Source organism: Carassius auratus, chromosome 50, assembly GCF_003368295.1.
Source record: "Carassius auratus strain Wakin chromosome 50, ASM336829v1, whole genome shotgun sequence".
Taxonomy (NCBI): Eukaryota; Metazoa; Chordata; class Actinopteri; order Cypriniformes; family Cyprinidae; genus Carassius; species Carassius auratus.
Genome location: NC_039292.1, coordinates 15,386,394 through 15,458,482, shown reverse-complemented (window position 1 = coordinate 15,458,482; position 72,089 = coordinate 15,386,394). Strand labels below are relative to the sequence as shown.

General features: G+C 40.4%; 1 protein-coding gene across 1 annotated transcript; it reads right to left on the bottom strand.

Annotated features, from left to right (window-relative positions):
• Positions 1 to 16,644: 16,644 nt before the first annotated feature.
• On the bottom strand, positions 16,645 to 71,531 carry LOC113066413 (uncharacterized). Its single transcript, XM_026238310.1, has 21 exons — positions 71,490 to 71,531; positions 71,280 to 71,361; positions 68,352 to 68,447; positions 57,533 to 57,542; positions 40,863 to 41,035; positions 38,678 to 38,778; positions 37,826 to 37,917; positions 33,392 to 33,584; positions 29,360 to 29,366; positions 29,142 to 29,326; positions 28,454 to 28,537; positions 28,327 to 28,364; positions 28,177 to 28,252; positions 26,597 to 26,816; positions 25,554 to 25,701; positions 23,308 to 23,432; positions 20,904 to 22,571; positions 18,972 to 19,197; positions 18,042 to 18,227; positions 17,558 to 17,680; positions 16,645 to 17,139 (listed from the first exon to the last, which is right to left on the bottom strand). The coding sequence occupies exons 1-17, from the start codon at positions 71,529 to 71,531 to the stop codon at positions 22,513 to 22,515; spliced, it is 1,731 nt and encodes a 576-aa protein (XP_026094095.1). The 3' UTR covers positions 16,645 to 17,139; positions 17,558 to 17,680; positions 18,042 to 18,227; positions 18,972 to 19,197; positions 20,904 to 22,512.
• Between the last annotated feature and the right edge of the window lie 558 nt (positions 71,532 to 72,089).

Sequence of the window (72,089 nt, the reverse complement as noted above, 5' to 3'; positions counted from 1 at the left end):
GCTGCGCTCCATTTTTCGGGCTGCTCTCTTTAGGGTGCGAGTATGCTCATTATACCATGGTGGCAAACTGTTTTCCTTAACCTTCCTTAAGCGTAAAGGAGCAACTGTATTTAACGTGCTAGAAAAGAGAGAGTCCATAGTTTCTGTTACATCATCAAGTTGTTCTGAGGTTTTGGATATGCTAAGGAATTTGGATACATCAGGAAGATAACTTAAAAAGCAGTCTTTTGTGGTAGAAGTGATGGTTCTTCGATACTTGTAACAAGAAGTAGAATTTACAATTTTGGCTATATGAAGTTTACACAGAACTAAATAATGATCTGAGATATCATCACTTGGCTGAATAATTTCAACACTATCAACATCAATTCCATGTGACAGTATTAAATCTAGAGTATGATTTCGACAATGAGTAGGTCCTGAAACATGTTGTTTAACACCAATAGAGTTTCTATAAATCAGAATCAGAATTTCTATAAATGCTGATCCCAATGCATCTTTTTCATTATCGACATGGATATTAAAATCACCAACTATTAAAACTTTATCTGCAGCCAGAACTAACTCGGATGTAAAATCACCAAACTCTTTAATAAAGTCTGTATGGTGCCCTGGTGGCCTGTGTACAGTAGCCAGTACAAACATAACAGGGGATTTATCATTAACATTGGTTTCTCTGGATAATGTTATATGAAGCACCATTACTTCAAACGAGTTATACTTGAAGCCTGCCCTCTGAGAAATCCTGAAAATGTTGTTATAAATTGAAGCAACTCCTCCCCCTTTGCCTTTTAAATGCGGCTCATGTTTATAACAGTAATCTTGGGGGGTGGACTCATTTAAAATAATGTAATCATCAGGTTTTAGCCAAGTTTCTGTCAAACAGAGCACATCTATATTATGATCAGTTATCATATTATTTACAAAAAGTGTTTTCGTAGAAATGGATCTGATATTCAATAAGCCAATCTTTATCATTTGTTTATCCATATTGCATTTGTTTTTTATTTGTTGAACCTCAATTAAATTGTTAATCTTAACTTGGTTTGGACGTTTTTTGTATTTTCTAGTTCGGGGAACAGACACAGTCTCTATAGTGTGATATCTAGGTGAAAGAGTCTCTATGTGCTGAGAATTAACTGACCTCTGTGACGGGAGGCAGCTAGCAGACGGTCGGTTTAGCCAGTCTGTCTGCTCCCTGACCTGGGCCCCAGTTAGTCAAGTATAAACACTAAGACTATTTGCCATATTTCTAGACAGAAGAGTGGCGCCACCCCAGGAGGGATGAAGACCATCTCTTTTAAACAGGTCAGGTCTGCCCCAAAAGCTCGTCCAATTGTCTATGAAACCTATGTTATTCTGTGGGCACCACTTAGACATCCAGCCATTGAGTGATGACAATCTGCTATGCATCTCGTCACCACGGTAAGCAGGGAGGGGACCAGAGCATATTACAGTGTCTGACATCGTGCTTGCAAGTTCACACACCTCTTTAAAGTTATTTTTAGTGATCTCCGACTGGCGAAGTCGAACATCATTAGCGCCGGCATGAATAACAATCTTATTGTATTTACGTTTAGCATTAGCCAGCACTTTTAAATTTGCCAAGATGTCAGGCGCTCTGGCTCCCGGTAAACATTTGACTATGGTGGCTGGTGTCTCTATATTCACGTTCCGTACAATAGAATCACCAATAACTAGAGCACTTTCATCAGGTTTCTCAGTGGGTGCATCACTGAGTGGGGAGAACCTGTTTAATGTTTTGATTGGAACAGAAGAGCGGTGTTTTGACCCACGACTACGCTGCCTCACCGTCACCCAGTTGCCCTGCTGCAGGGGCTCTGCTGGAACCGGACAATGTACAGGAGTCCCTGAGCTAGACGCATCCAAAGCCGTATCTAGAGCCCTAACATTCTTACTGTCCTCAATTAAAGTTTGGATGCGTGTTTCTAATTCTGAAATCTTCTCTGTCAGCCTAACTATTTCCCTGCATTTATCACATGTGAATCCCTCATCAGCGACAGAGATAGATAAACTGTACATGTGGCAAGAGGTGCAAATAACGATAGTAGGCGAAGCCATTACTCACCGTGCTTGATGAAATATTCTTACTGCGGTTGTTTGATGAACTTCTGAAAAACTGGAGCGAAAGACACACTAATCTTCCAGGTGTGTTAAGGCCAGTTGGAGCTAAACTTTTCAGGACATTGGCCATCCAGGATGTAGTTTGGAGACACCTGTCATACAGAGTTTTTACTTTGCACATGCTTTTTGATCATTACAAATAATAATGTAAATGTATTTTCTTAGAATAGGAGATATGCCGTCTCTCGCATCACAAACATTATCAGTAGTTAAGTGTGTGGTCTTGAAGAGGACCCTTTTTTCTCTCATTTGGACTCGGTCTTGACTTGGACTCGAAAATTTTGGACTTGGACTTGACTTGGACTCGAACCTCTTTGGACTCGGTATTGACTCGGTCTCGACTAGTCCTGGACTTGGACTTGACTTGGACTCGACAAAGCTGGACTTGACTACAGCTCTACTTGATCGCAATCTTTCCTTAGAAAGCCACGTTTCTAGCATTTGTAAAACTGATTTTTTCCATCTCAAAAATATATCTAAATTACAGCCTATGCTCTCAATGTCAAATGCAGAAATGTTAATCCATGCATTTATGACTTCAAGGTTAGACTATTGTAATGCTTTATTGGGTGGTGTCCAGATCAGAGGGTCACTGCAGTCACCCGGATCCAGTACGTATCCAGACCAGATGGTCGATCAGCACCTAGAAAGGACCTCAACTGCCCTGAAAGACAGCGGAGACCAGGACAACTAGAGCCCCAGATACAGATCCCCTGTAAAGACCTTGTCTCAGAGGACCACCAGGACAAGACCACAGGAAACAGATGATTCTTCTGTACAATCTGACTTTGCTGCAGTCTGGAATTGAACTACTGGTTTCGTCTGGTCAGAGGAGAACTGACCCCCCAACTGAGCCTGGTTTCTCCCAAGGTTTTTTTCTCCATTCTGTCACCGATGGAGTTTCGGTTCCTTGCCGCTGTCGCCTCTGGCTTGCTTAGTTGGGGTCACTTCATCTACAGCGATATCATTGACTTGATTGCAAATAAATGCACAGACACTATTTAAACTGAACAGAGATGACATAACTGAATTTAATGATGAACTGCCTTTAACTATCATTTTGCATTATTGAGACACTGTTTTCCAAATGAATGTTGTTCAGTGCTTTGACGCAATGTATTTTGTTTAAAGCACTATATAAATAAAGGTGATTGATTGATTGATTGATTGATTAGAATGTTTATTGTTTTATTGCATGGAATCTGTTTTCAAGTCTTACAAAGGGAATTCCATTTTACAAAAATATGTTCTAAGAATGTTTTGTGATCTTTCCCATTATGTTATAAAAACATAATTTCTGAATGGTCATTTTTTTAATGTTTCAACTTTATTTTTTTTCCTGGTCAGGCAGGCCTTACGGGAAAATTCCATTTTTCCAACAATATGGGAATGTTAATTTTGAATCAATCAATCAATCAACTTTATTTATATAGTGCTTTAAACAAAATACATTGCGCCAAAGCACTGAACAACATTCATTTGGAAAACAGTGTCTCAATAATGCAAAATGATAGTTAAAGGCAGTTCATCATTGAATTCAGTTATGTCATCTCTGTTCAGTTGAAATAGTGTCTGTTTTAATTTGCAATCAAGTCAATGATATCGCTGTAGATGAAGTGACCCCAACTAAGCAAGCCAGAGGCAACAGCGGCAAGGAACCGAAACTCCATCGGTGACAGAATGGAGAAAAAAACCTTGGGAGAAACCAGGCTCAGTTGGGGGGTCAGTTCTCCTCTGACCAGACGAAACCAGTAGTTCAATTCCAGGCTGCAGCAAAGTCAGATTGTGCAGAAGAATCATCTGTTTCCTGTGGTCTTGTCCTGGTGCTCCTCTGAGACAAGGTCTTTACAGGGGATCTGTATCTGGGGCTCTAGTTGTCCTGGTCTCCGCTGTCTTTCAGGGCAGTAGAGGTCCTTTCTTGGTGCTGATCCACCATCTGGTCTGGATACGTACTGGATCCGGGTGACTGCAGTGACCCTCTGATCTGGACACAGACTGGATCTGGTGGCCACGGTGACCTCGGAACAAGAGAGAAACAGACAAATATTAGCGTAGATGCCATTCTTCTAATGATGTAGAAAGTACGGTGTTATGTGAAGTGTTCCGGTTCCAGTTTACCTAATTAATGCAGCCTAAAAATCCTTTAACGGATTTGGATATTAAAAGCATATTAGTATGTTATGTGTATGCCAGGTTAAAGAGATGGGTCTTTAATCTAGATTTAAACTGCAAGAGTGTGTCTGCCTCCCGAACAATGTTAGGTAGGTTATTCCAGAGTTTAGGTGCCAAATAGGAAAAGGATCTGCCGCCCGCAGTTGATTTTGATATTCTAGGTATTATCAAATTGCCTGAGTTTTGAGAACGTAGCGGACGTAGAGGAGTATAATGTAAAAGGAGCTCATTCAAATACTGAGGTGCTAAACCATTCAGGGCTTTATAAGTAATAAGCAATATTTTAAAATCTATACGATGTTTGATAGGGAGCCAGTGCAGTGTGGACAGGACCGGGCTAATATGGTCATACTTCCTTGTTCTAGTAAGAACTCTTGCTGCTGCATTTTGGACTAGCTGTAATTTGTTTACCAAGCGTGCAGAACAACCACCCAATAAAGCATTACAATAATCTAACCTTGAAGTCATAAATGCATGGATTAACATTTCTGCATTTGACATTGAGAGCATAGGCCGTAATTTAGATATATTTTTGAGATGGAAAAATGCAGTTTTACAAATGCTAGAAACGTGGCTTTCTAAGGAAAGATTGCGATCAAGTAGCACACCTAGGTTCCTAACTGATGACGAAGAATTGACAGAGCAACCATCAAGTCTTAGACAGTGTTCTAGGTTATTACAAGTAGAGTTTTTAGGCCCTATGATTAACACCTCTGTTTTTTCTGAATTTAGCAGTAAGAAATTACTCGTCATCCAATTTTTTATATCGACTATGCATTCCATTAGTTTTTCAAATTGGTGTGTTTCACCGGGCTGCGAGGAAATATAGAGCTGCGTATCATCAGCATAACAGTGAAAGCTAACACCATGTTTCCTGATGATATCTCCCAAGGGTAACATATAAAGCGTGAAGAGTAGCGGCCCTAGAACTGAGCCTTGAGGTACTCCATACTGCACTTGTGATCGATATGATACATCTTCATTCACTGCTACGAACTGATGGCGTTCATTTAAGTACGATTTAAACCATGCTAATGCACTTCCACTGATGCCAACAAAGTGTTCAAGTCTATGCAAAAGAATGTTGTGGTCAATTGTGTCAAACGCAGCACTAAGATCCAATAAAACTAATAGAGAGATACACCCACGATCAGATGATAAGAGCAGATCATTTGTAACTCTAAGGAGAGCAGTTTCAGTACTATGATACGGTCTAAATCCTGACTGGAAATCCTCACATATACCATTTTTCTCTAAGAAGGAATATAATTGTGAGGATACCACCTTTTCTAGTATCTTGGACAGAAAAGGGAGATTCGAGATTGGTCTATAATTAACTAGTTCTCTGGGGTCAAGTTGTGGCTTTTTTATGAGAGGCTTAATAACAGCCAGTTTGAAGGTTTTGGGGACATATCATAATGACAATGAGGAATTAATAATAGTCAGAAGAGGACCTATGACTTCTGGAAGCACCTCTTTTAAGAGCTTAGATGGTATAGGGTCTAACATACATGTTGTAAGTTTAGATGATTTAACAAGTTTATACAATTCTTCCTCTCCTATAGTAGAGAATGAGTGGAACTGTTCCTCAGGGGGTCTATAGTGCACTGTCTGATGCGAAACTGTAGCTGACGGCTGAATGGTTGCAATTTTATCTCTAATAGTATCGATTTTAGAAGTAAAGTAGTTCATAAAGTCATTACTGCTGTGGTGTTGGGAAATGTCAACACTTGTTGAGGCTTTATTTTTCGTTAATTTAGCCACTGTATTGAATAAATACCTGGGGTTATGTTTGTTTTCTTCTAAAAGAGAAGAAAAGTAATCAGATCTAGCAGTTTTTAATGCTTTTCTGTAGGATATGCTACTTTCCCGCCAAGCAATACGAAATACCTCTAGTTTTGTTTTCCTCCAGCTGCGCTCCATTTCTCGGGCTGCTCTCTTTAGGGTGCGAGTATGCTCATTATACCAGAATGTTCTCGGAAACAAGATTTAAAAATGTTGGTTAAACATCCAACTAAAATGTTTCAAAAAAAAGCATTTCATAGATGATGTATAAATAAGGTTTTTGTGCTAACGTTTTGAGATTTTGATATTAAACCTTTGAACAAATGTTCTGTGACGGTACGTTTGTTCAGAACTTTAAGAGACCCTCGCAGAGAATGTGAGCTGGCTAATGATGAAAGCTTCACCATGGCAACAGCAGAGCGGTGTCCCGTTCATCATCAAATAAAGTTATTAAGTAAACATTTGTGAAAAAATGTCAGTCAGGCATTATGGGATACAAGTTACAACATCTCATAAAGACAGATACTGTTCAGAGCTTCAGAAATGACAAACAGAAGATAGATGTGTAATGCGTTTATTCATTCAATATTATTACAAATATTATATTTATAGGATGAAATATCATCCATTGAAACTTGATAAAAATGAGACACAAGTGTCACGTTCGGCATTGCAGGAACGAGGCGAGAGAACCAAATGCAGGTATGAAGCTTGTTTAATAAAGGTAATCCAAATGGGTAGTCAAGCAAAGCAGGGTCAAAACCAGGATATCCAAAACAGAACATAAACAGGACACGAACACAGGGCAAGGCAAGACAAGGCAAGGGTGACGGACATGTAACGCACTGACATCAAACAAGGACTCCGTAACAAAGACAGAAACAACCCAGGTATTGAAAGACAGGTGCAAACGATGTAAGTGGAAACAGCTGAAAATAATGAACAGTGACGATAAGGGGAAGTGAGACCTCTAGTGGACACCCAGGGATACACAGACCAGACACACTGTGACAACAAGGTTAGGAAATCTCTAACACTTCTAAAATTAAAGTACAAAATCCCTTTACGAAGACTGACAGAATGAAGAGAAATGGTAAATTAGAGTCTGAATGAAAGAAGAGATAAATACTGCTGCTTGGAAACACACACACACACACACACACTGATGAGTGGATCTACAAAATCTGATCGAGGCAAAGTGTAAATGGAGTGAATTACATGAAAAATCCCAAAATCAAAAACTAGAAATTATATTTTACACATCAAGAAACAATCCTATTTATATAGAATTTTTTTTTTTTTTTTTTTTTTTTTTGCATCATAATGATGGATATATAAATTCCAGGATTTCAATAAAACATATTTAGCTACCATAATATCATAATGCAAAAAAATAAGATAAAGATATCTGTCTTTGTTTTAGGATGAAATATGAGCCAGTGTGGGATTCACTCCATAGAAATATCCTCTGATGAATTCTAGTCTCATTTCTACATGTGAATATTTAAACACGGCTGGATTGGCCTTCATTAGCATACTTAACTCATCTTTGACAGTCTTGCAGATGAAGCACTGAGCATGTGCTTCATGAAACGGTGGATCTCACATGACTGAGTTAACCGGAGACGGCGGCTCGGAGCTGTCGTGTGTCACGTCTCTATCCGACCTCCCGCTATACTGTCCGATAAATGAGCCATCCTCGTTAAACTATGTGTCTCCAGAGTCTCCATAGTTGACCAAACTGTCATCGCTGCCATCGCGATTAACAGTTCCACTGGATGGAGTTCAGCTCCCTTTGAGTGGTTTATGCTCCTCAAAACTAGGAGAAAAACCACATGCAGGTGGATCATGACGCAAATCAAACTCAAAGGATGGACAGCACACACATGCAGGATCAGTGTCACATGTGCAATCACAGACATGTGACAGGATGAGAGACAAAACCTGCGTGAACTTCAAAACAAGAGGTAAAGCATCATGGGAAACTAAGAAAGGAATAAAGATGGATGAAGTGCAAATATCTCATTATCTAAAGTGTGAATATGAAAAACAGACTCATCAAACCATGATCTTCATGACATAGCAAAGCCTGATTCCTGAAGAACCAGATGACTGAATCCTGAGCAAATCATTCAAAAAACCAGATTCATTTGACAAACTTTTCCTGAAGAAACTCCTTCTGCTGGTGTTTCACGAATGAATCCCCCGAGCTGTGATTAAAACACAAACTTCAAATCATACATGAATCATGAATGTATGTAGCCACACTTCCCATGAACCTCCAGAAGTAAGTTAGTACACAGAGAGGCTCAAACTGTGTAATACCTTCATATATATATGTTCTTCTCTGACTTTTAGTTTTATTATTATTTGGATTTTGTTGTTTTATATATATATACATATATATATATATATATATACACACACACACACACACACACATATATAAACTTTTTTTTTATAGAATCTTGGATCCAGTTACTCTAGCATAGCAGTTTTAGGGGCCGTTCATCATCCTTCCATCAAGCACAGCGCAGAACACAGGGGTGTTGATGCATATTGATATTGATGAGTGGTGCTGCGTATAAATGTGAAATTCTTTTAACTTGACACAGTATCATAAAAACACAAAAGACATAGAAAAACAATGGAAAAATAACTCACAGGAATGGATAGACACATTCTGTGTGAATGGCTCTTTACTCTGTCCATTCTCGGGCTGGCGATTCTGTTTGTGTTAGCAGTTCACATGACGTGTGATCCTGGAATGGTTGTGTTTTTCTCCTCTTGCATGCAGGTTCACGCTTACATTCCCACATTCGACCACCATTTACAGACAACAGCAGGAATGAATGCCACCGACTCAACTCAGTCTGTGCCAGCATCACAGTAGATGCGACTGAGAGCTACTAAACATCAAATACTAAGAGCAGTAATGTGGATCTGATGAGTTTGTGTTCATTCAGAGCAGCTGAATCAGTTCTGATTCATTAACATTTATTTGACTGCTGTGTGAGTGTTCAAGGACTGATCAATCCTGTAATCCACACTCATATTCTGCATCTGGCAAACGGTGACTTATGAGTTACTTGTTAAATGATTGAAATATTCATTTAAAATCTAAGGGGGAAACCACCAATTCACTCTCAACAAATTAGAATATGGTGACATGCCAATCAGCTAATCAACTCAAAAAACACGCGCAAAGTTTTCCTGAGCTTTTAAAATGGACTCTCAGTTTGGTTCACTAGGCTACACAATCATGAGGAAGACGGCTGATAGTTGTCCAGAAGACAATCACTGACACCCATCACAAGGAGGGTAAGACACAAACATTCATTGACAAAGAAGCTGGCTGTTCATAGGGTGCTGTATCCAAGCATGTTAACAGAAAGTTGAGTGGAAAGAAAAAGTGAGGAAGAAAAAGATGCACAACCAACTGAGAGAACTGCAGCCTTATGAGGATTGTCAAGCAAAGTTGATTCAAGAATTTGAGTGAACTTCACAAGGAATGGACTGAGGCTGAGTCAAGGCATCAAGAGCCACCACATACAGAAGTGTCAAGAGATTTACTGAACCACAACAACGTCAGAGGCATCTTACCCGGGCTAAGGAGGAGAAGAAGAACTGAACTGTTTTAAAGTGATCCAAAGTCTTCTTTTCAGATGAGAGCAAGTTTTGTATTTCATTTGGAAACCGAGGTCCTAAAGTCTGGAGGAAGGGTGGAGAAGATCATAGCCCAAGTTGCTTGAAGTCCAGTGTTAAGTTTCCACTGTCTGTGATGATTTGGGGTGCAATGTCATCTGCTGGTGTTGGTCCAATGTGTTTTTTGAAAACCAAAGTCACTGCACCTGTTTACAGAGAAATGTTGTAGTACTTCATGCTTCCTTCTGCTGACCAGCTTTTTGAAGATGCTGATTTCATTTTCCAGCAGGATTTGGCACTTGCCCACACTGCCAAAAGCACCAAAAGTTGGTTAAATGACCATGATGTTGGTGTGCTTGATTGGCCAGCAAACTCACTCAGATCTGAACCCCAGAGAGAATCGATGGGGTATTGTCAAGAGGAAGATGAGAAAAAAGAGACCAAACTATGCAGATCAAGTTCAAGTTCAAGTTCAATTTATTTGTATAGCGCATTTACAACAGCCACCTGGCTGACCAAAGTGCTTTACATAAGAGCAAGAATATTACACATACATAAAAAAAATAGACCAGACAAAAATTTAAAACCACCCATTTCAAAATGTAGCATAACACAATGCAGATGAGCTGAAGACGACTGTTAAAGAAACCTGGGCTTCTAGACCACCTCAGCAGTGCCACAAACTGATCACCTCCATGCCACGCTGAACTGAGACAGTAATTAAAGCAAAAGGAGCCTCTACCAAGTATTGAGTACATGTGCAGTAAATTAACATACTTTCCAGAAGGCCAACAATTCACTAAAAATGTTTCTGAATTATGAAATGTCTTATGAATTATTCTAATTTGTTGAGGTGTTTTGAGTTGATTAGTTGATTGGCATGTCACCATATTGTTATTAGTTGAGATAAATGTGAGCAGAAATCCTCACAATTAAAAGAACCAAAGACTTAAACTGCTTCAGTCTGTGTGCAATTAATTTAATAGACAAGTTTCCTATGAATTCCCTTGAATTGAATTACTGAAATAAATGAAGGACAGATCTGCAATAGTGTCAAAAATCATTGTATAAAAAGAAAATCATTTAATGAAGCAAGGAATATAAAAGAATATTGCTATGCAGGTGCATACATTCATCTCTCTTCCACACATGTGCAGAATAACGCAGGAACTGAATTTAAATGGCAAACCAGCAGCTTCAGTTCAGATCCGGCGTTTTTATATGAAACTAACAACTGCAGGATTATTCTGGATCAAGGAAGAAAAGGATGCAGAACTATATTCTAACACAGTAAATACACTACTGGATCATCAAGTTCATCCTGGAGACCAGAACCTGATCCAGTCCCACAGGATCTGCACCAGACCACCAGCAGCAGACCAGACCGGATCAGATTCATCGGAGGAGGAGGATAACTCATCTGTACTCAGTCTCAGATCGGTGGGGTCAGTCTCCTGAGGGGTCAGAGGTCAAGGGTCAGATCAGAGCTCTCACCTGTACTCTCCAAACGTGATATCATCCTCCTTCATGGGCTGGATCTCTGGGTCTCTGTGAGCATCTTCCTTCTCTTTTACTGAGACAGACATCAGAGTCACACACTGGTGTTTAGCATGGAGCGCATCATTCACCCATGAGGAACAGAGTTAACATGCAGTATGAACATGTTACAGTATCTCTGTATTGATTCTATTGTAGATGTCTATTATTTAAATGACTTAACATAAGAAGTTTTGCATAAAATTATTTCTATATGGCTCTATTATGTCATATGCATACTTCATAAAAATCATAAAAAAACAACAACAAATATGACTAAAGCACAACAAAACTCTTAACACTTCAAATAAAATAAAATACTAAAATAAAGACAAATTAAATATATTAATAAAAACTATTAATAATTGAGTCACACAGTCACCTGGATATTTTCCGCCCTTGTTCCTCTTGATGAAGCAGATGATGAGCAGAGCGATGGCCAGAGCATAGGCCTGCCTCGTAGAAGGGGCTCTAGCCTGAGTGATAGTGTCTACCACCGCTGGGGGCAGATCACTTAGGTCTGCCGTGTCCTGTCTAGAAGCCACACGTGGAGGTTCCAGAGATCTGGACGCGGGTGCCAAATGGTGCCAAGCCCCTGAGAGAGGAGGTCTCTCCTCAGGGGGATGCGCCAGGGAGGGGCTGTCACGAGGAGCATGAGTTCCGAAAACCAGGTCTGGGTGGGCCAGTAAGGCGCAACCAACAGGATCTGTTCCTCGTCCTCCCTGACCTTGCACAGTGTCTGTGCGAGCAGGCTCACTGGGGGAAACGCATACTTGCGTAAAGCTCGAGGCCAGCTGTGTGCCAGTGCATCTGTGCCCAGGGGGGCCTGGGACAGGGAATAGTACCACTGGCAGTGGGAGGACTCGTGGGAAGCAAACAGGTCTAACTGGGCTTCCCTGAATCGACTCCAGATCAGCTGGACCATCTGGGGATGGAGTCGCCATTCCCCGGGGAAAGTGAGCTGTCGTGACAGCGCGTCGGCTGCACGATTGAGCTCCCCCGGGATGTGGACAGCGCGCAGTGAGCCACGTCTGACTCCAGAGGAGGAGATGGCGGCTGATGCCCTGTCGGTTGATGTACGAAACAGCCGCAGTGTTGTCCGTGCGGACCAACACGTGCTTGTCCAGCAACAGCGGACGAAACCGTCGCAAAGCTAGATGCACTGCCAGCAACTCCAGGCAGTTGATGTGCCAAAGCAGGCGAGGTCCTGTCCAGGACCCTGAAGCTGCCTGCCCGTTGCATGTTGCGCCCCAGCCCAAGTTGGAGGCATCTGTTGTGACAACAACGTGCCGGGACACTTGTTCTAAGGGCATGCCGGCCCGTAGAAAGGTAAGGTCCGACCAGGCGCTGAATAGGCGGCGACACATCGGTGTGATGGTGACACGATGTGTACCGTGGCGCCATGCCCATCTCGGGACTCGGGAGTGTAACCAGTGCTGAAGTGGCCTCATATGAAGCAACCCGAGCGGCGTGACTGCGGCTGCGGATGCCATATGCCCCAGGAGCCTCTGAAAGTGTTTCAGTGGTACCACGGTCCTGCCTCTGAAGGAACTCAGGCAGTTCAGCACTGACTGGGCACGCTCGCTGGTGAGCCGTGCCGTCATACTCACTGTGTCTAACTCCATACCGAGATAAGAGATTCTATGCACAGGGGAGAGCTTGCTCTTCTCTCGGTTGACCTGAAGCCCCGACTGACTGAGGTGCCGGAGCACCAAGTCCCTGTGATCGCACAACTGCTCTCGGGACCGGGCCATAATGAGCCAGTCGTCGAGATAGTTGAGGATCCAGACGCCCACTTCCCAGAGTGAGGGCGCCCTCTGTGAGCTTCGTGAAGACATGGGAGAACAGGGAGAGCCCAAAGGGGAGGACCTTGTACTGCCATGCCTGACCCTCGAATGCAAACCGCAGAGCGGTCTGTGGCGAGGGAGGATCGAGACATGAAAGTACGCGTCTTCCAGGTCGATCGCTGCAAACCAGTACTGGGGCTGAACACATTTGAGAATGCGTTTCTGCATCAGCATCTTGAACGGGAGCTTAAGCACTGTTATTCAAGACTCGCAGATCCAGGATAGGCCGAAGGCCACCGCTTTTCTTGGGTACGATGAAGTAAGGGCAGTAAAACCCTGTCCTCATCTCAGCTGGAGGGACTGGCTCGATTGCATCCTTCGCCAGCAGGACAGCAATCTCCTCGCGCAAGACAGAGGCGTCCCGGACTGCCACCGAGGTCTCGAGCAGGCCATTGAACTTGGGGGGGTCGCCGGGCGAACTGAATCGCGTAGCCGAGTCGGACCGTACAGATGAGCCAGCGTGACGGGTTGGGCAGCACAAGCCATGCTCCCAGACTCTGTACAAGTGGCACCAAAGGGACAGTCGACATACCCGCAGTGGTGCAGCGATGGGGAGTCGTGTCGGAAGGCCCAGAAGGCATTGCGTCCTGGGTCATCACAGCCACACTCCTGTGTTCCTGGAGGAACTGGCCAGAGACGCGTGGAGAGGTGTTGCATCTCCGAATCGCGACCTCTCGACCGCTGGCGAAAGGGGGCGTCGTGGGTGAGAATGAGGAGGCAGTGCGTCGCTCATCGTCAACCCACGAGCCTTGCAACTCGGAGGAAATGGAAATTGCTCTTTCATTGAAAAAGTGGGTGCCACTGGCCATTTGACCAGCGGCGGAACAGAAAGAAACATAACTGAAGATTTTCCACCCGGCCCTCCCCCGGGGGAAGGAGTGGCACTGTGTTCGAAGAACTCTCAGCACGGGGCGGAGCTGGTGTGGAGGATGCAGGGGGGCGCCCACGGCGACAAGCAGGCTGAGGCACTGCCTGCGACGGAATGGTGGCAACCAGAGGATCACGTCGTGGCGAGATGTGCTGTATGGCCTCAGTCTGCTGTTGTTCTGTCAGGAACTACTGGGCACAGCCCCTGACAGGGTCGCCACACAGGATAGCCTGGGACATGGGAGCATCGAGAAAATGCACTTTGTCAATGTCTCTCATACAGACCACGCTGAACCTGAAACGGCACTACTGGACCACCAGAGTGGACATCGCCTACTCGAGGGACTGCGTTGTGACTTCCGTCACCCAGAAAGGGGAGGTCAGTCGCCATGCGCAGCTCCTGCATCAACCTCGGGTTGGTCCTACCCTCGTGCATTTGTTAAAGCCTTGGCTTGTTGGGTTTGCAGGATAGCCATGGCATGTAAAGCAGAGAAAGCTTGGCCCGGCGGCAAACTGAATGACCCGTTGGGACTGCCATAAGACAGCCCAGCAAAATCACCCAGCAGCCGCACAGGACAAACACTGCGGAAGGGGTAAGGGGTAAGAGGTCCGTGGGGCATGGCCCGGCGAAGAAGCTCTCACTGACACCTTCAAATCTCCCAGAGCACTAGCCGGCGGTCCTCTGCTCGAGACAGAGAAACCAGAACGGGTAGTGACAGAGGGGTCTGCTCCCTTCCCTTTAAGAAAGGGGAGACGCGATCACAGTTGCCGTTGTCAGAGAACAGGAAACGACCGCATCCAGAAGGACGCAGACGAAACGGCGTCTTGAAAAAGACGCAAATCGTCCACGATTTGCTCTTTTAGGAAATCTGCTCTCTTAGTTGAAGCGCCCAGGGGAATCGCTGAAAGGGACACCGCTGTTTGCGTCGTACTGCCAACCAGAACAGCTTCCCGACACAGCAGATGAATGGCTTTGTGGAGTACAACAGCTTTCATACAACCACTCGGCTCCGGGGCAAAAATCTAATGAGTGGATGCAACTGTCGCCCTATTTATACCCGCCAGCACGGGAGTGACTCAGGTATGTTAATCCACTAGCCAATTTTCATTGGCGTTTTCTCTTAAATTCAGAGATGATTGGCCTCCCAAGTGAGACCCCATTTGTCGGTCGACATAACTCGTAGTGACCGACAGATAGGGAACTACAATTTTTAGCCTATTGTTCTTATTTTAAGTATAAAGTCACTATCAAAGAGACTTTACATCTTCATAATATGATTCTTGATATAAGAATGTTTAGAGATTTGTACTGGAAAACAAGACAAAAATACAAAGAAAGAACTTTTTTGCAATGTACCCTGCTGAACAGACAGGTCACCACCAGCTCTAACCAGCACTAACCAGCACTAACTAGCACTAACTAGCACTAACTAGCTTGGAGGTTGATCTGTTCAGCGTGGTAGATGGAGGTGTATTAGTTACTACTTGAGCTCTACTCATGGGAATGTATATGCTCAACATTTCTTCATCATCATCATCATTTTCACAACACACACATGCAGGATTCTTACTTATGTCTAGAATATATTAAACATAAAGGTGTTTCTTGGACCCCAGTATTCCCGACTGATCAACACTCCATCCTCGCTCACAGCTGAGCTGACATTCCCAAACACAGGAGCAACCGGGGGTGCTGAGAGAGAGTGACTTCTGACCTCCAGAGCACTGACGTGAGCAGTAGTGCATGAGGTGACGTTAGTGTGTAGAGGCGGGGCTAGTCATGATGTCACTACTGTAGGAGGAAGAAGGGCGTTTATTTTCATTTATAAAAATAAACTAAATCATGAAGGAAAACACACACTGTACAGTGTTTCTCAAAGGCATTTGTGAGATATGCATTTTTGTGAGGCCAAATAATATTACTATAGTAACAGCACAGTCCTAGATCTTAAAAAAAAAAAAAAAAAGCCTAATATTGGCTATTTTGATGATGCGTAGCCAAAGATATTAATAAAAACTCTCTATAAAAATACTCTATTTAAAGGAGACCTATTGTAGCTGAAAGTACTCCACAGATCATTTATTATATCATTCTGAAAATGACTATTTTGAGTGGAAGTAGAAACACACTGACACATTTCTTGTGTCTCTGGCCATAACTCTAGCCTAACTTTGAAATCAGGATTCTGTATCAAGCAAAGTCATGTGTATAATGCATGTGAATATATGCTGAGAATTGATCAAACAGTTGTCATCTGGCTCAGATTCAGACAGGAATCATGTGTTTGTGGTGTTTTTTTGCTGATTGAGGGATAATACAAGACTACTTCACCACACAGATGAGTGTCGCAAGCAAAAATGCATCTAATTTAGAGAAAAGTGTAATGGAAAAAGCAAAACGGACACTATTTTCAGAATCTGACCCTAAAATTAATAGGAAAAATTTTTTTATTCAGCGAAAACAAAAAAATTATTATAATTATTATTAAAAATGTAAACACATTGTTATTATTATCTCATAGACAGAAATAAATGACAATTGTAATATAACTGAACTGCAAAATAAAATTTCATGATAAGTATATGTTTTTTTTTCTTAGTAACAAAATCTATTTCTTCACTATTTTGGCAGAAAAATGCAGGGAGACAGGTTTACAAAGGCATCTGGTTCCAAACCTAGTGAGATGCAGTAATCATCCGTTATGTCAATGTGAAAATAAAGCATTACTGGTGCACACTGAGCATCCCAGAGGCAAAAAACACTGGATGATGAGCTGCTCATGTGTAAATGAACACAGTGCTTCACTCTAAAACTCAAATCTGTTTCACTGATGGGTGTTTGAGTTCATACAGATCCAGAATCTACACACGATGAGCACAAACACCATGCTTATTTCTGGCGTAATGAGATGAGACGTTCAAAGACAGAACACTAACACACACTGCAGAACCAGCTGTGCTCCCTATCTAGTGTACATACCTCTGTGGAGGATGGTGAGCGTGGGACCGGATCCTCGCTGTGTTCTGGCACTGATGTAAAACGTGTAGCGTGTGCTGTGAGAGAGGTTCTGCAGCGTGAAGCTGCTCTGATTGGACGGCAGATCCAGCTCCTCCAACAAACCCAGATCATTTCTGCTGTTAACTGGAGAAGGGACAGGAGCAGAAACAGCCGGGGTCACATTGTTTTATCCAATCATAAGCTACGCTTACAGAGCATTTGTTCTGTTCACTGCTTCAAACCGACTCGAGCAACAGAAACAAGGACGAACACTCAAATAAACAGGTACAACACATGCAAACATTGAAAATATAGGAGAGATTCTGGAAACATTCTTTTTTCAAACTTTAAATCATTTATGATTAGGCACAATTACACCAAAAAAAATAACTGAAGTTTTGACCAAAGTTGACTCCACCACTGATGATATAACGAGGAACTGTATCGGTGAAGGAAACTCTTGATGGAGATAAATGTTGCTTGTGGAGCTCCATTAGATCAGTTCTAGAGTGAGCAGGCAGTGCAGTTATGGTTCCCAGTGTGGATGGGCAGGTTTACTCACCCGTCTGATATCTGAAGGTGTATCCGGTCAGACAGCCGTTCCTTTCGTGAGGTGGACTCCACTCCAGAGTCAGAGAGTCCAGATCTAAAGCAGAAACCTTGAAGAAGGACGGCGTGTCAGGACCTGGAACACAAACACACTGCATCCTTGTTAAATGATAGTAGCAGCTTTCTATATGTAACATATTTGTTTTTGTAGTTAGAACATTATTTTTGCAGTTGTAAAGAGTCCATCTAAATGCCACCTCAGATACAGATTCTGTGCTACCTCTTTTTATACATTTCATTTGATTGGTATCAGCCCTATAATATTGTCTATGTCTTATTGCATTCATTAAATAAATATAAAAATGTAAATTAGAAGGAACACATCCATATAAAGGTCAAAATGCCTATGAAAATAGATGAAATATCAGCCGTTAAAGGAGAAGTCTGTGTCTCTGCTGTCAGTTTTGAGTGTGTCCTCTGCTGGGTGTTGCTCGTACCTCCCTCGTGCATCTCGAATCGCTGCGGGATGCTGAAGGGACCTTCTCCTCGGCCGTTGAAGGCCGTCATACGCAGGCTGTAGACGCTGTAGGGCAGCAGGTTTTGTTGGGGCTGAAGATCTCAGTCCTCTGTTTGCTGTGATGAGAGTTGTGTCGGTGTAAACTGAGCCCACGGTGGTAATGCACCTGCACACAGACAACAACAACCTCAGTGAAAAGCTTTCTACCATCCACCTGCTCTCCATATCTTCCCAGCATGCACTGGTCTGAGTGTAATAAATACTGCTTTTTTTAATTCGCATTTACAACACATTCATTCAACATGTCTCAAAACCATCATAACAGAAACCTTTGTAAATCCTGACATAACACAACATTTAAGTACTAACTTATGTCTCTCTATGCTAATCTTGTGTAAAAATACATAAAATAACACTTAATTTCTATATTTATTTTCCTTGTTGTCTGATGCAAAGCATGCTGGAAACTAGAAAACACAATAATTTAAGTTCAATTTACTACAACAACATTTTGAGTTACAGAACATATTTCAAGTCCAATGAACTTTCATTATTATTTGAGTGAAATTAACTAATTTAATTTAATTAATTTCACTGTTTGGTTTTTATGGTAAATTATAAAGTTAATTTTAAAAATAAAAATGACCAAAAATTACTAAAACTTTAAAAAGAATATATAAAAATACAAAATATTAACAAACTAAAATATATATATAATTCAACAAAAAATGAATGTCAAATCAATGTGACTGTGTGATTATCCCGTGCACGGATCCAGGTGGAACGGGGCTCCAGCGCACCTCTGCTAGTGTGCTGTTCAGCACCACGACCCCCACGTCACAGGTGCATTGTGGGATTAGCATCATTCCACTAAACAAGCTTATAAAGAGCTGCTGAAAGCATCACTCACAATCCTCTCCAGAGTATCCGATCACAGCGCCGGGTTTGGGTCCAGGTCCGTAATCGTTCATCGCCTGAACCATCACCTCGTACGGCACAAATGTGGGTGTCCCCGACACCACGAACGTAGAGATGTTAGCCACGCTGACCGAGGTCCAGTGCGTCTCACTGCCCTGCTGACGCCACATGACCTTATACTGCAGGCCGGGAGCGTTGACCTGAAGAGGCTTCAGCGGCTGCCCAACACAAACATCAACATGAACTTACATACGATTCGCACATCAGCCTCTTCATTTGAGGAAACTATCATCAGATACACACCGAATCTGGTCCAACATGAACAAATGATCTACTAATGAAATAAAATTATTAAAACTTTATTGAGATATCTTTATTTATTTATTTATTTCAATATCACAATTTTTTACCATTTTAATTTTGACGGTAAACCTCTGTTGTGACACTTTGTTTGACAAAAGAAAAGGAATTGTTGCATTTATATTTGATTAGATATTAAAAGATTAATATAATTATTAATATTTTATGTTTTCATTTGATTATCACTGTTTTTGATAATACATTTGTATTAAATTATAAATTCAGAAAAATTAAAACAGACAACACAATTCCTGAATGTTATTGTATTTAAATTTTTCGAACCTTAGGATTGTGCTACGCTGGTCGACGTCACACAGCCGTTGATTACGTGATGGTGTTTACATGAGGACCGTTCTGTAGCAATACAGAGCCAGTCACATTGCTGACGTGGAGATAAGCGTTTTTCTCGGTGAGCCTTTGATTCCTCTTCAGTGGGGAAAGACAAACTGGCAAAAATCAACCTCTGTGTGCCACCAACATCTGTGCCAAGTGAAAGACTTTTCAGTACTGCTGGGGACATTCGTTCCCACACTCGCAACCGGCTGACACCTGTTAATGCGGAGCGTCTTGTTTTTTTGGAAGGAAATTTCACATTTCATGTGAAAGATTAGAGGTTTTATATTAATGTAATTATGATGCAAGAGATGTGTCTGATCTTCCGTAATATTTTTCGTAATATTTGGCTACTGTTCTAATCGTAGCCTAGCCTACTGTTATAAACGAAAACTGCCTATGATCCATGTTTATTGAGTAAATATTCAATAACATTAATTTCAGTTAAGTCACCAAACATATTCTGGTTTAAAAAAAAAAAAAGAATAAGACTTTTCTTTGCATTGTTGCACATTTATTGAAAGGTTTTGGTTTACTTGGGTAAGCATGGGCTTATGGTAATTATGAAAATAGTTTTTTCCCACTTGTCATCCTGGCATTATGTTGGCTAATCTTTTTTTTTTTTTTTTTACAGTTAAAATAAAATGAAAAATACACTTCTGTGGACGTTGTTTACTTTATTAATATGTTTTACTGTGTTAATGGAATGAGGATGCGAGAAGGATTCGGTATTCGGCTTCGGATTCGGCTGAATCTTAAACAGTGGATTCAGTATTCGGCCGAACCCAAAAAATCTGGATTCGGTGCATCCTTCATTTTTTTTTACAGTTTATGGATGTAATTGATTAGACATTTATCAAACTAATAAAATATGTAATTTTGTATTTCAATTAAAACATAAATCGTAAATGTAAATGAAAAAAAGAGACAGAATAAAACACAGAAAATTAAACTTTTACTCAATTACAAAAATCTAATTTAACCATTAAAATACAATACAGAAAAACTGAAAACTGAAATAAAAGAAATACATTCAGGAAAATTTTAATGGTAACAAACTGAACTTAGGGAAAAAAAAGGAAAAAAAAAAAAAGATAAAGGGGATTTACAGTTCTCTAATTAACATCATGGATTAACATCATAAATAGCATCATCTGAGGTGTTTATTAATAATCAGCATCTCAGCATCTGTGTAAACACACGTGTGAGAATGAAAATGCGTGGGCCATACCTGGGGGGCTGGTCCTGTACTGGTGCGAGGGCATGCTGGGATAGCTGAATCCCACATCATTGAGCGCCAGCACTCTGAAGCTGTAGTGGACGTATGGAGAGAGCTTCAGATGAGCCGTGGTCTTGGTTCCAGCAGCCTTCTTCAGATTGTGCCACACGCCGCATTGATGGAGAGCGTCCTCATACTGGATCAGGAACTCTGATGCGGCAAGAACGCAAGCTTATTTATAAAGCACACTTCAGACACAAAGGTAATTCAAACAGTTTTACAGGAAAATGATGAGCACAGGTGGGTGTGTCGTACTCTTGATAGGGCTGTTGTGTTCCTCTCCAGGTGTCCAGGTGAGCTAAACGTTTCTCACTCCCAGGCCTCTTAGCTCCAGCTCTTTGTGATTTCTCCAAGGTCATATACAAACAATTTTGCGAAGGTAGAAAAACTAAATTTAACAAGCTGGAAGATATGAGGTTCAAAGTATAATTTGGAAGATTCCATAAAAATGGGTGAAGAATTTTCTCTAACTTCATCATTATAAGAATGGAGATGATTTTGGGAGGAGAATTGCTTTGAGATCTTGTAGAAAGGGAGTGATGGAAAGGGGAGGAAAACCCAAATTGGGTTGGACAGTAAGATAAGATAGATTTTGTGGATCATTAGCAAAACTATGTTCAGACCATGTATCTGATCGATCTGATCAAGAAGAAATATATAGATTAGAAACAGAAGTGGACCGAGAACTGAACCTTGAGGTACACCACGAGAAGATCTACTGTTAGCAGATAGTTGAGATAAAATTATTGAATGGCGAACAGTATGAAAAGCTGCACTCAGATCAGATGGGCAAAAGGATGAGGGCACCAGAGTCAGAGGTCACCCACTACTCTTGAAAGAGTCTCTGTACTGTGGAGAGGACGAAAATCAGACTCCAACAGTGAACAGATTTCAAAATGTGACAAATTTGTCCCTTTTCTAATACTAGACCACAAGAGGAGCTTGGATAGGAGTTTACAGTTTCAGTGTATTATCAAGAACTGGGGTTATAGCAGGTAGTTTTAGTCCAGTAGCAAGGGATCTGTTTATCGTGTGCATGATAGGTAAAATCAGAAGGCTTTTGAGTGTGTTGGTATTGGATCAAACACAATTACAGAGTTTGATATAACAGCTATTCAAACTGTATATGTATTAGTGAGTAAAAGTCTAGCTGGGAAGTAGAGAATTATGGGGGAGCAAATGAAGAGAATGACTGGTAGGTATTGTACATTTAATGTAGAAAAATATCTGAAGTTTCTGTAGTGATGGTGGTTTGACACGTTTCTTGATCTCAGAGAACAGAGTCCTGGATTTACACTATGCTTAGTTAATGACAGCATGCTTTCGTCGACACAGACATGAATCAACTTGTGATCACATGATCAGACAAGCACATGCCATGTGATGACATCATCAGCCACACGTCTGCACCCGCACATTCAAACGATGAGTCATGCAAACTCAACAGATGGCTTCATGTGGAAATCAACAAAATGATTCCAAAGCCAAATCAGAAGACAGATCAATGTGATCACACGACAGCATGCTACATGAACCTCACCACACACAAAAGCCCAGGGTATTATGGGATGTGATGTGCTGTGTGTTTACCGTAGATCACCGTGGGGGTGGGAGAGGCCTCTGAGTGGGAGGGGTTAGAGGAGTGAAGAAGAGATGTGTTAATTTACAGACAATTACACACTTCTAGCTAAAATAATTGTAAAATGCTGTTCTGTTGAATGTTTGTTTGCTTTATATTATTTATTTAAATGTTTATTCATGCATTTATTTTGTATTTATAATTTAGTTGTTGATTTCAACCAACCGATTTTTTTTTTGTTGTATTTAAATAATTGTTTTTATTATTTTATTTAATAAATTGTTTATTAAATATTATTAAAATGTTATTTGGATCGTTTAATAGTGTTTTTTAGTTGGATTCTCTTGACAGTATTTAAAAAAACTGCTTCTCATTTTTATTTATTCAGTTTATAAATGAACTGTTATTAATTTATTAATTCACTTTACAAACATTTATTAATTAAAACCATTTAGATTTATTTATTTAAATTGTTATATTATTTATTTTGCCTTTTTTATGAACTGTTATTTACTTATTTAAAACATTGTTTTTTATTTATTATTTTAATTAATTGAACTTATTTAAATCATTGTTGATATCTATTTATTTATTTAAAAAAAAATCTTAATCAGTATAGTTAAATTAATCTTGTTTTAATTGTTATTATTATTATTTTTATTTTTATGTTAGCTTTTCTGTCAAAAAAATTCCTCGTATCTGAATGAATCTGGAGATGCACTGGATCTAGTCACTTGGTTTTCATCACACAAAGAGCAGAAATCGTTCAGTACTCACTGAGCACCATGAGCTGAGTCCAGGCCGGGTCCTGGTCCAGCGTGGTGTTCACGACACATGTGTACATCCCCGTGTCGCTCTCTTTGACGTCTGTGATGGTCAGACTGTCTGAGTCCACTCTAAACCTGTTATCAGATACAAAACCCTCAGACCGGCTCCTCACATTACATCAACTAAAGATCTGCTTCATCAGCAGACTCAAACTGATCCTGTGAACGCTAATGACCTTTACATCTGTGTGGCGAGTGGGGCGGGGCCGAGAGGCGTGGGAACGAGGAGTGAGGCCAGGTGTAGTGATTGGAGATGAGCTACACCTGCGCCCCACCGCCAGTATCGAGTCCCACGTTGGAGATGGAAGGATATAAAACTGGATCGACTATAGTGAAGGATGAGAGAGGACCAGGCCTGGGACATATTTTATGTTTTGGTTTTTATTTGCGTGCACCAGTCGTCCGCGAGGGGCTGGTGCGCCGTTTTGTATTTATTTTGTGATTATTAAAATGTATTTTGATTGTGCGCCGGTTCCCGCCTCCTTCTTCCCGATGAATATGGAGATTTTTATTGTTACAGTGGTGCCGAAACCCGGGAGAAGGAGGGACGCGCTGCTGAAGATCCCTCGCCACTGTGGTGAATCCGGGGTGCCATCGAGCAGGCGAGGAGTGTGCCGCCAGGGACGCTCGAGGCGGTGGGTTGGATCGAGTTGCCGGGGACGGGCGAGCTCGCTGCTGGCCGCCCACGATATGGAGGGGCGGCTGCCGTCCGTGAGGGAGCGGAGGAGTCGGCGCCGTTCGCCAGGGGGCCGGAGCCTGCCGCCTCCGTGAAGGAATCCGGAGGGGCAGGGAACGGGGGACTCCTGCCGGCTGCCCAAAACCGGAGGAGCCGTCGCCGTCCATCGGGCGGCGGAGGAGTGTCGCGCCGTCCGCCGAGGGCCGTCCAGTGCCACCGCCAGGCACCGCGGAGGAGATCACCCAGCTGGTGGAGGGCCGAGCAGCAGTGCGTCTGGGAACCGGATTTTTTTTTTTCCTCTCTCCCCTCTCTTGTCCTTGTCGCTCCTCCTTCCATCTTCTTTTCTCTCGCCTCGTCTGTCCTACCCCCAGGTTCCTGCAGGTCCCCGTGAGCGGTCCCCCCCGGAGGGAAGGGGGGGGGGGGGTTGAGTAGAGCGCAGTCTCGAGGGTACCCCCCGGCCTGCGAGGGGCGATGGGGGTATGTGGCGAGTGGGGCGGGGCCGAGAGGCGTGGGAACGAGGAGTGAGGCCAGGTGTAGTGATTGGAGATGAGCTACACCTGCGCCCCACCGCCAGTATCGAGTCCCACGTAGGAGATGGAAGGATATAAAACTGGATCGACTATAGTGAAGGACGAGAGAGGACCAGGCCTGGGACATATTTTATGTTTTGGTTTTTATTTGCGCGCACCAGTCGTCCGCGAGGGGCTGGTGCGCCGTTTTGTATTTATTTTGTGATTATTAAAATGTATTTTGATTGTGCGCCGGTTCCCGCCTCCTTCTTCCCGATGAATATGGAGATTTGTATTGTTACAATCTGCACAGGTGATTCTCATCATTTCTGCAACACCTGCTTCAACTGTTACTCACCTTTAGTGTGTTTGCAAGACAACAATATGAAACATTTCAAGGACACACTAAGAGATGGCTTTAAACCATGTATTGCTCTATTTTTGAGTTGTAAGAAATACTGGTTAATATTGTATGTCTTTCTTGAAATGTTCAGGCTTTTTCTCATTTTGACTCATAAACATACCAGCACAAATTCAACACTACTAATATTTTGTGGAATATGTGTATTAAATGTATAATATGATTGTGATGTTTGTTGATTTGATAAAGATATTTCATGGTTAAAGGCAGCTGCACAGAAACAAAAATAAAATATGAATTGATGTTAGTATGTTTATAGAATTGGCAGATACTGTTATCTTTGAAAATGATTAAACTTTTTATTATTTAAATGATTGATGATTCAATTCTTATTATTTATCATCAGTTCACGCATGTTCAGTTTGCTGGGAATTTAACCTGTGATCTTGGTGTTGCGAGTGCCACGCTCTACTTCAGGAAAACACACTGAAGAAGCACATTTGTCACGTTTGTTCTTGTTTTCATGGAGTATTTTTTGGTGGATTGGACTAATCAGTAACTTCACCTGGAACATAACAGTTGTAGCTGGGTTTTGAACATGGTGAGGTGTGTGAACAAGGCATCCGCGGGTGATTCTGTGGTTCTCAGACCTCTCATCATCAGGCAGCTCTCCGTCATCCTTCAGCCAGGTCATGGTGGGCACGAGGGACAGGTCGTGCTTGGCTTTACACTCGAACACCACGTCCCTGTTCCTCTGGACCACCCGGTACTCCGGCGGCCTCAGGATCCTTGTGGGCTCTGAAGGGAGAGAAAACCTCTGTAATCCTGGAGCTGATAATGTCACTCGAAGCAAGCAGAGCGTTTGAGCAGCTCATCGTGAGCTTCTGTCTCTCCTCAGGTCTAATGGTCCACCGGTGGATCGTTTACTAATGCTCTTTAAACAGCACACTTCCTGCTGTGCTCTTCAGAGAAGCACTTCAGTGCTGTTTGAAAGGTGAAAAACATGCAAGCTAAGTCCTGGAGCCTCCAAACACAATGTATGATGGGATACTGAAGCCATTAAGACCAATATCCATGTCTGTTCATTTTATAAGTGCAGCACAAACAAACACTGAAACACTCTCACAACTCAAAACACTTTCTCTTTCTAAGACAGAATTATTTAGACCAGAGGTTTCCATCATTAAGATGCCACAGACACCCAAATATAATTATCCACTAACCTACAATTTAAAAGGCTGCTATATATTTTCATGTAAAAAATGAAAACACAATTAATACTATGCAAAATAATTATGTAAAATAGTTTGGCTAAATATTTAGTTTATTTCGTTATTTAATTTATTCATTAAATAAATTTATTTATTTATTTAAATTGTTTTAAATAAATGCAATCATTTTAAAAAACATATATTATTTATATAATATTTTTCATTATTTTAATTAGTTTGTTCAATAATATTTTTATTATTTATTTTTATTTATTTATTTATTATATATTATTTTATTATTATTTATTTATTTTTAAATAAATAAATTTATTAACAAATATTAATTAATTAATTTATTTATTAAATCCATTTTCAATTAATTTTTTTTATGTTTCCTCAAAACTCTTTCCTTTTTTGTTTCCCGGTTCCAGCTGATTTAGAAGACTGAACGGTGTGAAGGGCTTCAGTGCTGAGGCCCTCACCTTTGACCTTCAGGTAGACATGGATCTCGGAGACGCCGAGGTTGTTCCTGGCCACACAGGTGTATTTCCCGCTGTTTGAGGGGTGGGACATGTGGATCTCCAGCACTCCGTTCTCATGGAACACACACACACACACACATCTCACACACACACATGTTTGTTTTTGTGAAAAGTGGGGACATCCCATAGGCGTAATGATTTTTATACTGTACAAACTGTATATTCTATCGCCCTTCACCAACCCTACACTTAAACCTAACCCTCACAGGAAACTTTGTGCATTTTTACTTTCTCAAAAAACCTCATTCTGTATGATTTATAAGTGTTTTGAAAAATGGGGACTTATGTCCTCATAAGTCACCCTCTACTTGTAATACCTGTGTCATACCCATGTCATTATACAGAGTTGTGTCCTGATATGTCACAAAAACATGCCCACACAGAGACAAACAGACACACACACACACACACACACACACTCAGAGAGACACACACACACACACACACACGCACTCAGAGAGAGAGACACACACACACACACACGCACTCAGAGACACACACACACACACACACTCAGAGAGACACACACACACACACACACACTCGGAGACAGACACAAGAGACAAGGAATCAAATTATATTTAAGGAAAGAAGTTTATTTTTCTTAAAGAGGTGCGTTCACTGTTTCAGCAGCTACCCTGAAACACAACAGACCTGAATCACACTGAAAACAGACAGCCTTATTATACTGTTATCTCCCCCACTTCTTACAAGGCTCCTTCTCGGTAAATTTCCACTTAACCCCATAAACCAAAACTAACTCTTTTCAGAAAACACAATGGTCCTTCTGACCCCCTGGGCTTTTATTATCTTCACACCCGTGAGGTCAAAGGTCTTTATTTATGGATAACCCCTCTGATCTTTCCTGAGTAAATTGCCCACACTAAAGACTTCAAAGGCTCTTTGTTTTACTGTGTGATGTCTTCGTTGCATTTCAGGTGATAAACATACATACTGAGAGAGAAACACAAGTTAAATCAAAAGGAAAAACTAAAATATATGAAAACCCACTAAATGTCTAAGAAAGTAAATAACTAAGAGTAAAATATAAATTTTTCTACAACAATTCCTCCTCTTTATCATTCTCTGATAAACGATTTGGATTAATTAACATTAGTTTTGATTAAAACAACTTAAAAACTCGCTTGTTTTTAATTCTATGCAAACTCGTACATGATTATAATATCGAAAACGTAAATTATTATAATTGTTTCAAGTCATTTCATCAAAGTGATTTTTTTTTTTTTTGTGTAAATGTCATCATTTTCGTCACTCTCATAATCATCACAATTGTGTTCACTATCTCTTGGATAAGCAGTCAGTCTTACTGTTTGTATGGGTGTCCCAGCCCTGACTTATCTCTGTACTAAGATGGAAATACATCTCATAATTCATTGCAAGCAAAACATGATCAGAATTCTCTCTCTGACCTTCACTGCCGTGTGTGTTCTCAGCAAAACTTGTAATGGCCCTCGCCACCGTTTCGCCCTCCAGTTCTTCCTCCTCAGGTCACGAATTACCACGTTATCCCCCTGCCTGAACTTTTGCAGAAACATCTCAGCAACCTTCCTCTGGGCAGCTTTCACCTGCACACAACTGTTGGATAACAGACAAGACATTTATTTGCAGTAATTCAACATTTCATTTTCACACACATCCATTGATGGAACCCTGCGTTTTTCCTCCTTCTATTCCCAAGAATGGTGGTCTACCAAAGAGAATTTAGAATGTCCTCAAATTTGTTTTAACTCTCTTTCTCATTCTCATGTACAATAACACGGTTGGGAGTGCTTTCACCCATGAGAGTCCAGTTTCCTCACAACACTTTGCCAATTTGTTCTTTACCGTCTGATTTTCCCGTTGAATAGTGCCACTGCTGGCCTAATGTGAAAGGCGCAATGTGTTCTTATATCAATTCCTAAGAACTGACCCACCTGTTTTATTGCCTCATTGACAAAATGTGTACTCAAACGGCCCTTCTAGGTCTGGTTGGGATACCAGTTGCGTTCTGACACCTTGTGCCACATTGTGTGTATTACAGATAACACATCTTTTTTTTTTTTTTTTTTTTTTTTTTTCTCGGCGAATATTGTGAAGCCCTTGGTAAACCACAATTCTTTCATCTGTGCAATAATTCCCCCTTTTGATACATGGTCTAACCCATGTGTCAACTTAGCATAATGTTGAAAGAAATGTTTGGGAAAACGAGGCGTTCCAATAACGGATCTCCACACGCTATTAACAGCCTGATGCCTTCCAGTTGTTCTTCTCAGCTCCTGTGGAAAAAGACTGCATGCTCTGTAAACAAGGAGAAATGTAATGCATGTCTAAAAGTTCTGGATGTGGTGTGCACACCTGTTCGAGTGCTGCCAGACAACAGTGATGTTCCTCACCATCCTCCTGTGTGGGCAGAAGGGTGGCAGGATTCAAAGTTGTGCATCGTTTTACAGTTATGTTTGGTATGTCCAACAAAATTGTATGATACCTCAGCCATCGGGCTGTAGACAAATGTGACGTTCTCTGCTCTTGCAAAATCATGAATACTGCGTGTGGAACCAAAAGTCAAATCAGAGTAGCCTACAAATTCTCTTGAGGCCATCACAGCCAGCTCGGCTGCTGCCACTGCTCTCAGGGAGTGAGGAAGTCCTGCAGCTACAGCATCAAGTTTCGCTGAAAAATAGGCCACAGGTCACAGTCTGTCACCATGAGTCTGCAAGAGAACAGAAGACATAAAACCATTCTTTTCATCAACCATCTGTACAAGCGGGCAGTTTATGATAGGAAGGGCTAAAGTTGGAGCCAGAGTCAATTGCACTTTCATGTTATCAAATGCTTCCTCAGCCTTGCTTGTCCAGACAAGTCTGTCACCTGACCTCTATGGCAAGCCAAATTAACTTTTATTCATTCGCAGGATATGTATTCTTGATATCAACAATTCAATTTTTACTAGTGACAATGTTAATTCTTGATATCAACAATTACATTTCCACTAGTAACAATTATAATTTTTGATATCAACAATTACATTTCCACTAGTAACAATGTTAATTCTTGATATCAGGAATTGTATTTTCACTAGTTAAATGTCACCATAGGGTTCCATTCAAATTTAATTGTTGATATCAAGAATTGCTTTCTTACTAGTTGAAATTCCGATTTCACATATCAGAAATACAATTCTTACTAGTAAAGACCTTTATTTTTGATATCAGTAATCACATGGTTACTAGTAAAGACGTCTATTCTTGATATCAACAATTTAATTGTTGATATCAACAATTTAATTCTTGATATCAACAATTTAATTGTCACTAGTGCCAATGTTCATTTCTGATATCATGAATGTAATTGTTACTAGTAAGAATGCCATTTTAGATATCAGAAATTACCCTCCCAATTGTTGATATCAGAAATACATTTTCAGATATCAGAAATGAACAGTGTCACTAGTAACAATTACATTTTTGATATCAAGAATTAACATTTCAACTAGTAACAACTAAATTGTTGATATCAAGAATTCACATTTTTACTAGTAAAAATGTCATTGTTGATATCAAAAATTATATTTTTACTAGTAAGAAATACAAAGCTGATATGTGAATTTAGAATTGTAACTAGTAACAAATGCATTTTGATATCTGTAATAGTTTTGGCGCCGTTTTAACATTTAAACATGTGAATTGTTGATATCAACAATTTAATTCTTCATAACAACAATTTAATTGTTGATATCAATAATTGAATTCTTGATATCAACAATTACATTTCCACTAGTAACAACACCTATTCTTGATATCAACAATGACGTCATCACTCGCAGAAATACGTTTATCATATCAACAATGAAATTACAACTAGTAATAGACTTAATTCTTGATATCAGTAACTTAATTCTTACATGTTAAAATTGCATTTTCACTAGTAAAAATTGTAATTTAAGATATCATTAATTCCTTTTTGGATATGTGCATATCAATGAACCCCTTTTTGGATATGTGCATAATTTAATGACGAGTCCAACCCTTTATGAATGTTTATGGCGGATAGACGACAAGGTAAAGAGTCCAACAGAGAATGGGCACATTCGATTGCCCTCTCATGAAAATAATACGCTCCTGTAGGCTATTTTTAATAATTATTTTGTTTTTATTTTGGCACAGATTATGTAACTCCGCCTACCAACATGTGGTAGTGTTAAACAATAATATAAAGAGACACTATGTTTGTCATGAGTTCTGTGGCGCAGATGGTAAAGCATGAAGCAGTTGAGTTTTTGACGTGACGGACCCGGTTCGATTCCGCCTTCTGCCGATCTGTTTCTTCACCCTTTTCACGTCCCCTATCACATCGAAAGGCATATATTTTCAATAAAACTCAACGAAATTATCGAAAACTGGAAAATAACGTGGATATTGTGTAATGCTAGGGCTAGTTGTAGGGGCGGTGTCCATTTAATCATTTGTAAATAAAAATTATAATTTACACTCAATATGTTATTATTGTAGCCTATACTGTTTTATAATGTAGCCTACTACAATAATGAGGTGCACATATTGGCCACTACTTGCACTATGTAGCACAAACAGCATCAAACTACTATTACTGTAAGAAATACTCATATTATTAAATAAGGTAAATACAATCTATTGCTAATAAAATATGCTATTTTCACTAAGTGTAAATATAATTCATTGTATTCAAATAGCCCCTGCCAAAATCAAATTCTAAACTATCAGCCAATTCAACTGGAAGATTAAGGCTGTTGTATTAAGCTTTCAGATTATAAGGATTCTTCTAAGCCTTTTTCAGTTTTATTTACATTTACATTTAATAATTTAGCAGACGCTTTTATCCAAAGCGACTTACAAATGAGAACAATAGAAGCAGTCAGGTCAACAAGAGAACAAAAACAGTATACAAGTGCCATGACAAGTCTCAGTTAGTCTAGTACAGAATGCATAGCCAGGTTTTTTTTTTTTTTTTATTAAATATGAAAAGAAAGAAAAGTGCTAGTATTAGTTGGTTAAGTGCTGGCAAAAAAGATGAGTCTTAAGATATTTCATGAAAATGAGTAAAAACTCATTGAAAAACTCAAAATTGAGATTGGGAGGTCATTCCACCAGCTGGGCACAGTTCAGGAAAAGGTCTGTGAGAGTGATTTTGAACTTCTTTAGGATGGCACCACAAGGCATCGTTCACTTGCAGAGTGCAAACTTCTGGAGGGCACATATGATTTAACCAGATTTAACCAGAGTTTAGGTATGTTGGTGTCGTGCCAGTGGTCGTCTTGTAGGAAAGCATCAGTACCTTGTATTTGATGCGAGCGGCTACTGGTAGCCAGTGTAACTTGATGAGGAGAGGAGTAATGTCAGCTTTTTTTGACTCATTAAAGACAACCCTTGCTGCTGCATTCTGGATCAGTTACAAAAGCTTGATAGTACATGCAGGAAGAGCCAGGAGAGCATTACAATAGTCCAGTCTGGAGAGTAGGAGAGCTTGGACAAGAAGTTCTGTGGCTTGCTCTGAAAGGAAGGGTCTAATCTTCCTAATGTTGTATAAGGCAAACCTGCAGGACCGGCTCGTTGTAGCAATGTGGTCTGTGAAGTTTAACTGATGATCCATCATAACTCATAGGTTTCTGACTGAATTGAAAATAAATGCAATAAATGTGTATAACCGTAGTGTAGCGACAGTAGTTTAATATTATTGGTGTGCATAGAAATATGTTTAAAGCTTGAAGATAATTTACCCCAATAAAACAAACTTGATTAAATATACAGTATACATATATAAATAAATATACAGAGTACACTCCTCACATTTTTGTAAACGTTTTATTATATCTTTTCATGTGACAACACTGAAGAAATGACACTTTGCTACAATGTAAAGTAGTGAGTGTACAGCTTGTATGCCCTCAAAATAACTCAACACATACCCATTAATGTCTAAAGCGCTGGCCACAAAAGTGAGTACACCACTAAGTGAAATTGTTCAAATTGGGCCCATTAGCCATTTTCTCTCCCTGGTGTCATGTGACTCGTTAGTGTTTCGAGATCTCAGGTGTGAATGGGGAGCAGGTGTGTTAATCTGGTGTTATAGCTCTCACTCTCTCATACTGGTCACTGGAAGTTCAACACGACACCTCATGGCAAAGAACTCTCTGAGGATCTGAAAAAAAGAATTGTTGCTCTACATAAAGATGACGTAGGCTATAAGAACATCACCAAGACACTGAAACTGAGCTGCAGCATGGTGGTTTAACAGGCGAGGCTTGTTTTGAGTGAAATCTATCCTGTCAGTGCTCAGACTGCATCAGATTGGTCTGCAGGGCTGTCGTCCCAGAAGGAAGCCTCTTCTGAAGATGATGCACAAGAAAGCCTGCAAACAGTTTGCTGAAGACAAGCAGACTAAAGACATAGATTACTGGAACCATGTCCTGTGATCTGATGAGACCAAAATAAACGTATTCCCTTCAGATAGTGTCAAGCGTGTGGCGGCGACCAGGTGAGGAGTACAAAGACAATGTGTCTTGCCTTCAGTCAAGCATGGTGGTGGAAGTGTCATGGTCTGGGGCTGCATGAGTGCTGCCGGTACTGGGGAGATACAGTTCACTGAGGGAACCATGAATGTCAACATGTAATGTGAAATACTGAAGCAGAGCATGATCCCCTCCCTTTGGAGACTGGGCCACAGGGAAGTATTCCAACAGGATAACAACCCCAAACACACCTTCAAGACGACCACTGCATTCCCAAAAAGGCTGAGGTGAAAGGTGATGGATTGGTCAAGCATGGGCATCCTCAAATGCAAGGTGGAAGAGCACAGGGTCTCTAAGATCTGGAAGAGGACTCCAGTGGCAAAATGTGAAGCTCTGGAGAAATCCAAGCCCAAGGTTTCATGGGCTTTCATAACATTGAAATGGCTGAGACAGACATGAGTTAGAGGTTCAATAGACTTTATCATTCCTCTTGTCCACCGCTGCTTCATAATGCATATTAGGACACGACTCATTCAGGTAGCCAGCGATATTACAAAAAAAAAAAAAAAAAAAAAAAAGGTCCAGTAAAACGTTTGTATGATGCATTATCCCCTTTAATGTTTTTCCTTTTGGTTATTGTTTATTTTTTATTTGATGTATAAGAAGAAAGTGTAATAAAACCAAAAATAAACACCTGAAAAAACGACATGAAGTCACTTTTAAAACTAAAGGAATGCCTTGTTTATTTTTCCTTTTAATTATCCGAAGGACTTGGTGGCCAATAAAAAGAAACAGCATCAATTTACTTTTTTACAATTAACAAAAAAAATAAAATAAAAATAATAATAATAATCCAGTCATAATATAATTTTGAAGTTTCAACGAAAAAATAAATTAAATAAAGGAGGAGCCGTTTCTGCACGTGGAAGTTCTTCTGCCATCTTTGGCCAATGCTGACGCTTGAACGAGGGGTGTAGGAAAGTCTCATTAATATTCATGATCCCCTTTATTTTTGATATCAGTAATCACGTGGTTACTAGTACAGATGTCGATTCTTGATATCAACAATTTAATTCTTGATATCAACAATTTATTTGTCACTAGTAACAATGTTAATTCTTGATATCAACAATTCGATTTTCACTAGTTAAAATGTTGATTCTTGATATCAGGAATTAGATTTCTACTAGTAACAACTGCTATTTTTGATATCAACAATTTAATTTCCACTAGTAACAATGTTAATTCTTGATATCAACAATTATATTTTCACTAGTAACAATGTTAATTCTTGATATCAACAATTCAATTTCCACTAGTAACAATGTTAATTCTTGATATCAGGAATTATATTTTCAATAGTTAAATGTCACCATAGGCTTCCATTCAAATTTAATTGTTGATATCAAGAATTACTTTCTTACTAGTTGAAATTCCGATCTCACATATCAGAAATACAATTCTTACTAGTAAAGACCTTTATTTTTGATATCAGTAATCACATGGTTACTAGTAAAGACGTCTATTCTTGATATCAACAATTTAATTGTTGATATCAACAATTTAATTCTTGATATCAACAATTACATTTTCACTAGTAACGACACGTATTCTTGATATCACAAATGACGTCATCAGAAATGCAAAAATGCGTTTATCATATAAAAAATGAAATTACAACTAGTAATACACATAATTCTTGATATCTTTAACTTAATTGTTACATGTTAAAATTACATTTTTACTAGTAAAAATTGTTATTTTAGTTATCATGAATTCCTTTTTGGATATGTGCATAGCAATGAACTCCTTTTTGGATATGTGCATAATTTAATGACAAGTGCAACCTTTTATGAATGTTTATGGCGGATAAACTTCAAGATACAGAGCACAAAAGAGAATGGGCACATTCGATTGCCCTCTCATGAAAATAAAACGCTCCTGTAGGATATTTTTAATAATTATTTTGTTTTTATTTCAGATGGATGCAGATGGTTAAACGCCAGGCATATGCGTTTTGACGCAACAGACCCGGGTTCGATTCCACCTTTTGCCAAGCTCTTTCTTTATCCTTTTCACGTCCTGTATCACATCGGAAAGGCATGTATTTTCAATAAAACTCAACGAAATTATCGAAAAGTGAAAAATAACATGGATATTGTGTAAGGTTAGGGCTAGTTGTAGGAGCTCCGGAAAGTTACTGTTTGGATGGCATTTAATTTCAAATTAAATAGCATTAGTGTGCATTGCATACATTAGAAATACATCGATTAAAATTGGCAACCAGACTTATGACGTTATATTACTTAACATTTATTTAAGACACTTTTTTGATTATATATCGAAAGCAATTTAGAGAGAAATGGCTATGTGGAATCTGTGTACTAGGAATATGTCACTACATTTCAGTTCACCCAGTAGCCTATTGCAGGCGGTGTTATGCTAAATAGAGTGTGGTGCTGATGTGCATGTTTCTAATCTTTTTCCGCTTTTATTTATACAGTTGTGTTTGTATTTATTGTCGTTTTCAGCTGTTTGCCATGTATGAATTATTCAGAATGATTCTTTTAATAAAACATGTTTGTTTTTTTTTTGTTTCTCACCGTCATTGTGAATTGTACCTTGTTTAATCGGTTCTGTGCATTACTGTAACTTCACGGTATTATTGGAACAACTGTATAGATTGTGGGTATAATAGAAGTAAGTACTTTTCTTTTTTTCTAGTCTTACATTACAGATTGTAGGGATTGTTGGACTGGCTGGCTTTGAGTACACCTCACACGTTTCGTATTTTAATATACCTTTTCATATGATAGTACTGAAGAAATGACACTTTGCTACAATGTAAAGTAGTGAGTATACAGCTTGTATAACAGTGCACATTTATTTACCATTCCTCTTGTTCACCCATGCTTCAAGAACCGGATAACATGTTATATGAAAAAGTATTCCTTTTAGGACACGACTCATTCATGTAGCCAACGATATTAAAAAAAAAAAAAAAAAAAAAAAAAAAAGTACAGTAAACCGTTTGTATGATGCATTGTTATCTGTTATATTTTTTCCTTTAGATGTATTTTTTATTTGATGTATTAGAAGAAAGTGTAATAAAAACAAAAATAAACACCTGAAAAAGTGACATGAAGTTATTTTTAAAACTAAATTAATGCCTTGTTCACTTTTCCTTTAATTATCCAGAGGACTTGGTGGCCAATAAAAGGAAACAGCATAAATGTAATGTTATTTTTTTTTACAAATGAATCCAGCCATAATATAATTTTTCAAGTTTCACTGACAAAAATAAATAAAGGAGGAACTTTTTCTGCACATGGACGTTCTTCTGCCATCTTTGGCCAATGCTGAAAAAGGAGGAGTGTCGAAAATTATTTTTACTAGTTAAAATGTTATTTAAGATATCAGTAATTCTATTTTCACTAGTTGCAAGGACAATTTCAGATATCTACTGCCTTTGTTGATATCAATAATTACTTTGTTACTAGTAAAAATGTGAATTCTTGATATCAATAATTTAGTTGTTACTAGTTGAAATGTTAATTCTTGATATCAGAAAATGTATTTCAACATGTTACAATTGTTATTTTTGATATCTGAAAAATAATTTCTGATATCAATATAATTTCTGATATCTAAAATGGCTTTCTTACTAGTAACAATTACATTCATGATATCAGAAATGAACATTGTCACTAGTAACAATTAAATTGTTGATATCAAGAATTAAATTGTTGATATCAAGAATTAAATTGTTGATATCAAGAATAGATGTCTTTACTAGTAACCATGTGATTACTGATATCAAAAATAAAGGTCTTTACTAATAAGAATTGTATTTCTGATATGTGAAATCAGAATTTCAACTAGTAAGAAAGTAATTCTTGATATCAACAATTAAATTTGAATGGAAGCCTATGGTGACATTTAACTAGTGAAAATACAATTCCTGATATCAAGAATTAACATTGTTACTAGTGGAAATTGAATTGTTGATATCAAAAATAGCAATTGTTACTAGTAGAAATCTAATTCCTGATGTCAAGAATTAACATTTTGACTAGTGAAAATTGAATTGTTGATATCAAGAATACATATCCTGCGAATGAATAAAAGTTAATTTGGCTTGCCTATTGGCATTCCCAGGTTAAAAATAATTGATATCAAGAATTAACATTGTTACTAGTTGAAATATAATTCCTGATATCAAGAATTAGCATTGTTACTAGTGGAAATGTAATTGTTGATATCAAGAATTAACATTGTTACTAGTGAAAATGTAATTGTTGATATCAAAAATTCTAATTGTTACTAGTGGAAATGTAATGGTTGATATCAAGAATTAACATTGTTACTACTGAAAATTGAATTGTTGATATCAAGAATACATATCCTGCGAATGAATAAAAGTTAATTTGGCTTGCCATAGACCTCAGCCTTTTCCCTGTCATTAGGGCTTGTAAAGGCTGCTCAAAAATGGCATAATTAGGGATGAATGTTCTGCAGTAAGCACACATCCCCAAGAATGACAGCATCAGTTTCTTTGTAACTGGTTTTGGGACCTCTTTTATGGCCCGCACCCATTTCTCAGACAGTGCTTTGCTATTTGGTTTGATCACATGTCCCAGGAAGGTTACTTCCTGTTTCACAAACTGCAGCTTTAAAAGACTAACCTTGTGCCCCCCTGCTCAAGATGCTTCAGGAGAGTCACAGCGTCGGCAATGCAAATAGTTTTCTCTTTGGCACAGATTAATGAATCATCACTCTCAGAAATAACAAACGTATGTTTAAAGCAATACCAGCAACACTCGGAGTGAAGACGTCAAAATAATCTGGACACGGAAATGAAAAAAATAATCTGGTTTACTTTTATCTGAGAACAAAATCATTACTTCCTGGGAAACTGGAACAAAGGATTAATACAAATGAATAAATAAAGTTGCTGCAACTCTTGTTTTCCTCCAGAATAAATGCCTTTCTTGTCTCGGAGCACACAAATGGAAAGCAATAAACACACGCTATCATCTTATCTTGCATTCGGAGTTGAGTGTTTACAGTATGTTTTAATGCACATTTTAAGATTTTATGTGCATCATGACAATTCCAGTGTTTATACATTTATTTATTTATTTTTAATGCAATATCTTAAAATTTACATGAAAACGTGGATGGAGACCCCCCCCCCATCTTCTTAGGAAATAAAAAAGAATTTACATTTTAGAAAACTTCTTTAATAATTTTTATCAGGAGTTTGTCTCATTATCATATCATGTGGTTAGGGTTGGGTCTTATCATCTGAGCGTAATGGATTCATGATTAATCTGAATTAATCTGTCACTGATTGGATGTTGAGCTGTGGGAGTGGCACTGTAACAGGGGCGGAGTTTAGGAGCACTGAGTGATTGGAGAAGACCAGCATACAGCTTGACTGAAGATCCAGTTTGAGGAAACATTACAGGTTCAAAACATTTATATATGGTCACTAACATGCATTCAGAAAACAGGGTGAATTTCATTTGACTTACTGTTGTCCATCCAGAATATGATGGGCAGCAATGCAGAATTAAAGACTGTCCCTTCCGTGCAATGATTGGATTGACTCTCTCTTTAGACAACAGAGGAGATCCTGCAGAAACAGGAATGATCACATGACTCAGCACAAGTGTGAAGGTGACGCTTGAAGGGATGGATTACCCAAAAATTTGCTGTTAATTTTCTTACCCCCAGTCCATTCAGGATGAAGATGCCATTTTTCCTCAGTAGAACAGTAAAGAAGAGTTTAATTGAAACTGGTCCTTGATTACCCTTACGAAAAATAACCATGGTTTTATTATAGTAAAACAGTAGTAACCCATGGTTTTTTGGCGTATTGACTGCCATTTGTAAAACCACAGATTTACTACAAATACCATGGTTAAACTATGGTTAATATAGCAAAACCATGGTTAATTTGTGGTTACCATGGTTTAACTACAGTAACCATGGTTTTTTGGTTTTATTTGTAGTAAAACCATGGTTAATTTTCGTAAGGGTAATAAGGTAGGGCTATCCTCAGCTTAAGATTTTTCTGGTCCACTAGTAATCATTCATTTTAAATATTAGTCGTCTAATCGCACATTTTTTAATAAACCATTCAAAACATTTTAATGAGCCTTTAATTACCTAAGTACATAGCCTAAAAGGCCCTCAAGCACAGGTATAAAGCTTGCCACAGCACACCGGCAGAAGTATTGATTATGATTGTGTCGGGGTAAAACAGTCAGGAGACTGCAATAACATTTTAATATTTTGATAAACCAGTGCTTTCTTAGTTGTCAGTTTAAGAGATGAAGTCAGCGACTCTGACTCCTCATCTCCTGTTTGATACGGATTACATAATCTGAGGATTTGTTTTCCATTTAAATTGGTGCATTTGAAAGTAGACATTTCATATATTTTTTATGTATGTAAAGTAAAGATATAGACTACACGGTGTTACGCGCTCAAGTTTTACAGAGACAGAAGAAAGCGCATCCTATTTCCTTTCATTATTTCACAAAAGCACAATTTGATTTTATTGTGAGTACACACAAATAAACATGAAAGATGTATTACTCTTATCTGTATGTCCAAAAATGAGCAGTATTTTAAGAGTAAGTGATCTGTCCTGCAGTGATCTACTGTTCAGCTTCACACTCCACACACACACTTGAACAGCACACACTTCTCTAGGATAGCATCAGATTAAGCGGCCAATACTGTGAATACTGCGAATACTTCACATATTTCAGATGATAAGCCATATTTGTGGTGGATGAATGGTAGGCGAGTGTTTGGATGTCCTGCCCGATGTGAATGATCTGTCCTTCGACTGAGTGCTATCCCATCTGGAGGTTTTATTTTTTCCTGCGACTAAGCAACTAATACATTTTGGTTGAGCAAGCCTCTTCTAGTCGACTAATGATTAGTCAAATACTATTAGTACCTAATAAAATCCATCAACTGTGTAAGGCAACACAAAATGAATAGCCATGGCTCCTAAAGATATATTAAAGAGTTATCAATCGATTGATCTGTGCAGGAAAGTGAACATTATTTACAACATGATTACAAAAGTGAGTTTTGTAGATCTGTGCTTTCATGCAGTTCAATCTGATTCTGTGAATTGGTTCAGCTTGTTCACCAACAAAAACCGATTCAAAAGAATAATTTGTGAACCAGACATCACTTCAGACCATTTGTGGTTTACAGGTAATAATGCTTTAAGGAATGTTCAGTTTCCTGCACAGAGCAATCTTTTCACTTCATAAGATCTCAATTTATCATCCGGAGCCACGAGTATTATATTTGTATCACCTCAAAGTGACGTAGCCATTGACTTGCATTATATGAATCACCAAGGAGCACTGTATCAGCTAAAATCTTCTCTACTCCACTACTCAAGAGACATCCTGGAAGGCCTGAGGGTGAGTGAACGAACAGCAAATGTTCACTTTTGGGTGACCTTCAACTGAAGATGAGAAAAATGGGAGAGTGTTGAGGAGAGAGATCTAAACACTGAGTGACTATGAGGATCTGTCTGCAGGACTGAGCCGCCGCGTGCATTATAGCCAAACATTCAGATTTACCACCCAATATCAGATCTCTGAGGATGCTGAGAGCAGTGAGAGATGACAGGTTAAACAGAGGCGATGAGCGTGTGGACGCTGTGCTGTGTGTGATGGGACATACTGGACTGGCGGAGGACGATGCTGTTGGACACATTGGTGCCGAGCTCGTTGTGAGCGGAGCATTGATAGATGCCCTCGTATGCCTCGGTCCGCTCTCCTCCACTGATGTCCATCACCAGTGTCCAGTGATCCTTATCGATGTCAAAATGCGTCCCGTTTCTAGTCCACGAGAAGCTGAGGGCGAGCAGTTAATTCAGTCAGATATCTGCTCATTCAGTCACAGTCTTGATCTTTGTTCAGTCAAGTTTTAGTTTGCTAAAGGTCTGGACATTTAATTCTTAAACTTATATATTGTATTAATTTGTATATATGTTACAATCATATTTTATCATCATAAATATATTATATAAATGATCACATTCAGTAAGTTATATCATTTAAATGAAGTCTCTGAATATGTCATATGTACTTAATTCCACAAACTTTAGTGATTTGTTCCTTGCATACAAACATCTGAACTCTCATATTGATAATGTTCTGTAAATAAAATTAGCATTATCTTGTGTTTATTTCTGAAAATCAAAATTGCCAGTGCGCTCAGATTTTTAACTATTTCTTTATTTTTGAAAAATATTCTAAAACAGAATTAGAGAATCAAGAAGTTTGAGAAAATTCTAATTTAAAAATGCACATAAATATATTATGTAAAAAAAGTAAAAAAAAAAGTAATATATATATATATATACACACACACACACACACACACGCACACACACACAGACACACACACACATATATATATATATATATATATATATATATATATATATATATATATATATATATATTCCATTCATCTCAATTCAAGTTTATTTGTATAGTGCTTGTTACAATACAAATCATTACAAAGCAACTTTAAAGACAATTAAGTTTCTACAATATTTAGTAGTAGCTTATATCTGGTGACTGTCAGTTTGTGCACATATGACAGGATTTTCCAGAAAAATGTGTACAAGACGTAGGCAACCAGCCGATGAACATAAAAAAAAAAAAAAAAAAAAAAAAAAAAAATATATATATATATATATATATATATATATATATATATATATATATATATATATATATATACTAGAGGTGAGCATAGATTATTTTTTTTAATCTAGATTAATCTCACTGTGATCTTGAAATTAATCTAGATTAATCTAGATTAAAATGGCTCATTTGAATTCTGCCAAAGGCATTCAGAATATGTGTTACCCAAATAAAATTTCTTTAAGTTTGTAGGTATCAAGGTACAGAAAACAAATAACTAAATGTAAAATAGCACTGGATAGTCTTCAATGTAAATATGAAATGTACAATCAAATCTACATTTATTCAAACACCTTCAACATTTCTCACATTATTTGCTATATATCAAAAATTATATCTGGTGTCTGAACAATTTTTTGTTTGACTATTAAAATAACAAAGTAAATTAGTCAAGAGCATCGGGTGATTTTCAATTTAGTTTTCTTGGATTAACATTACAGCAACCAGTCGCTAAATTAGGCGTTCCTCAACTGTTTACTTTCACTTAAGAAATAACTGACAGTTTTTTCGAGCATAATTTCCAAGGTGGATATTTTGACATCTTTTGTATGTATTTGTCAGCACAAGAGCAAAAATAAGCAGATTCGATGTTCAAGTGTTTTGACCCCTTTCTCTGCGTGAGCCCTGAACACCAGAACACCACGAGTACTGAATTCTCTTTCACATCTTTTTGTTTGTTCAAACTGCGATTTGTATTTGTTCAGGTGCAGGAGGGACTTCGAGGAGAACTTCGCAGAAGAGAGCTCGGTTCACTGTCGCTGTCCGTGATACGCGGCTCTCTCTCTCTTGTGTGCACCGCGTCTTGTGTTTGGATGCTTTAATGTTTAAATCGACAAGCAGTAAAGCTTAAAAACATGTTAAAAAGACTCGCTTTCGTGACGATGCGCAGCAGTGGCCCGTCAACTGTCCTGAGCATGTTTTTAGGCTGACCTCAGTCAGTCAGTTATATAAAATATCAAGGTGAAAGACATCATAGCTTGCTTAGTATAGACCCAGCTCCCAACCCAACTTTAAGAATAGATTAACGGCGATATTTTTTTTATCGCCCGATAAGAGTCTCGCCTTAATGCAGCACGTTAACGCCGATAACGGCCCACCACTAATATATACACAGACACACACACACATTTTATTATCAGTTATTTATTATCTTTAAATTAAACACAGTGATGTCATTATTTCATAACTATATCATATCATATCATATCTGATTCACATTTAGTTATGTTGCATGCATGATGGTTAAACCATGATTATTTTCCTGAAAAATATTTGTCATGGGCCTGGTATCCATCTCTGTCTCCCTCTACTGGTTACTCACTAACTCACACTCTCCATTACACTCACTCTCTTCCACACACACCTTCACTCACCTCAGATGTTTCTAGTTTGCTAGCAGCATTTGTGTTAATTCTCTCACACCTGTTCTCCTTTCCCTCTGATTGCGTTTGCTACCTGCTTACTCCTAGAGTTATCTATGCAGAGGCTTTATCTCCTTTCCATTTTCCTGTCTAGTCTGAGTCCTGTCTGGATCTGGGTCTGGACCCAGTGAAGGAGAACCCTCTTCAGACGGCTGTCGAAGTCCAGGGAGCTATGCTTTGGTAGGCATGATGAGGAACTGACCGCAGCCACGCCGTTGAGACCCTGGCCACCCAGATGTCAGATTTTTCCATGCAAGTGTTTCAGCTTCGTCTAGATCCACCTACTCATTCCAGAACACCGGAGACTCCTGAGCCCAGAATAAACAACCTGCCCTGTTACGCTGGTGAGCCAACAGAGTGTCGTTCCTTTTTGACTCTATGCGAGGTGGTTTTCTCTCTTCAGCCAGCCACTTACTCAGGGGATCGAGCCCGGATTGCTTACGTCATTTTGTTTCTTACCGGACAGGCACATGAGTGGGGTACCACTACCTGGGAGGTTGAGGCAGAGTGCATTAATCAGTTTGATCTGTTTAAGGAGGAGATGATACACGTATTTGATTGCTCTGCTCACAGGGTCGAAGCATCCCGCATCCTTTCTACCCTCCGTCAGGGAAGACGTTCCGCCACTGACTTTTCTATTGAGTTTCGCACCCTAGCCACCACATGCGGTTGGAACGAGCCTGCTCTGGTCGCTCGCTTTCTGGAGGGACTTAAGGCTGACATTAAGGATGAGGTTATCGCCCGTGAGGTACCCAAACCTCTTGACCCTCTTATTGACCTAGCCATTCGTATTGAGAAGCGTTTTGATCTCCGCCGCTGCTCCCGAGGCATGGAGACCACCCTACTTCACGCCTCTTCTGCCGCATCAGCGCCCGCCTCCTCCAGCTCTGAGTCTCAACCAATGCAGCTGGGGGGTCTTCGCATCTCAGCTAAGGAACATGAACACAGATTCGTCAACTGCTAATGCATGTATTGCGGCTCGGCCAGTCACTTCATTCCTACATGCCATTTCAAAACCAACGCTCGCCAGTAGAGGAGGGGTTAGTGGCGAGTGAAACTTTTTCTGATCTCCTGAAGTCCTGCACTACCATTCCTATCACGCTTCACTTCGCCTTAGATGGTACACTGTGAATCCGTTCCCTTATCTCTCACTTTTTCTGGTAACCACCACAAGATTCTTTCTTTTTTAGTTTTTCAATCTCCCTTTTTCCCTGTTGGAATTTGTCCTGTCATGTCGAATGTTTAATGTCAGAATTCCCTTCTGTTTCATCTGTCTCTGTTTTTCAGGAAGAACCGGGTGATTTGACTGGGGTCCCGGAGGAGTATCTCGACCTGTGGGCGGTTTTCAGTCATTCCCGGGCCACTTCTCTCCCTCCCCACTGTCCCTACGATTCCTGGTACATCCCCGCCCCATGGAAGGCTATACTCTCCGTCCTTTCCTGAGCGTGAAGTGTTAGAGAAGTATCTTTCTGACTCCCTTGATGCTGGCACCATTGTTCCTTCCTCCTCTCCTGCCGGTGCGGGATTCATCTTTGTGAAGAAGGAAGACGGTTCTTTGCGTCCCTGTATAGATTATCGAGGGCTGAATGACGTAACCGTTAAGAATCACTATCCCTTGCCGCTTATGTCATTATGAGCTTATGAGCTCTTGCAAGGAGCAAAGGTCTTCACAAAGTTGGATCTCCTCAATGCTTACCATTTAGTTCTTATTAAGGAGGGAGACGAATGGAAGACAGCGTTTAAAAAATCCTTTAGGACACTTTGAATATCGTGTTTTTCCTTTCGGTCTTGTAAACGCCCCGGCTGTTTTTCAAGCATTGATTAACGACGTGCTTAGAGGTATGCTTAATATTTTAGTTTTTGTGTATCTCAACGACATTCAGATTTTTTCTCCCTCTCTCCAAGTTCACGTACAACCCGTACTCCAGGTCCTTCAGCACTTTCTTGAGAACCGACTCTTTGTTAAGGCTGAGAAGTGTACCTTTCACGCGGGCTCCGTTACTTTTCTCGGGTCTGTTATCTCGGCAGAGGGGATTACCATGGACTCTACTAAGGTTCAGGCAGTCACCGATTGGCAAGTCCCTGACACTTGTGTTGTGCTTCAGCTTTTCCTTGGTTTTGGTAATTTTTAACGACAATTCATACGAAACTTTAGCCAAGTGGCCGCGCCATTGACAGCTCTCACTCCGGTTAAGTCCTGTTTTAGGTTGTCTGAGTCCGCCCAGAGGGCTTTTGATCTTCTTAAAGCTCTTTTTACTACCGCTCCTATTCTTATGACCCCCGACATCTCTAGAAAATTCATAGTCGAGGTTGACATTTCAGAGGTGGGCGTTGGTGCTATTCTTTCTCAGCGCTCATCCTCTGATGAGAAGGTTCACCCCTGCGCTTACTTCTCTCACTGCCTTTTACCCGCGGAACATAATTACAATGTGGGGAATCGTGAACTGCTCGCCATTCGTTTAGCTTTGGGAGAATGGCGACAGTGGTTAGAGGGGTCGGCCGTTCCATTCATTGTCTGGACTGACCACAGGAACTTAGAGTACATCTGTTCCGCTAAGAGACTAAACGTGCGCCAAGCCCGTTGGGCTTTGTTTTTTGCTTGTTTCAATTTCTCAATTTCTTACTGTCCCAGTTCAAAGAATGTGAAACCTGATGGTCTGTCCCGTATTTTGATTCCTCTGAGGTCCCCTCGACCCAGGAGGTTATTATTCCTCAGGGTCGCATAGTTGGCGCTGCTATCTGGGGAAAGCACACTCTTTCTCACTCCACCTCTCCGCATAACATTCCTAAGAATTGCCTTTTTGTTCCCGTTTCTGCACATTTAGCGGTCCTTCAGTGGGGTCACGCGTCCAAATTGACTGCCCATCCCGGCGTTAGGGGTACTCTCGCTAGTATTCGCCAACGCTTTTGGTGGCCCAGGTATGAAAGAGATATGAGTCGCTTTATTGCCTCTTGCGCTGTGTCAAAGTCAAAGTCCCCTTTATTTATATAGCGCTTTAAACAAAATACATTGCGTCAAAGCAACTGAACAACATTCATTTGGAAAACAGGGTCTCAATAATGCAAAATGATAGTTAACCCCTTTGCGTGCAAACATAGCTGACGGCCCCAGTTTATTATTGTTTCACTTTCACAGCACATTAAACATCACTGTCTTACTTCATCTGGACAAACTGTGCATCAATGGAAAGTTTAAAGACTCAAGCTTCGATATTTGACCAATATTTTGATAAAACATTGTTGCAGTGACAGATATTTAGTGATTTATGTCAGGAGTGCAAAATAATAAATCCGTATTATGCCACATTTTGAATAGAAATTCACAACTCACTCATATTCAGTCACGTCAAGAGCGGTTTATTTGTGTTCACATAGACTCACTGAACAGCGTCAATAAGGATTTACAGACCAAAGATGCATATCTGCGGAGATATATGGATATATTTACTGATGTTTACTTCATATTTCTTCAGACAGAATCGTCATTTCTATTCATTTTCCACGGATTTACGCGATCAGATGATAAACAGCCTCTCCCAGCGATCTCTGTGTGCGTGCAGTAGTCACAGCTCGTGCGGTATGTGACTCAGACTCTGATTGGGTCTTTCAAACGTCAATCTTAGAGTTTCATATCTGGACACCGCCCCATCGTGTCACATGCTTCCTGCACACTTCCTGGTAGTTATCTGGCCAAAACAACACTGAAACACCTCTGTACACACAAAATATCCGAATAATAAACCCGCGATTACGATAGTAAAGCTTGGTATGCGAATTTCTTGAGATCTGGGGCGTTTTTATAAAAAAAATCGAAAATGTACATCGGAAATGCTAACTTGTGCAGCGATGAAAAAGGCTACAAATAACATGTTTTTACAACAGTAAACGACCAAATTCCACCCCTGATCGCTAAAGGAAGTTATTATAAACACTCGATCGGGGTTTAAAGTGAGTTTTGAGTAAAAGTGTACTAATAATTTCATAAATTGTCAGATGTAGCTTGATGCTAACGTTAGCACCAATGCTACTAATAGCAGGTGCTTTTCTTCTACATAATGCATTTTTGTCTCAATAATTCACGTAAGGTCGTAAGAAAATGTTTTGTTGTATTTTTATAGTAAGACTTTTGATAAATAAGGGCTAAATGCAAAGAGAGACTGAAGTGAGATCGCTGCTTTGTTGCTTTGTAAAGCCTGAAAAACCACAATCAAGGCTAATAAAGGTGGAATAAAAACAAAAGAATAATGATAAAAGAATAATGCGGATAATGTGTCATACTTGGCGGAGGTGTGAAAGAACCGTTTGGTGAGAACAATACAATCATGATTCGGGCAGTTTTCAACAGTGAAACATACACAAAGAGCACAGGAAAGTTTATATGTGAGATCTTACAGAGATGACAAGGGCCATAAATCAATCTGATTAGCCTTCTCTAAAAACACACATGACATGGCCTTAGAAAATATTTCATAAAATTCACAGTTTTACAGATTCGATTATGAAATTTTTTATGAAGTCTTGGAAGACTTGTGGCCTTAGCTACACTGTGTTTTCAAACTCATTTCCTACATCAACATTTTTTTAAATACATTTAAAACATATGTTTTTAATATTTTTATTTTTGTTTTTTTGTTTGAGCTTATATATCTCTATTATCATAACAGTCTGAGTGATTCTGATTCCTGAACAGTAAACTTTAAAGTGTCAGCTTTGTGAACAAAGGTTGATTATGTATCTAGTCAGAAAGAATCATGAGCAGAAACCTTTTTATTTTGGGTATGTAATTTCGGTCTCCATGCCAAAAAAGGGGGGTTACTAGTAAGGGGTTAAAGGCAGTCCATCATTGAACTCAGTTATGTCATCTCTGTTCAGTTAAATAGTGCATGTGCATTTATTTGCAATCAAGTCGACGATATCGCTGTAGATGAAGTGACCCCAACTAAGCAAGCCAGAGGGGACAGTGGCAAGGAACTGAAACTCCATCAGTGACAGAATGGAGAAAAAAACCTTGGGAAAAACCAGGTTCAGTTGGGGGGCCAGTTCTCCTCTGACCAGACGAAACCAGTAGTTCAATTCCAGCCTGCAGCAAACTCAGATTGTGCAGAAGAATCATCTGTTTCCTGTGGTCTTGTCCTGGTGGTCCTCTAAGACAAGTTCTTTACAGGGGATCTGTATCTGGGGCTCTAGTTGTCCTGGTCTCCTGTTTGTTGTTGGCGTCTCTACTGCATTTGAGCTCCGTCACTATATTCTTTTCATCGACTATTTTTAACTTAAAAATCAATTTTATACACCATCGTTTCCGTTTATATAACGTGTGAATATATCCTCTATTGTATTCTACAACAAAAACAATCAGAGTGCCTCGCTATCACTAGATTTATTTTGATCTCCCGGGTCCGGTATTAGCTTATAGCCCGTTAGCATCAGCAAGCGTGGTTGCTGCTAACTGCGCTTATATTGCTAATACTCTATTCACACACATTACCACCGCTGTACTCACTGTTACTTGCTTTAATGTTGGATGAATGTCTCCACTTTGTGAAGCTCGAGTTTGAGGCCGTGGGGAAGCAAATTCGCGACCTGGAGGAGAGGCAGGCCCAGCTGAGAGAGCGGAGAGCCGCGCTGGAATCATCCCGGGCTGACGCTCACAAGTAAGGTGCACACTCATTGTTTGCCTGGTGCTCGTGTCGTGTGGTTAGAGAGTCAGACTCCCAATCGAAAGGTTGTGAGTTCGAGTCCTGGGCCGGCAGGAATTGTGGGTGGGGAGAGTGCATTTACAGTTCTCTCTCCACCTTCAATACCATGACTTAGGTGCCCTTGAGCAAGGCATCGAACCCCCAAATGCTCCCCGGGCGCCGCAGCATAAATAGCTGCCCACTGCTCCTGCTCTGTGTGTGTGTGTGTGTGTGTGTACACTGCTCTGTGTGTGTGCACTTTGGATGGGTTAAATGCAGAGCACAAATTCTGAGTATGGGTCCCCATACTTGGCTGAATGTCACATCACTTTTCACTTTCAATTTCTTCACTGATAAAATAGATAACATTAGAAATACAATAGTGAATGTAGATTATACAGCGTCTAACACTTCAGTTTCATCCATCGCACCCAAAGATAAACTGCAGTGCTTTACCTTAGGACAGGAAGAGCTAAATAAACTTATCACTGTATCTAAACCAACAACATGTTTATTAGATCCTGTACCCACTAAATTACTGAAAGAGTTGTTACCTGTAGCCGAAGAACTGCTTCTCAATATCATTAACTCGTCGTTATCTTTACGTCACGTCCCAAAACCATTCAAGCTGGCGGAACTAGATCCAAAACTAGATCCTAGTGTACTGGCAAATTATAGGCCTATTTCAAATCTTCCATTTATGTAAAAAAATTTAGAAAAAGTTGTGTCTGCTCAATTGAGCACCTTCCTGCATAAAAATGATCTGTATGAAGAATTTCAGTCAGGTTTCAGGCCCCACCATAGCACAGAAACTGCACTTGTTAAAATTACAAATGACCTGCTCCTTGCGTCAGATCAAGGCTGCATCTCATTTCTAGTCTTGCTTGATCTTAGTGCTGTGTTCGACACCATAGATCATGACATACTCATAGATAGATTACAAAACTATACAGGTATTCAAGGGCAGGCTCTAAGATGGTTTAGATCCTACCTGTCCGATCGCTACCATTTTGTTTACTTAAATGGGGTGTCATCTCATTTATCCTCAGTAAAATATGGAGTGCCACAAGGATCTGTCCTAGGTCCCCTTTTATTTTCAATATACATGTTGCCCCTTGGTAATATTATTAGAAAATATAATAAATAATGGAATTAGCTTCCACTTTTATGCTGATGATACTCAGCTATATATCTCAACGAGACCAGATGAAACTTCTCAATTATCTAAGCTAACAGAGTGTGTTAAAAATGTAAAAGATTGGATGACAAATAATTTTCTCCAATTAAATTCGGAAAAGACAGAGATATTAATTATTGGACCAAAAAACACTACACAGAATCTTGTAGATTACAGTTTGCAACTAGACGGATGTATACTGTTACTTCCTCTACAGTCAGAAATCTGGGTGTTATATTAGACAGCAATTTGTCTTTTGAAAATCATATTTCCAGTGTTACAAAAACTGTATTCTTCCATCTTAGAAACATTGCCAAGCTATGAAACATGTTATCTGTTTCTGATGCAGAAAAGCTAGTTCATGCATTCATGACCTCTAGACTGGACTATTGTAATGCACTTCTAGGTGGTTGTCTTGCTTCGTCAATAAACAAGCTACAGGTAGTCCAAAATGCAGCAGCTAGAGTCCTTACCAGGTCAAGAAAATATGATCATTATACTCCAATTTTACAGTCTCTGCACTGGCTACCTATTAAGTTCCATATCAGTTACATATTATCATTACTTACCTATAAGGCCATAAATGGTTTAGCTCCTGGGTACCTAACTAGCCTTCTACCATGTTACAACCCATCACGCACCCTAAGGTCACAAAACGCTGGACTTTTGGTAGTTCCTAGGATAGCAAAGTCCACTAAAGGAGGTAGAGCTTTCTCACATTTGGCTCCCAAACTCTGGAATAGCCTTCCTGATAATGTTCGGGGTTCAGACACACTCTCTCTTTTTAAATCTAGATTAAAAACACATCTCTTTCGCCAAGCATTCAAATAATGCATCTCTTAAATTGTGTGTGTAGTTGCATCTGATTAAATGTGCATTTTTATTCATTAGCTTGGGTTAAACTAATTTTAGTTTGTTGGATCAGCAGCTGTGCTAATGATGTCTCTATTTTGTTTCTATGTTTTGCCACGGGATTTACATCCAATAACTAGGATTTACACAAGCTCCAGTCTGGATCCAGAACACCTGAGAAAAGATGATGCTGACCCTCAGAGGACTTCAGATGATGCTAACCCTGAATCAACAAACAGAACTAACAAATATTGCTACAAGTGTGACTGCATCATATAACAATTATTAATTAATAATATTAATAATGTTCATCGTCTAGCTGACTACGTCTTGTATTAATTTTTTCAAAAAATCCTGTCAAACGTGCACAAACTGACAGTCACCACCATAAGCTACTACTAAATATTGTAGAAACATAATTTTCTGTTAAGTTGCTTTGTAACGATTCGTATTGTAAAAAGCGCTATACAAATAAACTTGAATTGAATTGAAAGTCTCTGCTGTCTTTCAGGGCAATAGAGGTCCTTTCTAGGTGCTGATCCACCATCTGGTCTGCATACGTACGGGTGACTGCAGTGATCCTCCGATCTGGACACAGACTGGATCTGGTGGCCACGGTGACCTCGGAACAAGAGAGAAACAAACAAATATTAGCTTAGTTGCCATTTTTCTAATGATTCAAGATTTTTTTTTTTCTAATATATTTATACAGATGCATATGAGAGACACAAAAAAAGCCTTTTTGCAAACAAACTCTATGCCACCATGGACACCAACTATCTCATACACTATTTCAGCCATAGAGCTTATGAAACCAGATTGTTGCCATTCCAGACTTTTAAATGTCAGGTCGGAGCTCTGAGTAAATGGCCTTATTTGTCTGAGCTTTGATAGATTACTTGCATCTGCTTTATCACAGAGACCGTTCTGATATTTGTAGCAATAGGCTGTTTTCTTGCATCACCAGTGACAGGGCAGCCTCTCATTCGGAGCTTTTCTAAGAAACCCACTGAACAAAAGCACTCCCCTTCACCATGTGAAGTGTTGTCAGAGAAGTAGGGGGCTTTACTGGCTCAGAGGAACAAGCTCTGGAACCACACAGTATTCTGGGAAATGACAGCAGTCTTAGAATAAATAAATATCTAAAAATCAGTCTGCCAAAGACATTATTTGTGTACTTGTACCTAAAAAAGCATGTAATGCATTTGGATGGGATTATATAAATATGTATTTTGTGTTTTATAAATTCATGAGTTGAATTTACACTTTCTGTTTTCTCACAATATTAATTATTGAGCAGCCTAAATATAAGAGTACAGAGCCAGTAAAGCATGCAGAACGAAAGTATAGTAAATTTCGTATTGTCAACTCAAGTTAGGACAAAAAGGCTTCAGCAGGAACTAACTCAGCGGTTGTCCCTTTAAATCGATACTTTCCTCTTTCCTGCTTCCCCCCGATTTTCTCTGTCATGTCTTTCTATTTCCTATTCCCCACTTTACTTTGTGCTTGTCAGCTTCTCCAGCTACTTTGTCCTCAGGTGATCTTCAGTAAACTGCCAAAAAAAAAAATTAAACCTAAGTACCTTTTGACTTCACTTGTTTGCTTCTATGCCCACCAATATGGCTTATGAAGGCCACCTTGCCACCTTGAGCACTTTAGAATGAAGTGGACCAATTTAGGCGTGTCTAAAATTTACAGCTTTATGGATTCCAGGAATAATCGAGCACTTTCCAAAAGTGTCCAAGGTGTAGGCATAGGCTCTTGAAATGTACTGTAATTACTCTACTCAATTTTCTTAACCTTCTTTTGTTTGGCGCTTGAAAACATTGGAGGCAAACAAATCTCTCACCATCAAGGAAAGAGGCCTGTGGCATGCTTTACAAGTGGCTCAGGCTACGGCCATCAATTTGATGTAAAGTGAAGAGCTGTAGCTACATAAACCATTAAACCCACCTAGGGAGACGTTTGCATCCCATCACTCCCTCGCGGCATTTCTTTATATCTCTTACTGTCTCTTTCCACCCACTGTCTGTTCCTCCTGCCAGAAAAAGAAAACAAAGAACAAATTTATTCTCTTGCTCAATCTTTGACAAATTCACCTGGTGGCCATAAAACATCTAATAGTCTGAAATGCCACAGTTCTTTACAAGTCCTAAACCCTTAGTCTTCCCTTCCCTCAAGATTTCAAGATTAAGAGTGTGAACTCACAAACAAGACCTAGTTTTATTACATTTATTATATAAATGATCATACTCTCTACATTATCAAAAATGTAAAAACAAGAAGCTTCTATCAAAAACGGATAATACATAATAATTGTAACGATTCAACAACCAGTGAAACACAGGGAGACAAGAGATCCAATCGCAGGTATGTTTAATAGAGGTAATCCAAAATCGTTGTCAAACATGCCATGGGTCAAAACCAGAATTCAGTCCAAACAAACAAAATAACAAAACAAGGAAGGGAACAGGAAGGGAAGGAATCAGAACGGGAACTCAGAATTTGAGAATGAGGAATCTCGGGGAACGAGAAGACTGGCACATCGAAGGGTAAGGACTCCATACAAACAACAGGGAAAGACAGGTATTTATAAGGAGACTAATGACAATAGATTGCCTGCACCTGGTGCAATTAACTGGAGTGCAATTACTGCGAAGACAGGACCAGACTAGAGCACTAATTATAGTGCCTATGGTGAAGTGCCTAAGGAGAAGTGAGCTCACTAGTGGACGCCCAGGGAAAAAGAGACTGACAGCGTGACATTACCCCCTCCTCCACGGAGTAGCTGCCAGATACTCCACCCGAAACCAAGGGAAAACCAACAGACAAAGAAACTAGGAGGGAGGTGGAGCGGTGGAGGGCTAGGGGGAGGGACGGAGGGCCAAATAACATGGTACACAGAGACAGGAGGACCAGGTAGAATGGGGAAACAGAGACAAGACAACCAGGTAAAATGGGGAGACAGAATCAAGACAAACAGGTAAAATGGGGAGACAGAGACAATAGAAGCGCAACACAAAACAAGGAGTCCAGGAGGGTGGTGGACCGTCGGAGGATAAGGGGGAGGGACGTAGGGTCAGGTCCAAAGGAGCAAACAGACAGAAAAAACAAAAGAAAACAAAAACATAAGTCCATGAAGGACATCACGTGATGCCCACTAGGGTGGAGCAGAAGACCACCACCTCCGTGTGGTCGGGACGGACGCCCCCCAGGACGGGCAGAAAACCACCACCACCATGTGGTCAAGGCAGAAGCCCCCCAGGGCAGAGCAGAAGACCACCACAACCGTGTGGTCAGGGCAGAAGCCCCCCAGGATGGAGCAGCAGACCACCACATCCTTGTGGTCGATGCCAGAGTCCCCCAAGGCAGAGCAGAAGACCACCACAACCGTGTGGTCAGGGCGGAAGCCCCCCAGGGCAGAGCAGAAGACCAAAACGTCCTTGTGGTCGAGGCCGGAGTCCCCTAGGGCAGAGCAGAAGACCACCATGTCCGTGTGGTCGGACCAACGGGAGGACGAAACTCTGATAATCCCATGGTGTTTATACTGGATTCCAGAAGATCAGTGCTGACTTGACTCTGCTCATGAAGATTATTGGTGACTTGCATTTGTTCATGAAGATCAGTGGTGACTTGCCTTTGTTCATGAAGATCACCGGTGACTTAACTCAGTCCTTGAAGATCACCGGTGACTTGACTCAGTCCTTGAAAATCACCAGTGACTTGACTCAGTCCTTGAAAATCACCAGTGACTTGACTCAGTCCTTGAAAATCGCCAGTGACTTGATTCTGTCCTTGAAGATCGCCAGTGAATTTACTCTGTCCTTGAAGATCACCAGTGACTTGACTCTGTCCTTTTAGATCACCAGTGACTTGACTAGACTCTGAAAGGCAACGGTGACTAGCCTTGTCTCTGGAAAGTCCATGGTGACTATTCCTGACTCTGGAAGGTCAACGGTGACTAGACCTGATTCTAGAAGGTCAAAGGTGACTAACCCTGACTCTGGAAGGTCAACGGTGACTAACCTTGACTCTGGAGGGTTCACAAGCACCTGACTCGACACTGGAGGGTCAACCAGAACCTGACTCAACTCTGAAAATTAAACGGGCACCTGACTCAACTCTGGAAGGTCAACTGGAACTAGCCCTGACTCTGGAAGGTCAACGGTGACTAACCCTGACTCTGGAAGGTCGACGGTGACTAACCCTGACTCTGGAGGGTCCATGAGCACCTGACTCAACTCTGGAGGGTTCACGAGCACCTGACTCGACTCTGGAGGGTCAACCAGAACCTGACTCAACTCCGGAAAGTCAACAGGCACCTGACTCAACTCTGGATAATCATCTGGAATTTGACTCGACTCTGGAAGATCAACAGGAACTAGCCCTGACTCTGGAAGGTCAACGGTAACTAACCCTGACTCTGGAAGGTCAACGATGACTAACCCTGACTCTGGCGGGTCAATGAACACCTAACTTGACTCTGGAGGGTCAACCGGAACCTGACTCAACTCTGGAAAGTCAACGGGCACCTGACTCGACTCTGGATGGTCAACAGGAGCCTGACTCGACTCTGGACAGTCAATTGGAATTTTATGCGACTCTGGAAGATTGACAGGAACTAGCCCTGACTCTGGAAGGTCAACGGTAACTAACCCTGACTCTGGAAGGTCGACGGTGACTAACCCTGACTCTGGAGGGTCCATGAACACCTGACTCGACTCTGGAGGGTCCACTGTAATTGCCATCATCTGCAGTGGTTCCAGGCTGGCGGCCATCTTGTGCAATGTCGTTGGGTTGTTGGCCATCTTGTACTGTGGCACTGGCTCAGCATACAGACGTGAACAGTTTTGGGAATCTCTAGGATCTTTGACAGCATGGAGAAGTAATCCAAAAACGTCTCTGCGGCCATCTTGGGCCTTTGCGCTGAGCCGGCGGCCATCTTGCCTCGTTCGCGGGGCCACCGAGGGCCGCCCCCCGCTGGAGAACGGGGACAGAGCCGGCTACTGTGTCGCAGGGCCCTGCCAAAGGAATGGAGTCGCCGTACCGGGAGGGACTCGTTGAGCCACATGCTGCTACCTCCTTCAATCACCTGACCCACTTCCGGCCTGTTGGCGTTGTGGGGATCCGGGCCATTTTGTGGATCGGTGCCCAGTCATGGAGGTGGGGATGTTGGTCGCAGGCTGCCCCCAATCAAGTCGGGTTGTTCCAAATACCAGTGAGTATTAAGAGGGGTACCTATCAGGCTTTGGTGGATTCAGGTTGTAACCAGACCTCCATCCATCAAAGCCTGATACAATCCAGGGCATTTGATACTGGCTGCATGGTTAAGGTGAGGTGTGTGCACGGGGATATGGTGGAATACCCCGTAAAAGCCATAGCCATCAAATTTAAGGGACAAAAGCATTATGTGGAGGTGGCTGTTAGTCCGCGCCTCCGGCATCCACTAATCTTGGGGACCAATTTGTCAGCTTTTGAACAATTATTTGGGTGTTTAACAGTGGATGCCTCTGGGAAGAAGAGAGGGCTGGAGGGCAGGGCGAGCGGTCAGGTGGGAGAATCTGTGCCAGGACCCAGTGGGGAAGCTTCAGGGGAACCGAGCGATTTGGTGAGACTAAACCTTTCCAGTCACAATGACTTTCCTCTGGAGCAGTCCCAGGATGAGACCCTTAAAAAGGCATACGAGCAGGTCCGTTCCATCAATGGGCAGGTCCTCCATCCTGACCTTGTGCCCTCTTATCCGTATTTTGCCATTATAAAGGACCGGTTGTATCGAGTGACCCATGAGGCTCAGACAAAGGAAGATACGACCCAATTATTAGTACCTAGGAGCCATTGGGAAATGCTTTTCCAGATGGCATATTGTAATCCAATGGCAGGGCATTTAGGTATGACAACCACATTAAATCGTCTAAAGACCTGATTTTTTTGGCTGGGCATTCACGAGAACGTGCGCAGATGGTGCGCGTCTTCCTCTAGTGTAGGTCCCCTTCGAACAAATTGGTATGGACCTCATCGAGCCCTCATCGAATGATCAGTCATAGTGGATTACGCAACACAATATCCCGAACCAGTGGCGCTCCACAACATCTCAGCAAAGAGTGTGGGCGGATGCCCTGTTTCGTTTAATCTCCCACGTGGGAATCCCAAAATAGATTCTCATGGACCAGGGCACCACTTTTATGAATTGTTGGGCATTAAAGCGGTACGTACAAGCGTTTATCACCCACAAAAGGCAAACTGGTTAAATGATTGAATCACACTTTGAAAACAATGATTCGTAAATTCGTACAAGAAGACGCGAAAAATTTAAATAGATGGCTAGAACCCCTCTTATTCGCTGTGCGCGAGGTCCCCCAAGCCTCCACGGGGTTTTCCCCCTTCGAGCTTCTTTACAGACGCCAGTCCCGCGGGGTGCTGGACGTCCTGATAGAAACTTGGGAGGACGGACGTTCGGATAGAAAAAACAAAATTCAATATGTCAGCGACCTGAGAGCAAAACTCCATACACTGGGGTGGCTCTCTATGGAGAATTTGCTTCAGGCCCAGGGCAGACAAAGCCAGCTGTATAACAGGGGAACTAAGCTCTGAGAATTTGCACTGGGAGATAATGTGCTCGTATTACTGCCAACCTCCAGCTCCTACTTATTATCAAAGTGGCAATGACCCTTTGAGGTCACACAGCAAATAGGAGATCTAAATTATGAAGTAGTACGAACAGACAGAGGCGACTCACGGCAAATTTACCAACTCAACCTCCTTAAAAAATGGAGCGAAGAGGAGTCAGTGTTGCTAGCGACGGCGGTGAGCGGAGAGGAAGATCTCGGGCCAGAGGCGGTCATTAAAGAAAAATCCCTCGCCCTGGCCCCGGGAGGGGATCACCTCTTGCCCTCGCAGCTCACTGACATTGGGCAGTTACAGTCCGAATTTGCAGACGTGTTTTCGCCTCTACCTGGTTGTAATAATCTGATTCAGTTACAAATTATCAATACTTACCTATAAGGCCCTAAATGGTTTAGCTCCTGCGTAACTAACTAGCCTTCTACCACGCTACAACCCATCACACACCCTAAGGTCACAAAACGCTGGACAGCAAAGTCCACTAAAGGAGGTATAGCTTTCTCACATTTGGCTCTCAAACTTTGGAATAGCCTTCCTGATAATGTTCGGGGTTCAGACACACTCTCTCTGTTTAAATCTAGACTAAAAATGCATCTCTTTCGCCAGGCATTCGAATAATGTATCTCTTAAATTGTGAGTGTAGTTGCATCTGATCAAATGTGCATTTTTATTCATTAGCTTGGGCTAAACTAATGTTACTTTTTGGATCAGCAGCTATGCTAATGATGTCTCTATTTTGTTTCTAGGATTTACACAAGCTCCAGTCTGGATCCAGAACACCTGCGAAGAGATGATGCTGACCCTCAGAGGACCTCAGATAATGCTAACCCTGAATCAACAAACAGAACTAACAATTATTGCTACATGTGTGTCTGCATCATGATGTTCATCGTCTAGCTGACTACGCCTTCCAATTTTTTCTAAAAATCCTGTCAAACGTGCACAAACTGACAGTCACCCCCATAAGCTAATACTCGTAAAAGTTGCTTTGTAACGATTTGTATTGTAAAAAGCGCTATACAAATAAACTTGAATTGAATTGAATTCAGCACCATATTGAGACGGGTGGGGCTAACATCCAACCTGAAGAAGTGCGCGGTTGGGCGGGTGGAGGTAAGGTATCTGGGCTTCCACTTGGGTCACGGGCAGGTGCATCCCCAAATTGACAAGACGGCAGCAATTGTGACCTGCCCTAGACCCAAGACCAAAAAGGAGGTGAGGCAGTTCTTGGGGCTGGCGGGATATTGTAGGAAGTTTATTCCTGGTTATTCGGACCTCACCAGCCCGCTGACTGACCTCACTAAAAAGGAGGTACTGTAAGGTCCAGACACTCGGCCCAAGGAAGGTATCCGGTGCTGGATGAAGGTTTCCTGCGTGTTCTGTCTTTCAGTGCGTAAAGTTATTCAGTTTAGGTTAAACTCAAATCTGACTCCATTTTATTATTTAATCTGACTCCATTTTAGTATGACCTCGAATTTAGGTTGAAATGCAAATTGGTTGTATGCCTTTTTAATTAATATTCTTCTGACATTTGATTATTCTAGTTAACTCTATTTTTATATTAACTCATTCATTCGGGTGCTCATGTTGCTAACAAGGATACAACGTAATCTACTAGTCAATAATTACAGAGTAAGACAGAATAGAATCAAAATGTAACAATTTATTTACAGTCAGGTAGATATGTATTTTGCCAATTACATATCCAATTGAAACACATCAAATCATATCAATATAAAACATCAAATTCTCAAAGATGAATCTACAAGTAAAATATGCATACCTGACCTTAGAAAATACATAGTATGAAGTGAAGAGACACACAACACACTATGGGCTTTCTGGCTACAGAAATCGCCCTGATCCTTTTGCTGCAATCCTTTAAATACCTCAGACCAAGACAAACATCCCCCGAGATGAAGACAGAAACTAACAATTGGAATTTGCATTACCTCAGGTCCCAAGCCTGGCTGATTTTACACCTCAATGGGAATAGCGGGTAATTTACATGGAGGGCCCTAGGAAAGGACACTCCCATCACAGTAATCAAGATATCTCTTGACTCTTCAGATCTGTATTATCTTCTAATCTACTTTTGTGAGAGTGAGACCATTGTACCAGTTGCACTGAGACATTTCCAATGATACTAGACATGAGTGTTAGTTCACTTGCATTGACATTTTCATGTAATCATTTTGAGCAGACTGAGTAGAAGGAAGAATGGGTGAAGGGATTTAAAATGAAACAAATGGCCAGAAGGGGAGGAGGTCTCCTGCTCCTCCACTCTGTGGGGTGTCTCGAAGATGCCCGTCTATGTTTGTATTGTCTGTTTCTCAGGAGTTCAAAGTATCTCAGGTTCTTTCGTCCTTACAGTTCCTCCGTTTGACCCCCAATGGGTCACATTCAGATGAATCCAATGGGGTCACCGTTAGCTGATTGTTTATCTTCGAGATGTTATCTCAAAATTGTCTTTGTGATGTAAGGAGCTTTAGAAACCTTCTGAGGGCTGTAAACATCTGCAGAACACTCAGTCTCAGCATGTGTGTGTCGCTTGAGTTTGGCAGGTGGATGAATGTCTCCAGGGTTTCTACCTGTGGTTGAGCTCAGCATGTGAGCACAGTTCAGTGGGTCAATCTGAGCCTTTACGACTTGTTCAGTTTACGTGTCATTCCTTTGTGGAGAAACCTCTGCTCCTTATGGCATCTTCTCTAGGACGGTAGTCTGACCCATCTTCGTGAATCCTCTCACCTCCAGCGGTGTAGTTTTTTTTAAGCAGACTTCAGTAGGTGAAGGTGTTCTCCTTGCTTACACACTGATTTGTGTGGGACACCTGAAAAGCATCTTAGTGGCCATTCAATGACTGAATTCTGATCAGCTTAATGTCATCACCCATGGAGTAAGAAAGAAAAGTCATAAGTTAACATAAGAGCAATAAAACAAAAAAGAAACCTGATGAATTCATGTCAGCTAGTGCAAGTGGTACATCTGATGTTAAAAGTGGTCCCATGTAAACATACATTTTGGTATGAATGTCTCAAAGGAAATGCAGCAAGAGGTCAGTATAATTTGAGCATTAATTTAGAGGTATGCAAACAATAAACAAGTCATATAATGAAAATAAGAACATTCAATCACAATCATGAAGGTATATACAATAATCACACTGTTAATTCAGGAATTTTCTATTGAAAGTCACTTTAGAAGATGTAAGGTTTTTAAGAAGTGACTTAGAAACTCGATTAAAACATTTTTCTACAATGTAAATCCTAAATTCCTTGTAACATGTGTGTGTGTGTGTGTGTGTGTGTGTGTGTGTGTGTGTGTGTGAGAGAGAGAGAATGGGTATCTGATATAAAGGTTAAGTCACAGTTGATGGTTTGGTAAAGTTTAAAATTTTATGATTGATTGATAGAGAGTGCAGGCACTTCATATTTGATCATTTCAATAATGCTTATTGTCATTAGTGATGTGTTGGGAAACCAGGGGCCCTCTGGCTTGTCAACCATCCTAATAACAATCAGAAAGATTCAATATTTTAAATTGTAAAGGCTTGTTTGCCTCTGTGTTCAAAAATTTTGCACCATCAATCTGTGACTTGTTGTGCAAATGTGTGTTACAGTGTTGTTCCATGAGTTTTTTTAGACAGTTGCAGATAGTAGATATGTTGTATCTTTTGGGAATGTAATCAATTCTATTGTCCTGTGTGTGTGAGGCTATGTGGTTCTGTCAGTGTGATGATGGACAATAGATCTTTAGTGGAGTACCACGTTTGTGATCTAAGCCATCATTGTCTTCTGATTGTAGTGTACAGACTGGATAGTCTAGATGAGGTGATGATGCAATGGGTGAAATGTGTGTGCTATGGTCATGTCTGGGAGATGAATGGAGTCTAATCTATAGCAATCTGTGTTGCAAAAATTTAGTTCCGGTTCTAATCCGGGAGGCCATGTAGATATTTGTGTGGTGATGTTCTCCTGTGAGGTGTGAATGGCCCCTTCAAGTGTCTTCACATTCATCTCCCACATTTCAGGTTATGTAACAATTCTGTTGTCCTGGCTTGGTGCAGAGGGGACAAGACACCCTCCGGGTATCTGTCCTCTAAAGAATTGCAGTGGTCAACCTGAGACAGAAACAGATACAAAGATAACCACAGTTAATTTTGAACTTGTCATCAGTTTCATGTGGCATGTGGAATTATTTTAACTACATTCATCCTCATGTACTGCAGTTTTAATCCAGATGTCACATGAAACGGAGTTCGGTTGGTCAGATGTGAATCACTGCTCCTGTTTCAGTGCAGTCTGAGTGTGTAACACCTGATGCTGCTCTTGCAGTCTAGCCCTCACAGTCTGCTGTGTCATGAGCATTAGAGACCCCAGTTCTACTGGGGACATTTTCTAGATTAATTGGTGTTTTTATCACCCATGTCATCATGAATTCCAATGGACCAGTGTCCATGGCTTTAGTTGCTGTTGCTCTCATTACAGTCAGATCTGTGGGCAGAAATGTGTTCACCTGTTTTGGTGTTGTCTGTTTGACAATTGTTGTTTTATGGTGTTGTTCACACATGCAGATCTCTGTGGCACATAAAAACTTCTTGTATTTTACACCCCCCTCTCATTATTTTTCAAGTCAATTTAAAAGATTAAAAGATCAAATGGTGTTTTGTGGCTGTATATGACTGTGGCTTTGTGTAAATGCTGTCATGCTCCAAACAAAGGAAAGGAAGTTTTACAATTGTTATGTAAATTTGGTCCTGTTGATGTAACAGGTAATAGCCTCTAAGAGCGAGTGTGAGGTGAGATCTGGCTCAAAATACTTCCATAAAATGTTTTTATTATTGCAAGATTAGTTGCAAATTCAGAGTTTCCATTTCCAAATAATGTTAGCCATTCTCTCTGATCAGATCAAATTTTTAGTTGGTGCTCCTCAGTGAAGGATGACTTGGTTTGCTATCGCTTGTGCCACACTATTGAAATGAAATCACACTTCCTCCCTTTTGGCACTGTGAAGCAAATCAATCTGCCACACGGTTTAAGTTCTCACATGTCACACTGTGGCCACATGGCTATTCTATGCTCCTCTACATGGTTTAACTGCAGCTATACAGAAAATAGCAGAGTGTACCACTCAGGAGACAAACAAATTCAACACAGACACACATGCAACTTGAAATTGCGATGCAATTCCAGTATTAAAGTTATTCCAATTTTACACAAGACACATGGTCTAGAATGCATGTAGCATCTACAACCTTAAACCTAAGTGTTTACACACTTACAGTAAAGCAGTCATGTGTTTTTTTAAGAATAAACTAAACTAAGCTATGTGTACATTTAGTAGCACCAACAACCATAATGTGTTTTCTATGCTCACAATGTTCAGCACAATTATAAATTTGAAAATGCAAGCAGGATTATTGAAATTTGGATGTTTCCATATTAAACTCATTGCTATTAAACTGCTAACCCACTAGTAAGTGAAGTCAGTAGCTGAAGGCCTTGCATAATCAATGCAGTCAACTCACTAATAGTGTTACCAGAGGTAGACTTGTTACATGTCAACCCCTGATCTTTTCCTTTAGAAAGTGATATCTTACTTTTCAGAAAATAAGGTGGAGGTCTACCCCTTCCCAGTGACCAGCATTTTTCCTCTGTATGGCCTATTTTCTGACAGGAAGAACAAAACCTGCTATCTTTGCCACAGGTTTGTTTGCTGTGTTCTCCTGAAGTTTGAGGATTTTCATGAATCTCTAATGCTTTCTTTACACCTTGCGCTCTGGTCCACGACTCTGCGCTATTATGGTGCTGCATCTCCTTAAGAACTGAAATCGGCACACTATCTTGAGCAGTGGCACAGGCTTCCTCTGAACTAAAAGTTCTAGATTCATCACAGCAAGTCACCTCCTCCAAGAAGTGGACATGCTTTTCAGTCCCACTGCTTTTAGAATAATTCCCTTCTGTCATCCAATGTGCAGATGCAATACTGTGGGGCTTTGATTTCCATCTGTTTTCTATCCTTGAACCCCAATCTACAATCGCTCTGAATGTGTTTTCGGCTGAATCTGCTCCGTTTAACAATGCATTTTGGACTGGAGTGCCAGCATTGTTCTTTATGAGTTGTAACAATGGTTCGTGATCACGGCTTGCATTTTCTAGACCGGAATATTCTTTGTATGTCGTCCACAGACGTTCAGCGAATGTTTCAAACGGTTCATTGCTTTCCTGCTTAATTTGTAGTATCCTGCTCCAATCCGCGCTCGTTGGACCCCTTATATCTAGCAATGCCTGTTTTAATCGTTCAAAGATACTTTCGTCAGTTTCGTTATTGTTTCGCTTGATTATGTCTCCAGATTTCATTTGAGGGGTTAATTTAGATCGGAGCTCTTCAGGAATGGTTAAGAGTGCGATTTGCCATACATCCCTAGTTTCCAATTTATACACTGTGGCTTGTAGCATCAGTGTTTCCCAATAGGGTTGGAATGGCCCTCTTCTGGGCATCATTCCCACGATCTGTTTGTGTGTTGTACACTCTTCGCATGTTAATGGGCGGCTAATCGTGGTTATTTCATCATTTGTATTTGTTATGGTTTTGAGTACAGCAATTTTAACTGATTTGGAGGGTTTTTCGCTGGATTTTGCTCTGGTTTTAATCGGACTTCGCTGATTTTGTTCTCTGTGTCTCTGAACGGGATCTCGGTTTCTCTGCTCAACATCATCATCATCACTATCGCTGTTTCTATCATAATCAAAGGTTTCATCCAGTGCCGCTTGCTTAACTGCAGCCACTGGGAAGCCTGCATTATCACAGCAGTCTTCAAGAGCTGATATGTAATTGTTGCCGTTTAGGAGTTTGTTTTGAAGTTCTTCGATTTTTCTAGACATCATCTCACTCTGTCTTGCCCAACCTTGTCTTTCGAAAGTAAATGCCTCGACCTGTGCTCTTAACTTTTGCAATTCTTCAGAGCGTGCCTTTTCAATTTCTTTTATGCTTGTTATCGCGCGTTCGTTTTCAGCTATTGTCTCTAGGTCATTTTTGCGAAGAAGGTAGATGATGGCAGTCGGGATTTTTTTATATTTCGCTTTAGACGTCAATTTTTTGCCCTCGGCCAAAAACCAGGATATTATTTCATTGTTCTTCCATTTAAGGTTGAATCCTTTATCGTTTAAACGAAGAAGAGTGTCTTTTATTTGCAGGGCTTGAATTTCCATGATCTCCTGATCTACACTGTCACTGTATTGTCCCTGAAAAGCCATGTTTCCCCAGTTAATTCTCCCCCCACCGGATTTCTACGGTCTCCGGTCTAACAATGGGTATGTCGACCCGTTCTAAAAATGTGTCTATATGTGAGGTGCAAAAAACTTTCCCTCAACACTTCTAATAGGAAAAAGGAACGAACTTACCACAGCAGTTGTAGACAGGGAAGAAGGAGCTCAAACCTCATATTCTCTGTGAGAATCAATCTGAATTTCGCGCTGGAAAGACGTCACTCGCCTAAGTAGGGAGATCACGGAGGCTGGTCACCACTGTAAGGTCCAGACACTCAGCCCAAGGAAGGTATCCGGTGCTGGATGAAGGTTTCCTGCGTGTTCTGTCTTTCAGCGCGTAAAGTTATTCAGTTTAGGTTAAACTCAAATCTGACTCCATTTTATTATTTAATCTGACTCCATTTTAGTATGACCTCGAATTTAGGTTGAAATGCAAATTGGTTGTATGCCTTTTTAATTAATATTCTTCTGACATTTGATTATTCTTGTTAACTCTATTTTTATATTAACTCATTCATTCGGGTGCTCATGTTGCTAACAAGGATACAACGTAATCTACTAGTCAATAATTACAGAGTAAGACAGAATAGAATCAAAATGTAACAATTTATTTACAGTCAGGTAGATATGTATTTTGCCAATTACATATCCAATTGAAACACATCAAATCATATCAATATAAAACATCAAATTCTCAAAGATGAATCTACAAGTAAAATATGCATACCTGACCTTAGAAAATACATAGTATGAAGTGAAGAGACACACAACACACTATGGGCTTTCTGGCTACAGAAATCGCCCTGATCCTTTTGCTGCAATCCTTTAAATACCTCAGACCAAGACAAACATCCCCCGAGATGAAGACAGAAACTAACAATTGGAATTTGCATTACCTCAGGTCCCAAGCCTGGCTGATTTTACACCTCAATGGGAATAGCGGGTAATTTACATGGAGGGCCCTAGGAAAGGACACTCCCATCACAGTAATCAAGATATCTCTTGACTCTTCAGATCTGTATTATCTTCTAATCTACTTTTGTGAGAGTGAGACCATTGTACCAGTTGCACTGAGACATTTCCAATGATACTAGACATGAGTGTTAGTTCACTTGCATTGACATTTTCATGTAATCATTTTGAGCAGACTGAGTAGAAGGAAGAATGGGTGAAGGGATTTAAAATGAAACAAATGGCCAGAAGGGGAGGAGGTCTCCTGCTCCTCCACTCTGTGGGGTGTCTCGAAGATGCCCGTGTATGTTTGTATTGTCTGTTTCTCAGGAAATCAAAGTATCTCAAGTTCTTTCGTCCTTACAGTACCAGATACGGTCCAATGGACAGAGTAGTGCCAACAGGCCTTTCCCCTAGTTAAGGCTGCCCTGTGTGGTGGACCGCTCCTGCACTCTCCTAACTTTTCTCTCCCCTTTTTGTTGCAGACCGACACGTCAGACAGGGGGCTTGGCGCAGTCCTGTCCCAGGAGGTGGAGGGGGGGAGGACTTCCCGGTGCTGTACATCAAAAGCTCTCAAAGAGAGAGACTAAGTACAGCACCATAGAGAAGGAGTGTTTGGCCATCAGGTGGGCGGTCCTCACCCTTCGCTACTACCTCCTGGGGCGGTAGTTCACCCTCTGCTTGGACCTCGCACCCCTCCAATGGCACCACCGCATGAAGGATACCAACGCGTGAATCACCCATTGGTATCTAGCTTTACAGCCATTTAAGTTCAAGGTGATTCACAGGCCGGGGGCACAGATGGCCTCTCCAGGAATTTGGGGGGGGGGGGGGGGTGATGGCTCCCCGGCCTGAATCAGACGGTGGGGGTATGTGGCGGTGACGGGAGAGAGAGTGAAGAGACCAGCAGTGGTAAATGGGTTAAGTGAGAGACAAGTGACACCTTATTACATCCCCAGGTTTCTTTGTGCGTTTGATAGTCACTTTGTTCTTGTATTTTGTCGTTTGTATATTTGTTTTTGTTTTTTCTACCAGGTAAGATGGCTTCTGTGATTGTTCCGGAAGCCGATTGGTGGTTCAATAGCTGATTGGGACTTGGAACTCCACCCACTCATCAGTGGCTACAGCTAGCTGGGCTCTTTACAAATCTCAGTCTTGGATCAGTTTGGTCTCTCTGCTCCTATCTTTGGTTTGGTTTTACCCTGCGTGTGTTTTGGTTTTCTGACTTGATTTTTGATTGGAATATTTGAGAATAGTTTAAAACTATTTCTCTGTGTTAGTAAACCTAACTTGTGTTCCAATTTTGGAACTTGTAGTAGCAGGCCAGAGCACATGTGTGTTTGGTTTTCTGACAATTTTGATTGAAATATGAGAATAGTTTTAAACTATTTCTGTGTGTTAGTAAACCTAACTTGTGTTCCTTTTTTGGAACTTGTAGTAGCAGGACAGAGCACTTGTGTTTGTGGATTCTTATAATATGTATTAACTTGCTTTTCTTTTCTTTGTTTATAGGGAGTTGGGGATTAGATTTAGACCTACACCGGGGTATACATGTATCACCCGTAGGTATATTTCTCTGTCTAGAAACACCAGCTAGACCTGGGCGGACCACCAGCTGTAAGTTTGGTTAGGGCGCCTTGATCGTGTGCCAGATAGGGATTGTATTTATGTGTGATTTATTATAGGTTAGGGGTGGGGTCCTTTTTGTTTATTTGCTTTGGTCCGTCCAGTCCTCCCCTTTTCCCAGAATATTATTGTTTATTATTTACTACAATATTGTTTATTTTACAGTATTACCGTGACTAAATAAAAGCTTTGTTTTTATACGGTATTTAGTGTTTGTGTCCTTTTTTCACACCGCAACTCCATACCTCCTTTAGTTGGCATCGGTGGGCCTGAGCAGTGGATTGTCAGGCTTCGCTTCCTTTGGGGAGCTAGAACGTAAAACACCTGCTTCTCATTGCAGTGATTGACATGGCGAAGCAGTATTTAAGCCAGCCGGTAACCAGCGAGGGCAGAGAGAGCTGAGGACTCATGGGGACTCAAGCAGGATCGTGAAACAAAAGACTGTGAATTGCCCAGCAGTGGTTTGAATAAGTGAATGCGCAAGTGGCGCGACTTTGTTTTATTTTTGTGATTAATAAAGAAACCCACGAGCCTCAGAAACGCTGACCCTGGTCTCCTTCCTTCTCTGACATAAGAACATTATCACACTTAAAAAACAGCGATTGTATCCTCTCGTCGCTGGAAAATATAATGTAGCGATTCAGTATTTAAACTGTATTGAATAAAAGTTGTGGGACAGCGTTGACAAGTTTATTTTCTCCTGGATACGCATTAATACAGAACGATAATTAAAGGCTCTAATGCACACCAGCACACCAGGATATGTGTGTATTGTAAGAGCTAGATGACGAAGGATGGCATGTGACGTCATGGTAGTGGTGTCCCAATCCTTAGGGGACTATTTTCTCCTCTACCCCTTGACACTCTGTTCTTTGGCCTCGCAGTGGATGAAGATGTTCTCACGCGGATCTATGATGTAGTCCTTTGGCGACTGATGGGTGATTGTGGGAGGCTGTGGCACTTCCAGTCACATGACACAAGTGAGTTTAGTTTCAGCCAATCAAAGGCACACACACACATGCAGCAGCCGTCGACATGCAAAATATGATAAACACGTACATCAACCTACTGCATCACATGCATTCCATCTCTGTAAATCAGTGCTGTGTATTAATGAGTCTGTGAAGATGAATCTACAAGAGAACTGAAGCACGTACAGCATGCCAACACAGCAATAAAAATATATAATTATCAAACTAATGACAATAAGGGAGATAAGAAGCTGAATTCACAGCAAACATCCCTCAGGACAGCAGCTGATAAACTCACGTTCTTCTAGAAGCTTAACTGAAGAAGCCAAGAGAATCACACAGACAGACGTGAGAGAGAGAGAGAGAGAGAGAGAGAGGGAGAGAGTGAGATTTTTTTATTTTTAACAGAACTTTTATTACAATATTTTATTACAGTATACAAGACATTATCTACTATTTACCATAGACTTCTACACCAAAGTATACATGTGCAAAATTAAAAAAAGAAGAAAAAAAGAAAAAAAAACTCACAGCACAAAAATCAATTCACCTTCAAAAACAGAGCACAGAGCCTCCTTGTAGCACCAAATACATTCAAATGTAACAAAATCATCAATAGACTTATAATAAAAAAATCTACCATAACTTTTGACTTCACCAAGTTAGAAAACAAGGCAACCATATTCTGATTTAGATTCTGTTCTATTTTCTTTTTCCTACTTAAATAAATGGTCAGTTTTGCTTGGCCTAGAACAAAATTCAGAAGCTGACAGACAACACTTTTTTTCCTCACATACTTGTACCCCAAAATAAATGTCTCCAGAGAAAAGGTCTCATTGCACCTCTTAAAAACATCACTTACAACTTCAAACAAAGGTTGTAGTCTACAACAATTCATGAACACATGAAAAATTGTTTCTCTAGTAGAGCAAAAATGACATCCAGAGTCAACCTCAAGGTTTAAAACCGAAACAAAATCGTTAAACGCAACAGCACCATGAATGATCTTCCACTGTAAATCACCTGTTCTCTTGGTCAACGGTGGTTTATACAAAGAACTCCACTTCCAGCTCCACAACTCAAACAGTTTAAAAACATCAAGCCAGGGAGTATCAACTCTTGCACTTAAGACATTTTTGCTAAACACTAAAACACAAGACCTGTACAAAGATTTACCAGCACTTAAAAAAAAGTCTTTACACAGAGATGCATATTTTTTTTTAAAAAGGGGGAAATAATCCATTCAACATTTATAGTCAAAGATAAAGGAGGAAAAGAGTCTTTGGGATTTGCAACACAAGAACCTTCACAATATTCTGTTAACAATTCCATTTCAGTTGTTTCAAGAGCAGTTTTCCATTTAATGAGCAACTGGGTTACAAGACGAATAGACCGGATTCCCAGGTGTTGAGCTAAAGTTCCTTCATCCTTGAAATCCGACTCTACAATGCTCAGTAGCTGACTCAGAGTGATAACGTCATGTCCCACCAACACCCTATTGAGTCCAGGAAAAAAGGAACTGTCCATTAAATCCAACCAGGCGCCATGGATTAAAGGCTCCTCCTGTAACCAGAAGAGAGAAGGTGAGCTTTCTGAACGTTGAACAAAAAAGAGACTCCAAACTTTAAAATTATTCCTATAAAAAATTGGCAACTTAGAGGTGTCCAGTTTTAGGGGATCCATTAGGGAAAGTGCTTTGTCCAGTCCCAAACCTGAAAAACTCTGTAGAATCAGGCATGAAACAGCATGCCAGTTACAGTCTGAAGGTCCATCCAGCAGTCTTTGCACAAACTGCAACCGAAAGGCTGCAATCCTGCTTTGAAGATGCATTAGTCCTTGGCCACCCTCCTCCTGAGTTGTGGTTTTCCACCTTCCCAGCTTCCTATCAGAAGGGCTTCAGTCTTATTCCAATTTACATTAGCAGAAGACAAGGTCTTAAAATCTCCAAGCAATTCGAATAAAACCTGCTCATCACTTTGCTTACTAATCATTACTACTAAATTATCAGCATACGCTGATAATGAAAAGTTGCAATTACATGTTGACAAAGAAATACCTTCAAGTTTCAACCTAATTTGTTGTAATAAAGGCTCTAAGGCCAAAGAATAGCGCATACCAGAAAGGAAGCAGCCCTGTCTAATACCTCTGCAGGCTTTAAAGGGAGCACATAAACCACCGTTAACCTTGAGAATGCTCTGAACGTCACTATAGAGAACTTTCATCTGATCTATAAAGTTTTTGCAAAAACCAAAGGCTTCCAGAACTCTCCATAAATAAATGAAGATTTCTGATGAATTATTTCAAATAATGCTGCTCTTTTATACATTTATCTGGCACCATACAGATTCAGAGTAGCAACATTAACATGACACATACTTAAAAACAAAACAAAAAAAAAAAACACTAAAAGTCATAGAATTAGGTTTCCCCCCATCCTCATTACTACACTCAGAGTAAAGTTTCTTCACTATTTTTTAACCTGTAGACCTCTTTATTTGTAAAGGATCCCTCCATCATAAAAGCCTTAGTATTCTCAAAAAACTGCTCTGTATTAGGAAAATATTTGTCAATGCACACACCCCTCTTTTTCTTAGTAGCTCTAAGAAACAGTTTAATATCATCAACTCCATAATGACCAGAAAAATCACTCTGAGAAAGACAAACACTTGAATCAGATGATGTGCTATCACTTTCCGTGTCAAAATACAACTCACTTTTAACAGATTTTTTCGCGTGTCTATCAATCCCAGTTCTACCAGGCTTCCTCCTCTTTAACGGGACTTTAAAATCTGCCTGCACTTTTCCATTGGAATGACATCACCTATGTTCTCCACAGCAGGCTGCAGCTCAACATCGAGAGCATCGTTTAAATGCTTCTCCGTCTCAATAACGGCTCCCCCTGCCTGAACATTAGACACAACTAATGTAACATCAGAAACTGAGCTTTCAAGCGCAGATTCTTCAGTTACAGCGATCACAGGAACAACATCACTTCTATCCTCTGAGACATGTAACCCTGTCACTGACCCACCTGGAGCCTCGTCAACCGGCCCTGCTTCAGCACTAAGGACATCGCGGTAACACTTTAGAATAAGGTTCCATTAGTTAATGTTAGTTAATGTATTAATTAACATGAACAAACAATTAACAATACATTTATTACTGTATTTATTCATCTTTGTTAATGTTAGTTAATGAAAATACAGTTATTCATTGTTAGTTCATGGTAATTCACAGTGCATTAACTAATGTTAACAAGCACAACTTTTGATTTAAATAATGCATTAGTAAATGTTGAAATTAACATGAACTAAGACTTATAAATGCTGTAGAAGGATTGTTCTTGCTTAGTTCATGTTAACGAAAGTAGTTAACTAACCTTAACTAATGGAACCTTATTCTAAAGTGTTAACAATATCGCTTCTGATGTCACTACCACCTGACACATTGGTTGATTTTTCCTGGGACAATCACAAATTAAATTATTAGTTTGGCCACAACTAAAACATCTCATGTTTCCCGATGGCACGCAAATGATGTAATCATAATCATCTGCCCGAAAGTGCAAAGATAGATCCATATCAGCATCATCATTCACTACCATGTAGACAAACCGCCTAAATGAAATGAC

Coding starts and splice junctions, on each gene's coding strand:
- LOC113066413 (XM_026238310.1), bottom strand. CDS start 71,531: ATGTCCTTAGTGCTGAAGCAGGGCCGGTTGACGAGGCTCCAG. Junction 71,362..71,489: donor GCCGGTTGACGAGGCTCCAG/GTGGGTCAGTGA, acceptor TCTAATGTTCAG/GCAGGGGGAGCCGTTATTGA. Junction 26,817..28,176: donor TCAGGCAGGGGGATAACGTG/GTAATTCGTGAC, acceptor GGCGATAGAATA/TACAGTTTGTACAGTATAAA.